This window comes from Lactuca sativa, chromosome 9 (genome assembly GCF_002870075.4).
Source record: "Lactuca sativa cultivar Salinas chromosome 9, Lsat_Salinas_v11, whole genome shotgun sequence".
NCBI classification, from domain to species: domain Eukaryota; kingdom Viridiplantae; phylum Streptophyta; class Magnoliopsida; order Asterales; family Asteraceae; genus Lactuca; species Lactuca sativa.
Genome location: NC_056631.2, coordinates 153,333,367 through 153,405,455, shown reverse-complemented (window position 1 = coordinate 153,405,455; position 72,089 = coordinate 153,333,367).

Below are 72,089 nucleotides of genomic sequence, written 5' to 3'. Positions count from 1 at the left end.
TCATCACCCAAGTTTCAGTTGGACCGGAACTTGGAATCATGCAAGTTGTATAGCATGATGAATGAGAACTTTCAAGTATTGGAAAATTAAGACTAATTACTTGTTCACATGGATGTTTGAGTCAAGTAAAGGACTAAAAGATCGAGTACACATTCTTATGCATTGATTAAGTCCACCACGAAAGATTGATAAGACTATTCGGCATAGTTTACTAAAGCTCAGTAAATATGGTTATACTTGCAAGCTTAAGTGTAATTCTGAAACATTGGAAAAGGTTCCAATCTATGGCAGAGCGAATAAGAAGAATCAATCTAGGCAGAAGGATAAAAGTTTGTCAAATCTGAAAAGATTGGAGAGTACTTTAGTATCAGTTTTTTTTGATCATCTTAATGATTAAGAAACCATATCACAACTAGTTCTCTAAGGAAGACAAATCTTTAATTGTTGAAATGGTTAAATCAAGAAGATGAGTCATACATCGTTCCCATACAAGTCTTAGAGTCATACTCCAAGATTGTAACTTGAGTGACATATCTTAAAGAAAGGTTTAAAACACTTGTCAAATGTAAGAGTAAAAGTTTTATACTCTTGTACATTTGAAATTGGTAAGTTGTGATGTTTTGGATAAAACAAAGACCAACTAAGGCCAATTGTGTGAAGTGTTTGTCTTGATTAGAATCCACACTATCCCTTGAATATTTGACAAGGAAGTCTTAGATGTCAAGAGGACAGTGGGAGTCTTAAAGGTCTTGAAAGTCTCAAGAACTAATCAAGAATAAAACCTGAAGTTCTTCACTAGCACACGACTTGAGGTTTATAAACTATCGTGTTGACATATTTTGTGCTCATTCCAATTAAAGTTGGCTTTGCATATGAGTTCTTAGAGTTCTCAATTGGTTGCACAACAACTTGGAAGCAATGGCAGGCCCTTGAGCTGCCAGGTGGCAAGAAATTAAGATTGAGTTCAATCCATATGAGTTTGGATTTGTCATTATCCTTGTCTTGTGACTATGGTTATGACAATTCACATGGATAAGAACACATACACCAGCAAATCTAAGTGTCATAAGGTGGAACCACTTTCACTAAGTAGATTTTAGCAAGATAGCAATTGTGATATTTGCATTCTCAAAATCGTTAGTGGAGCGTGTGTGGTTTACCGTCACACTAACCTGGACTTGTGAGAAGTGGCAAAAAGGTCTAACCATTATGATTACAACATTCCTCTTCATAATTGATTAGATACACAAGTGTGCTATCTAAGGGAAGGTGTATGATTTTGATAAAGTTTTATCAAAACAATCTAGTATTAGAAATCTGAACTTTGGTAAGAAAGTCAATGAAGTATTGATTTCTAGAAGTCTAGCTAATTTCTGAGTACATGTCAAAGCTAGTGGGAGCATAAGTGTTATGATAATAATCATCATGTTAGTGGGAGCATGATAATTCTGATAAGTATTGCAAGTTAGCAATGTTAATTATAGAAAACAAAAGGTTTCAATTGGGAAAAAGTTGTTTTGCTATGATTAAGGGAGAGGAAATTATACTTCATCTCAAATCTATAAGCTTAGATCGTGAGGTTTTAATCATTTAGTCAAGGATATATATATATATATATATATATATATATATATATATATATATATATGAATTTCTTGTTGGAATGGCTCAACATAAGGAAATTCTATATATGGGTCCATTATTTGCGTTCTAAAATTCGATTATGATTACGACATCCTTTTCATAATCTGAATTATGAGAACTTGGCAAATTGAAATGGAAATAGTATAGCAAAAGACTGGTTTAGTCTTTATGTGAGACATCATGAATCGTGGCCCATATGCTTTGGATATAGGATCAATTACATGTGCTATATATATTCATCCTTTTTAAAATTTTCCAAATGCCTGGGGCATTAAGAAGGGAAAAGGTCTAGAATTGGATGTGACTAAAAGGATTAAACAATTTTCGAGGACAATCTAAGGTTTACCAAAGATTGATTGCTCAAGGACAGTTGGAAGTATAGTGATAATTCTGGAAGGACCATATTGACATAATCTGTAAGGAGGCAACTCTTGTTCAGAAGTGATAGTCAAAATAGAATTTGGAAATGTTTCAAAGTTAGAAATTATTTAATCTGTGTAAGATTAGGAAACTTAAGGCAAGAAGGATGTTTCCAAGGAGCTGATCTCCTTTAGAATGCTCTGTAATGGTTGTTGTCAAGTCTTTTTGACTTTGTGCATAATCATTACAAGAAGATCAATGCATATAAGTTCAGAATCTAAGAGATTTTAGTAAATGGCATGAATTTGGAATTATTGCATTTGCATTAAGGGTTTGGGACTGTGAAAAGAGGATCATTCGAGTTATGTTCAATTGATCTATTTCACAAAGTAAAGATCATAGACAAATATAGTATGCATACTTGGTATGTGGTATGACTAGTGTTTAGAAAACATAGTGTACATGCTTGGAGCATGGGACAACTATTGTTTTAAATTCAAGAATAAAGTTGATAGCTGAAATAGTATACAATGAATAATGTGTAATCATATGGTGACAAATATAACGTGTTTTATTTATATTCATAGGTTTTGATACCATATTAGATTCTATTATTATTGTGTTTCATTTTGCATGTTTTGACTTCCAGAATAAACTAGGTTATTCTTCCGGAATGACTAAGTTATTCAAACCATCCACAGTCGGTCATATGTTGGAAGTAGATATGAGTTAAGACTATCATGGGTTGGCTTGTAGAGGTCTAAGGTGTTGGATAAAGGGCTACAACACTCATGAGTGCTCATAAGTTCTGAGTATTGGATTCAACCCGCGCTCATTGGAATCACTTCATGGATTTTATCACGAGTGGCCATGAGACGATAATATCGTATATTCTTCAAACCTAGAGATATGAGTTGTTACTATGAGTTGATAGTACATTGATTGCACGAAAACGCATTGGTAACTCGATGTTATAAAACGTGCCTTTGTGTATGATTCAACAAGTAGTAGAACAAGCCATATGAGTCGAAGTTTATCCAATCCTTTGTGTATGTTCAATTAGTTAGTCGTCATAAATCGAAAATCGGGAAACAACAAATGGACAGAGAGAATGATTATAATCCATGTTTCAGTCCATATGATATCTAGAATGGAGGAATATATGATCCCTTATCTAATGGATATGTCATTGACAAAGGTCAGAGTTCATCTACAAGGTCAGAGTTCAACAGAAGCTTTTGAGAGCTACGATTGCCAGTCGGTTCTTGAAGTCATACGCAATAATAGTTTTAGACTTATCCAAGTGGGAGACTGTCGGATTAATGTCTAAATCCATAACTATAATTGGTAAGACTTGACCCCACCTGACATGGTCCATTTGGGTTGCATGGCATCATGCATTTGGATAGACTATAATGAGAAAAATAAGACACTTATGGTTATTAATATATTATAAGTTCTAGTATATTAATAATAAGAATAATAAGATTATTTAATTAGTATTGATCAAGAATTAATCTAGGATTAATTAAGTGATCAAAAGAAGACTAATTAAATATATGGGTTGATTGTGCAAATCATCCATACTTATATAGTGGGCTAATGCTCCATGGATTATCTAGTTAGGCTATAACCCATATGATGCTCCATGGATGCTCCATGGTGTATTTGTACCCATGGATCATGGAAATGAAAGGCCATGTCAATTAGGGTTTACATGGTGTAACCCTAACTATATATGCATCTTATTCTTGACCAAAATCGGCACTAGTATCATTCTAGAGAGGGCTAGCCGATTTTCATGAGGTGTAGAATTCTCTCAAGTTATTCCAAGTGTATTTGGTGTTGTATGAACCATTTGAGGTGTCACACTTTGGGCACTAGGCACTCAAGCTTCATGAAGACATTCTACATCAAAGAGGTATGTATTCTATCTTGTTATATTCAATGTTTTATAGCTTAGATTAGGATAATACCTTGGATGTTCATATTTGCATGTATAATAGAGAAAACATAGATCCAAGGTATTTAGGGTTGCATGTACACTTAGGAGTGTTAGAATGCTCAAAACCCAATAGTTTCATGGGCAAGTTGTGTGGAGTCAGTAGGCCAGTTATGAGATATTTAACATTCCTATAGGAGTGAGGATTAAGTGTTCGCCATGTTTATGTATACTGTTAGGACGTTGTGATGATACTTGAGACAAATATGGGTAGATGTGGAAGGTAGTATGGGCCGATACTACTGAAAGCACAGGAACCATTCGCATAGCAAGGATGTCGCAACCCCTAGGGCTTTATTAGGAGTTGATTCCCGAATTATTATATGGAATGTCTAATATCTTCTTGGTATATCTTCAACATGGTGGTTACTAGACGTTTTGTGACTGGATCCGGATCCGGATCAGGAGATGGCAGTCAGGAGGGACCATCAGTGCCCGAGGTCATTTATCAGATGAGGTTGGATGAGTTGGACGCCAGGATTCAAGAGATCCTCAATGATGAGGTTGCTACTCTGTTTCGGGCACAGTTGTTGGAGATGTTTGGGTCTATTAAGTCCACCATGGTCGTATACTTTGACGAGCGCTATGCAGCCAGTGCTGAGACGGCTGACGCAGCAGCTATAACAGCAGCAGGGGGAGCTAGCAACCAAGATAGGTCGGTATTGTTTGTTGATCAAGTGCATGAGATGATTTCTGTGGAGGTATATCAGAATTTGCAAGAAGAATTGTTCGGCAGGGTGATCGCTAAGCTCGAGGAGCAAATTGCAGCCCTGTAAATTGTGAGAGATGTTGCTACTAGGATAACTACTGGGGGAGTCCCGGTTGTAGGGTCACATCTAGGAAAGAGGAGGAGGGGATTTTCAGCAGAGGATGAAGATTCGGAGGCTGCTGACCTGGGTACTAGAAGTCAGGAGGATCAGCAGGTGTGTGGCAAGTGTAGGGGAGCCCACATATTTTCTTGTCACAAATTTAGGTGCTTCAAGTGCAAAGATAGGGCATGTGCAACATGATTGTAAGAAGGATGAGATATGCTTTCACTATCACCAACCACGTTATTTCAGGTCTAGCTGCCCAATGTTGGGGACGGAAGGAATTCGGATTCCAACGGTCATCGTTCCTTAGGAGATCAAAGTCGAGCCGCAAGAAATCTCTGGTATGTAATTGGAAACCCCCATTCTGTAATAGTATTATGGTCAAATTGTCCTTGATCAATATTTATCTTGCCTTGGAATCTCGTTGAGTATGGGTAAGCTGCAACTTCGGGTTACTTACTTGTTTTCTCTGATCAATGTGTTGTGGAACTTCATGAGTCGTTAGGTCATTAGAAGTGATATGAGAATTTTATTATCAAAGGATTGTAGGTAGATAGAGTTCAGGGATTCATTAGAGTATAGGAAGTAGAATGGTTGATTGATGGATTGGAGTTTTATCATCTATAGCAAGGGTTGTGCCCTTTCATTTTTTCCGAGTTTACAGGAGTGACCAAGCTTGTGACCCTAGGGTCTGGTGGTGTTTCTAGCCCGGATTCTGTTGGCTACAGGGGTTGGCGGCAGTAATTCAGTGCTGCTAAGCGCATGTGAGTCGATGTGTCATGAGTATCTTGCGAGGAAAGTTAGGTACCATATTCTCGGGTAGGCCGGGTGCCGGATTGTCATTTGGATTGAAAACAGGGACTAGTTAATGTCACTTGGGATCGAAGAGGAGAATTAAGAATTCACGGATGGAGCATCAACCATTGAACATTTTTTTTGTTGCTATCTGGATAATGGTTTCCAGAGAGGTTGGGTGATCAAGCAGGAGGTTAAGGGTTTCCCCAAGTACTGATATTGAGTCGATCTTTTTCGAGTGTATCTGCAAGTGTTCAAGGTAGAATTAGGGGTTTGGTTTGAATTACGTGTATTGTTAGGTCAGGATTATAGTTTGCAAATTAAATCGAGAGTTTGAACCCCAAGTGGAAGAGAGCTGGTTATTTACGGAAAGGGCACCATGATGGGTCCATGATTTTGGCTTGAGACACCTAGGGCGGCCTGGATAGACTGAAGGCCCCACGGGGCGTACCAGTCAGGCAGAAGGTTTGGAGAATGGTCCAGACAGGCTGAAGGCCCGAAAAGGCGGTCCATACATGTTGGAGGTTTTGAGAGTGGTCCAGATAAGCTGAAGGCCGATGAGGCGGTCCAGTCATGCTGAAAACTCTGTATGTACTTTGTTAGATCTACGTTATGGTATTGAGCATGCCGCTTTGTGATAATAACCTATGGAATTTTACGTTCCATACTTGCCGGTTATCACTTATAGAGTACCCTTAGGGACTCTTGGTGGTCATGTAAGAGAGCCTGGAAACTCTTAAGTCGCAACCTGTCCCAAGAAGGGAATCATGTGTGGTAGATTTTCAGCATTGTGATGCTTGTTTGGTGATGTGAGGAACATTGATTAGGCCTTTTGGGCAGTAGAGCAAGATGGGTACCTTCAGGCCCGAAGGAATGGGCCACTGACGAGAAAACGGCATTGTCGATAGGTTATCAAAAGCATTCCAGTCACAGGCTATTGGCCTAATGATCGTAAAAGATTCATTCCTTCTGCTTGTGGTGTTCTCGGGATTGACGCGCTGAGGGGACCTGCCAAGTCGTATGTCCGTTGGTTGGATAAAGGAATCAGTAAGGATTGAGGGGAGTATCAGTTAGGTATCATAATGAATCCGGGGAATGTTTGACCTGTATTCCTGCATGTTCGCAAGTTGTTGTTAGAGATCGGATGTAATGCATAAGTTCTTGGTTGATCATCTTCTTTCGCCACTCCGAAGATTTTTAATGGCATGGTAAAGAGTCAAAGGTTATACTAAGGTTTTGGTGTATCGTATGGATTCGGATTGTGAAAGGTTTGCTACCAACCTTTTTGAGGATATTCTCTGCATGAGTTGCGGTTGTTTTAGTCAGAAACCTAAGGTGGATTCATGGAGGGCCATTTCAGGATAGCTTACAGTGGAAACTTGCTTGGGGGGTTGCAAGTGTGTCCATGTGAGGCATGCACTCTGGAGGCTAGTGAGGTAAACGGGGGAACCTTTTGGTTTGTGGGGTGAATCGCGAGTTACAGGAGAAAGGTATAATGTCATCAACAGGAAGTCAAGGATTGTCGGGTTAGAGCGTCCCTGTCTATCATGTTCTGAAAACTAGGTTTGATCTTTCTCCTGATTATCTATGGCAACACATCACTTTGGGAGGGTTGAGGTGGTCCTGCTCAATGCAGTAGGCCAAGATACCCGATGCAGGCCGACTGTAAGTCATAGGCACGAAGACTTAAGAGGAGCAGTAGGGTTGTGGCAGTAGGCCAAGATACCCGGTGCGGGCCGACTGTAAGTGGTAGGCACGAAGACTCAAGAGGAGCAGTAGGGTTGCAGCAATAGGCCAAGATACCCGGTGTGGGCCGACTGTAAGTCGTAGGCATGCAAGCCAGGAGGAGCGGTGGGGTTGAGACGGAAGGCCGATAAACCCCGAGAATTTCAATCCGGTGGTTGATTGGATTCGACATATTGATATTCCAACCAGAGGCTGATTGAGCTAGTCATAGGTGTTTGTGATTATGCATTAGTAGTGGACTATTACTGTAAGTAGATTCGGGAGTTGAAGGAAGCATTATCCTATCAACACAAAAAAGGTTTTTCTCCTAGTTTGCCTCCCGTAGTCTGTGTTATCTTTGAAAATTCGGTCATTGAATGATTTCCCTTGAAAGAATATATAATCTCTTCTCCAGCAAAAAATTATCGGCAGCCGCGTATGATCCATGATTGTGTTTTGGCAATGACTCTAGGTTTTCAGGGTGTGATATGCTCAGGAAGAAGGGAATTTGGGTTCCAAATATATCATGCCATTTCGGGCCTTGCCAAGGATGGCAAGTCAACGTATCGACTAGGTCTCCCAGAGGAGCTCAGTCCGATTCATAGCACCTCCCATGCCTTGGAGTTGCAAAAGAGCATGTTGAGCAAGGATGTCGTGTCATCATTGGGTGATCTTCAGGATGATGAGCGCCTAAACTACACCGAGAGGCCGATGGCCATCTTGGGACGAAAGGTAAAGGCTTTAAGTAGCAAGGAGATACCTTTGGTAAAGGTACAAGTGGTAGGATCGGAGGGGATACAAGTAGGTTTAGGAGCTGAAGGCTAGAATGCAAAAGCATTTCCCGAATTTCTCCACTACAGCAGGCTTCAAGGACGAATCCTAGTTCAAGTGGGGGAGAGTTGTAACATCCTGATTTCCGGGAATGAAATTTTAGGTATTTCATGTAATTAAAGAAGCCTACTCGACGAGTTGGAGGCCGCAACTCGTCGTGTAGAGATTTGTTAGCCCGTGTGATTTATAAGGTCTACTCAATGAGTCGGAGGACCCCAATTCGATGAGTAGGAGCTGAATGAGAAAAACTTAATTTATAGAGATTTACACCTTATTTAAAGGGTTATTATCCTCCCTCTTCCTCCCTTACCGCACCCTTGATCTCAGAAAACCCTAATCATTCCTACTCTCCATTTTTACGAGTTAAGAAGCTTGGACGGTGGATTTTGTGAAGAGTGCTTGAAGTCTAAGGAGCTTGGAGCAAGGAGAAGCTTGTCGATATGATTTCTACTTCATCTTAGCATCATCTTGAAGGTAACAAGTCGTTACCTTGACTTCTCTCTAGCTAGATCTCTTCATTTAAAGGTTTAGGGTTATTTCTATGTTGTTGTGGAGTTATTTCTGGTTTTGGGCATGATCTGAAGTTGGAACTTCAAATCTGGACTCCTCTAGCCCCTTATAGTCTTATGGTTCTAGTCTTTAGCAAGTTATGGCCTTCTCCTTACCTAAAACTTCTTCTTTGGCTTGGTTTTGGCCTTTACGACCTTGCATGCACGTAAAGTTTGCGACTTTACGTGGTCACTACACCTTAGGAAGATAGATCTACAATTTGGAGCTTTAGGGTAGCTTAAAAACTTTTGAGTGAGAAATGGACTGAAGGGACTCGACGAGTTGCATGGTCAACTCGATGAGCCAGATGAAGATTGGCCGGTTTTCGTTTCTACAGGGACTCGGCGAGTCAGTGAGATAACTCGACGAGTTACTTAGGGTTTTCCCAATATTATAGACACCACATGGACTTGATGAGTTGTTTGGAAACTCGGTGAGTCAACTGGGGTTTTCACGGTTTCCTGAGTTCTTACGGAACTCGACGAGTCAGTGGACTACACTCGGCGAGTTGGGTCAACATGGACTGTTGACCTTGACCATTGACTTTAACTTTGACCAAGGGTTGACTAGTTTGACTTTTGGGGGTATTTTAGTAATTTGGAAATTTATGGAAGTGGATATTAGTGGTTGAGTTGGAGTTGTATTTGGGGGAGTTTGACATTATCATCCCGAGCTACTTGTGAGGTGAGTTGTCTTAACTATACTAACAATGTCTAAGGTACCAATGCTAGCCCTTTTTGGATTTGTATCCGGCTTTATTGCATGATGCTATATTAGTGACTTGTTAGGTCAGTATCCTGGTATATGGGATAATGCTATGTTAATGATCTGTTAGATCGGTATCCTGGTTATAGGATGATGCAATGTTAGTGATCTGTTAGATCGATATCCTGGTTATAGGATGATGCTATGTTAGTGATCTGTTAGATTGGTATCCTGGTTATAGGATGATGCTATGTAAGTGATTTGTTAGATCTGTATGACTATCTGTACATGCTAGCTAGCGTATGATATTTATGTGCACATGATTGTTTGATTTGGGGGTTGGGTTGAGGGGGACTTGCTTTGTGCTGAAGGCCAACATACCCAGGGCAGACCGAATAGACTACAAACTCGGTAGGGCTTACTAGTCAAGATGAAGGCCCAGCGAGCGGTCCGAATAGGCTGAAGGCCCTGAGAGGCGGTGCAAATGTGCTGATAGCTCGGAGAGTTGTCCAGATAGACTGATGGCCCTGCGAGGCGGTCCAGTCAAGCTGATGGATCATTATGTATACTGTTTGTTTAGATGATATTGATATGGTTTGTATGGCGTTGGTATTATGGGGAACTCACTAAGCTCCAGGCTTACAGTTGTTGATTAATTTTCAGGTACTTCTGACATTAAACCATTTTGAAAACGAATTCGTAATAATTATTGGTTTTTGAATGGTTTAAAAAGTTTTAATTTGGCATAATTTTTATATAGGTGTTACAAATGCCTTCGTTGGGTAGAGAAAGAACTATATGACAGTGTGTATGTAGTCAAGATGGGATTTTTTCCATTTATGTGTTCAGAGTTAGACATCTAAGACGCCTTTCTTAAAAGTTGGATGGCAAATGAGAATGATCACGTTCTATGTCTCATATCCAACATGATGTCTGTAACAAAGAGAATATTGACACACTTACCTTATACTTCAATTGTAGCTAGTGAGCTCTTGGAATTGGATATTTATTGATGACACCCCTTCGTGTGTTTTTAGGGACAATGTCCCATTGTTAGACGTCAGCTACTTTCTATGTCAGTCTTTAATTTAATCTTGTGCAAGTGGGAGATTGTTGGATCTGTATGCCCTAAAATCATTATTGAGTGACATTTGTGATGACATATGATCCTATAGGGTCACACCTTAATCAAGTTGGTACTTATTGAATATTTATTATATTGGATATTAATAAATAAATTCAACTCTTGTATTTAATTAGAGAAAAATTATTGTTCTATGAAAACAATAATTTTAGAAGTAGAAAAATAGTCTTAATATGATAAGGTATCATAAAATAAGTCATGTACAAAGTTTTGGACACTTTGATTAACCATAATTAAATCAAAGGCTTATTCTACTATGGTTAAAAGACTACTAGACAATTTTTGTTCTCTTTAGGAGACATTGCCGAAAGTTGTAAGAAGGATGGAGGTTGCTTGTCAACCTCCAACATAATGTTCCCCATGCCTCCCTTTATAACCCATACTTTTGAATATAATATTCAAAAGGCCATGCTTGGATGGGGTTACAAATAGAGGGTCTTATACTTGGAGCATTCACAAGTTTTTGGTCTAAAAATCTTCTTCCCTTTTTATCTCAAAACTATGAGCTACAAAGAGCTTGGAGCTCTTTCCTCTTTTGAAGACATTACTGGCTTTTGGTGTTTACTTTGTGTCTTCCTTTTAGTGCTTAATTGTTTAAGCACTGAAGGCTTAAATAACAAAGTTGTATAAGAAGAAATCTAGCAATTTTGGTACCTTATTCTTGTTGGTGGATTACTTGTAGAGAAGACCAAGCTCCTTGTTCTTTCCATCTACTCCAACACCCTAAATCCGAGAGGGTCCAAGGGTTACAAAGGTTGTATTTTCTAAACACCCTTTGGTTGTTATAATATCATTCTAACCTCTTTATAGGATCCTTGATGGTTTGTTTTGTTGTCACGCTCGAAATTTATAAGAATTTTTTAAAGCTTCCGTTGCCGATTTTTAAGAAAAACTATTTATTTTATGCAACAAAAACCCTGCACCTTTTACCAAAATTCGTAACATAAAGAGTACTACGATTTTCCTTTTGGTGACTTTACCCAAAATTCAACCATTCTCTCTGTGCTATATGACGTTAATAATTTTTAACTACGTTGTTGATTTTTATATTTTATAAAATTCATATCTCCTTTATATGAATTCGGATTTTTATGAAATTTATATTTTTGGGATTGGGATTACGCGTACCTTCTAAATATATAATAATCAGTATATGGTTTCGGCGCACTAATTTTAACAATGAACAGATGATTTGGTTGATTTTTACTATTTATCTTATACAAAACTTTATATATATATATATATATATATATATATATATATATATATATATATATATATATATATATATATAATGTAATAAGCCTTTTAAACTCGACGTTGGGTGCCAAAAGTCGTATCAGTTACATTGTCCCCCGTTAAAGGAATTTCGTACCAAAAATTCATCTTGGAGTGCTTGACGCGAAGGCACTTTTGGGAAAAGACCGAGAGTATACTTTTATTTACTATTAATCATCCTTATTACTTAGTTCTAGAGAAAGTAAATTGACTATCTAAATTTTTTAACGGATGATAATGATTAATATTAACAATCACCTATCATTAGGGTATTTCCCTTGGAGAATGGTGATTTTATGTTATAAACAATCACCTATCATTTACGATAGTCATGATTATTACTTTATCACTTAAACAATCAGTTATCATTTATGACAGTCGCAATTATTAATCCATCATTCAATGATTTAATGATGTCTAGAGCGGACATATTACTTATTAAGATTTTGGAGTGAGAGTGATACCTCAGTCAAGTACTTACTGATACCAAGAATGAGAGTGAGAGTGATCCCTCAGTCAAGTACTTATTGATACCACGTTTGAGAGTGAGAGTGATCGCTCAGTCAAGTACTTACTTATACCAAGAGTGAGAGTGAGGGTGATCCCTCAGTCAAGTATTTACTAATACGAAGAGTAAGAGTGAGAATGATCCCTCATTCAAGTACTTACTAAGATTTTAGAGTGTCTATAATAACTGAAACGTTTCATAATAATTCTTTTCATAATTTTCATAGGATCCTAGAATTGCAAGGATTCTTTTACCTTTCATTATCATCCGTTCTAATGTTATCTAATTATCCGGTGAATACTATCACATGATCCTAAAATTAGACAGTTTTTTGACCGTCTGATTCCTCCTTATTACGGTTAGACTCATACGAGAGCTGCATAAAAGGGCTGAACGATACTTTATAAAACTATTTCATTCTTTGATCATATAACCTATGTATCTATTATATAATTAATAACATGTGAGGTGATCCGGTATTTGGGAGCAGAGTATGATTAGCTTGTTGTCAGTCTGTGAGGTGAGTTTTCCTCACTTTACTTATGGGTCAAAGGGATCAAGTTTGGCCGATTCGGTTAACATCCTGTTATACATTGATTGATGATATGCTTAGTATGGGGTTGATATATATGATTATATAACTATTGATATGTGTAGACCGATAGATTTGTAGGACTACTTGTGATTTCTGGATGCATGATTGTTTGTCTTTTGTATATGTATGTTATATGTTCTATGTCGACATATTGTGTTGGGTTGATAGTTTACTACTATGTACGTGAGTCAACAAACCGATGGTATTCCAGTCCGATGACTTAGTGGGCCTGTTGTATATTGGTATTCTAGTCCGAATACTGAGTGGACCTGTTGTGTTTTGGCATCCTAGTCAGATGACTCATTAGGCGAGGGGTATTCCAGTCTGATGACTGATTGGGCCCACCATGCTTTTGTTTCTGATATATGTACTATGTGCTGGTACTTTAGGGGTACTCAGTAAGTGTTGAGTTATAGTTTTAGTTTTGTTTCAGGTACTTCAGAGGACCGTGGCAAGACGAAGGCGTGACCATACACATTGTAATTTTTATGTTGTTTATCTTGGGGGAATTTGTTTTTGAATAATGTTTTGAAAACAATGGTTATGTAAAAATTTCTTTTAGCAAATGGGTTTTTTGAAAAGATTAAATTCGTTGTGATTTTTTAACATTACAAGTTGCTATCAAAGGCTCGGTTTGAGCGAATTGGAGGAACATCCATGTGAATCCAAGCTCAAAATAAGGAACTGCAAAGGTTTTAAAATGCTAGTGTATGATCATCTGGAGCCATTAAGTATACCCCAAGTTACCACACAGTTATTTGTTATTATGTTATTATAGAACACCATGCTAGTGATAGGCTAGATATCTTCCGGAATTGCATGATAGAATTTCCTGATAATTGATGCCTGATAGTCTAGGGTTTCTTCCTTATATGGAATAGACATCATTACTATAGTTGCTAAGTCTATGCATCAAGACTACACACAACTACGATCTTATGGCCTGGGAATGTTTGATTTAGCCTTATTTCATGTTCCTTGTTTGGTTGTGGTCTTAGGGAAGAATCAAGTATTCAATTGTCTATAGGATCCAGTGTTATGTGTGATTAGTATACACGAGTGCTGCAGGGCTGGTGGAAGTTTCATAGATGAGTTATGTGGGGTCAGGCGGCCAGTTGGGGAATGTTTAGCCTTTCTCTAGGTAGTGAGGATAGGATGTATGTGTATTCTTGTGTGTATTTTTATAGTTGTTTTGATGATCTTATGAGACAAATACTGTTGGATTAATGTGTAAGTCCATAACTATATTTGGTATGTACTTGACCCGACCCGGCATGGTCCATTTGGGTTGCACTTCACCGACACAATTTATATGGATAATCTTTTGAGAATAGTATGTTTATGATTAATATTAATATATTATAAGTTCTAATATATTAATATGGAATCATATTATTTAATTAGTATTGATCAAGAATTAATTTATAATTAATTAAGTGATCAAAAGGAACTAATTAAATATGGACTCTTATATATATGGAATGGGCCAAGTTCATTTAGGTTGGGCTAAGCTTTCATGGATATTCATTCCATGGAGTGTTTAACCCATGGATCCTAGGAAATGAAAGGTCATGGGTATTAGGGTTTAACCCTAATCCTCCATACTATATAGAGATGTCCTTGGTTGGTGAAATTGGCGCTAGTGTGTGGTACACTAAGAAGGGCTAGCCAATTTCACTAGAGAGAACCAAGTATCCATATTCTCTAAAGTCTTCAAAGGTGTTTTGGTGATTTGTGATTCCATTTGAGGCTTCCACACTATTAGGGCTAAGCTCTTAAAGCTTGAAGACATCAAGCTACATCAAAAGGTATGTCATCTAACTAGTACTTTGTAGTATAAGAACTTCATAATATGCTAGTTAGGATTAAAGCCTTGGAAAGTTCTTATTTGCATGTATTATAGAGAAAACATAGATCCAAGGTTTATAGGGTTGCATGTACACCATAGGAGTGTTAGAATGCTCAAAATCCAACAGTGGTATCAGAGCCACGGGTTGTTTTCTGTTATATTGATGCAAATATTTTATTTTCAAAGTTGAAAAAAAAAAAGAAAAACATGAAGTTTGTCAAATTTTATGATAATTACTTGTTCTTGTGAAAAACTAATTATTTGTAAAATTTGAATAATTTGTTTTATGAGTTGAATTAGGTCAAATTTAATAAAAGATAAAATGATATGATTATTTTATTAGTTTTAAAAGTTTGATCTAAAGAGTTTTATTTTTTGAAACCTCCATAAGTTATGGATATGAAAAGGTTTTAAAAAAAATTTGATTCAAAGTTTTTATGGAGTTACAAAATTTGGTGTTAATGTTTTAAAGGATTCCATAACTTAAGAATAAGTTATGGATCACCAAAAGTTTTTTGTTTTACCTTGTTTTATGAGTGAATTTAGATTAATGAATAAAATTATGTGATAGTTGGTTTTAATCCAAATTAATCTAAAAGAAGTTCATAAAATGTGTTTATGTAACTTATAAGTCACATTTATGAATCTTAAAACTCATAAAAGTTGTCACAGGTTACAAAATGAAGAGTCTTTTTCCTCATTAAATTGTTTTATGACTCCATAACTTGTCCTCAAGTTATGGATAACCAAGAGTCTCTTCATTAAATAATAAATTAAAAAAAAGTGTAACCTTAATTAATTCCATAAGTTATAAAATAAAGAAAAGTTAATTCTTTTATTAGTTTAAAGTCTTCCATAACTTGTCCTCAAGTTATGGAACTTGAAGAGTTTTTGGATTAAAACTACTTTAAACACATAAGTTATGGAATTAATTAGTTTTGAATAGTTTCAAAACTTGCCCTCAAGTTTTGGAATTTGAAAAGTTTTCTCTTATGAATACTTTAATTCCAAGTTAGCCCTTAGAATTTTAAAAGTTTAAATTCAACCCTTATACTTTATACTATTATAAGTTAATAATATATATATATATATATATATATATATATATATATATATATATATATATATATATATATATATATATATATATATATATATATATATATATATATATGTATAAGAGTAAAGTCAGTCTTACCGCTAGTAGGCCTCATTCACGAAGCCGGTCTATAAGGTGGGTATAAGGTTGTTGCCTATAAAATGGCAACTTAATGGGTGTCCACTCTCACCCACCGCTTGCTTGACTGGTGGAGGGTCGTTAGCCGAACGGGTTTGACAGGACTATAATTATCCCTTCATTAAAAGTATTAATGATAAATACTAAGTAACTAAACTCTTATAAATACCCAATCTTAGTTACTTAGGAAAATGTGAATAAGGTGCTAATCCATGAAATTACACTTTGCACTTTGTTTAAGTCGGTTAGTGGAGCGTGTGTGGTTAACCGGCACACTAACTCGTATTTAACAAGGTAGGCAAAGGGTAACTTAATGTTTATCATAGTATCGGTGGAGCGTGTGTGGTTAACTGGCACATCGATTGAGGGGTAAACACTTAAGCGTACCAAGTGATTTGCATGGTTACTTCACACCTTGTTTTGTGATCCTCGGCATCCCAGTCACAAAACCTGAAGGGCACACTCGAGATTGAAACATGCCATTGAACAGTTCAATGAATCTCAATAGATCTAGGAGTTTCAAAACCATTTAAAACCTAATAATACATTTCGTTTATCTTGGTGGAAATTGGTGAATCGTCATTCACCTACCTTCAAATATTTTATAGTTTGGATTACGACATCCCTCTTCTAAGTTATAAAATAGTATGTTGGGTCCTAGCCTTAATATTTCATATTGGGTGTTATATTAAGGACTTAAGATCAACTATCTTGAATATCTCCGAAAAGATGTCTGGTTTAGACATTTATGATCTTCCTAAATCTCTTGAAACAAGCTTTCCTAAATGAAGATGATGTCCCATGGAAATCATACTTCTTTCACCTCCTCTAATTATTCTCCTTAACCCACAAGTTCAAGGTCACTCAAGCCCTATTGGCAAGGTAAGGTCTAGGTGTGATCACATCTTGGAGATGTAGTCACATATTGACAAGCCGGGAGAGTTGGGTGTCAAAGTCTTGATAAAGTTGGTGGTTCAATCACTTTCTAAGTCACATAGTGAGTTCCTTTGGGACACCTATTTAACAGACTATGAAAAGACCCTTAATGACCTTATCTATTTGTTAAGATCAACTTCCTTAAAACTTGATGGACATTGACAATAGTGACACAGGAAATCCAGAAAAGCATTCTCTTCCCAATGGTAAAGGGATCGGCCAGAGTCAACTCGGTTGACCAAATGGTAAAGAGAAAAGCTAAGTCTGTGATAGTCCCTTGTACCATTATCAAAGGGTCCATATGTTTATACTGCCAAAGGAAGAGGCATTGGTTGCGAAGCTTCCAAATTTACCTAAGGATGTTAAAGTCAATAAGTTTGACTCTACTTCAGGTAAATTCCACTATCTAACTCTGCTAAGTTTCTATTCTGAGATTCCTGATACATGATGTGACTGGGTAACATGGTGATGTTTTAAGAATCAAAGAAAAGTGAAGAAACTTAAAGAAAGAATATGTTGAATCTGATGGCGTAGATGGATTTCTATCGCATAGTTTGAAGATCGGATTCTTGAGCTACTTCTTAGGAGTTATGAGATATTGCTTAGGAATAGATAACAAGTTTTCATATGGATTGTAAGGACAAGTTCTTCCGCAAAGTTTTTAAAATAAAAGGAAAATTTTTTATTTTATTTATTCTAAATTATCCTTACAATGGCATCTGTGGAAATTTTTGTTGCTTATAAGATTCCATTAATAGCAAGAGTGGAAGTATGAAATTGATTATTTCATTTGTGGTAATGTCTAAATTTACCAAATAAGGAAAGATTCTCATCACCCAAGTTTCAATTGGACCGGAACTTGGAATCATGCAAGTTGTATAGCATGATGAATGAGAACTTTCAAGTATTGGAAAATTAAGACTAATTACTTGTTCACATGGATGTGTGAGTCAAGTGAAGGACTAAGGGATCGAGTACACAGTCTTGTGCACTGATTAAGTTCACCACAAAAGATCGATAAGATTATTCGTCATAATTTACTATAGCTCAGTAAATATGGTTATACTTACAAGCTTAAGTGTAATTCTGAGACATTGGAAAAGGTTCCAATGTATGGCAGAGCGAATAAGAAGAATCAAATTAGGTAGAAGGATAAAAGTTTCTCAAATCTGAAAAGATGGGAGAGAGTACTTCCGTATCAGTTTTGTGATCATCTTAATGATTTAGAGACCTTATCACAATTCATCCTCTAAAGCCTTCTTATAGCTAAGAAGAGGAACTTGAATTGTTGAAGTGGTTAAATCAAGAAGATGATTCATACTTTGTTCCAAAAACAATTGTTAGAGTTATACTCTAAGATTGTAACTTGAGTGACATGTCTTAAAGAAGGTTTAAAACTCTTGTACATTTGAAATTGGTAAGTTGTGATGTTTTGGATAAAACAAAGACCAACTAAGGCCAATTGTGTGAAGTGTTTGTCTTGATTAGAATCCGCACTATCTCTTGGATGTTTGACAAGGGCGTCTTATATGTCAAGAGGACAGTGGGAGTCTTAAAGGTCTTGAAAGTCTCAAGAACTAATCAAGAATAAACCTAAAGTTCTTCACTAGCACACGACTTGAGGTTTATAACCTATCGTGTTGACATATTCTGTGCCCATTCCAGTTAAAGTTGGCTTTGCATATGAGTTCTTAGAGTTCTCAATTTGTTACACAACTACTTGAAAGCAATGGCAGGCCCTTGAGCTGCCAGGTGGTAAGAAATTAAGATTGAGTTCAGTCCATATGAGTTTGTATTTGTCATTATCCTTGTCTTGTGTCTATGGTTTTGACAATTCACTTGGATAAGAACACATACACCATTAAATCTAAGTGTCATAAGGTTTCTCTCTGATTCATGAAAATGATGGTGAGGAAACACTTTCACTAAGTAGATTTTAGCTAGATAGCAATTGTGATATTTGCATTCTCAAAGTCTTTAGTGGAGCGTGTGTGGTTTACCGACACACTAACCTGGACTTGTGAGAAATGGCAAAAAGGTCTAACCATTATGATTACGGCATCCCTCTTCATAATTGTTTAGACACACAAGTGTGCTATCTAAGGGAAGGTGTATGATTTTGATAAAGTTTTATCAATCTAGTATCAGAAATCTAAACTTTGATAAGAAAGTCAGCTGATTTTCGAGTACATATCAAAGCTAGAGGGAGCATAAGTGTTATGCTAATAATCATCATGTTAGTGGGAGCATGATAATTATGATAAAGTATTGCAAGTTAGCAATGTTAATTATAGAAAACAAAAGGTTTCAATTGGGAAAGAGTTGTTTTGCTATAATTAAGGGAGAGGAAATTATACTTCATCTCAAATCTATAAGATTAGATCGTGAGGTTTTAATCATTTAGTTAGGGATATATATATGAATTTCATGTTGGAATGGCTCAACATAAGGAAATTCTGTATATGGGTCCATTATTTGCGTTCTAAAATTCGATTATGATTACGGCATCCCTTTTCATAATCTGAATTATGAGAACTTGGCAAATTGAAATGGAAATGTTATAGCAAAAGACTGGTTTAGTCTTTATGTGAGACATCATGAATCGATTCCCATATACTTCGGATATAGGATCGATTACATGTGCTATATTCATCCTTTCTAAAATTTTCCAAATGCCTGGGGCATTATGATGGGAAAAGGTTTAGAACTGGATATGACTAAAAAGATTAAACAATTGTCGAGGACAATCTAAGGTTTACCAAAGATTGGGTGCTCACGGACAGTTGGAAGTATAGAGATAATTTGAAACTCCTGTTCAGAAGTGATAGTCAAAATGGAATATGGAAATGTTTCAAAGTTAGAAATTATTCAATCTATGTAAGATTAGGAAACTTAATACAAGAAGGATGTTTCCAAAGAGCTGATCTCCTTTGGAATACTCTGTAATGATTATTGTCAAGTCTTTTTGACTTTGTGCATAATCATTACAAGAGGATCAATGCATATAAGTTTAGAATCTAACAGATTTCAGTAAATGGCATGAATTTGGAATTCTTGCATTTGCAATAAGGATTTAGGGGTGTGAAAAGAGAATCATTGGAGTTATGTTCAATTGATTTATATCACAAAGTAAAGATCATAGACAAACATAGTATTCATACTTGGTGTGTGGCATGACTAGTGTTTAGAAAACATAGTGTACATGCTTGGAGCATGGGACTACTATTGTTTTAAATTCAAGAATAAAGTTGATAGCTGAAACAGTATACATGAATAATGTGTAATCATATGGTGATAAATAAAAGGTGTTTTATTTATGTTCATAGATTTTGATACCATATTGGATTCAATTATTCTTGTGTTTCATTTTGCATGTTTTGACTTCCCGAATAAACTAGGTTATTCTTCCAGAATGACTAAGTTATTCAAACCATCCACAGTCGGTCATATGTTGGAAGTAGATATGAATTAAGATTGTCATGGGTTGGCTTGTAGAGGTCTAAGGTGTTGGACAAAGGGCTACTACACTCATGAGTGCTCATAAGTTCTGAGTATTGGATTCAACCCGTGCTCATTGGAATCGCTTCATGGATTTTATCACGAGTGATCATGAGACGATAATATCTTATATTCTTCAAACCTAGAGATATGAGTTGTTACTATGAGTTGGTTGTACATTGATTGCACGAAAACGCATTTGGTAACTCGGTGCTATAAAACGTGCCTTTGTGTATGATTCAACAAGTAGTAGAACAAGCCATATGAGTCGAAGTTTATCCATTCCTTTTACCTTCGGGGTAAAAGCGATATCTGTGGCCCCTCGATGATTTGATGATGACAAATGGAAGTGCTCGGCCGGGCCAGGACTGATTTGATTTGTTCAATTAGTCAGTCGTCATAAATCGGAAATCGGGAAACAACAAATGGACAGAGAGAATGATTTTAATCCATGTCTCAGTCCATATGATATCTAGAATGGAGGAATATATGATCCCTTATCTAATGGACAAGTTCGTTGACAAGATCAGAGTTCGACAGTGGCTTTAAGAGCTACGATTGCCAGTTAGGTTTGAAGTCATACGCAATAATAGTTTTAGACTTATCCAAGTGGGAGACTGTTGGATTAATGTCTAAGTCCATAACTATATTTGGTATGTACTTGACCCGACCCGGCATGGTCCATTTGGGTTGCACTTCACCGAAACAATTTATATGGATAATCTTTTGAGAATAGTATGTTTATGATTAATATTAATATATTATAAGTTCTAATATATTAATATGGAATCATATTATTTAATTAGTATTGATCAAGAATTAATTTATAATTAATTAAGTGATCAAAAGGAACTAATTAAATATGGACTCTTATATATATGGAATGGGCCAAGTTCATTTAGGTTGGGCTAAGCTTTCATGGATATTCCATGGAGTGTTTAACCCATGGATCCTAGGAAATGAAAGGTCATGGGTATTAGGGTTTAACCCTAATCCTCCATACTATATAAAGATGTCCTTGGTTGGTGAAATTGGCGCTAGTGTGTGGTACACTAAGAAGGGCTAGCCAATTTCACTAGAGAGAACCAAGTATCCATATTCTCTAATGTCTTCCAAGGTGTTTTGGTGATTTGTGATTCCATTTGAGGCTTCCACACTATTGGGGCTAAGCTCTTAAAGGTTGAAGACATCTAGCTACATCAAAAGGTATGTCATCTAACTAGTACTTTGTAGTATAAGAACTTCATAATATGCTAGTTAGGATTAAAGCCTTGGAAAGTTCTTATTTGCATGTATTATAGAGAAAACATAGATCCAAGGTTTATAGGGTTGCATGTACACCATAGGAGTGTTAGAATGCTCAAAACCCAACAAATACAACTAGGTGCGGAAGGTAGTATGGGTTCGTACTACTAGAAGCATAGGACCCATACGCGTAGCAGGGAAGTCACAACCCTACGGTTTTTTTTTGTAGAATAGTTCCTATGGTCTGATATGCACCTCATCTGATATTTTTAGGTTTATTTTCAGTATGTTGGTTAAGAGGTGATTTGAGTAAAGATCTGGATCAGGAGTGGGTGGCCAGGATAGTATGGGATTGACTGAGGACCAGGTTAAGGAGATGATTCACGATGAGGTTGTTTCTATTGTCCAGGGGCAGATACTGGAGTTGTTTGGATCAATCAAGACTTCCATGATCGAGTTCTTTGATGACCGATATGCTTCACTTTCTGAGACTGTCGCTACTGTAGGCACCACGACCGTCGTTGTGGTAGGGATTGGCCTTGGGTGCGCTTTCCAGTACCGGGACTTTGACAATATGAAGTGCTCGGTGTTTGGCAGATTTCAGATCTGATCATTGCCATGAGGTGGCTGTGAGATGTTGAAGGATGTTTCTTTACTTGCTCCTACCTAGTTGACCAGAAGGCCAAGTACGCTCTTAACCTTCTTCGATGTGGAGCGAAGGATTGGTGGAGACTGGTTACTAGTTAATACACTCCAGAGCAGAGAGATGTATTATTTTGGGAGCAGTTCTCTAAGATGTTCCGCTCAAGATATGTTCCATTGGTGGAGCAGGAGAGGCTGGCCTAGGAGTATTTGGATATGAGATAGGGGACCAAGTTGGTGATGGATATCAGTAAGATGTTTACATAGATAGCTATGTTTTTCCTTGAATTTGTTGCTTCTGAGCAAGCTTAGATGACCCGATACTTTGAGCATTCTCAAGACGGACATCTGCCAGTTTGTGTCTATGTAACACTTTGGTATACTGGTGGAGTTGTAGGAGGCCCCTAGGTGGCAAGGGATCGAGATGGAGCTCCATACGAGGGAACTGAGGCTGGATCCTGTGTAGCTACATCCTGTAGCAAAATGGTTCAAGCTCGCTGATTCGCGAGCTGGGGAACAAAGGGCCGTACTTGTGGCAAGTGCGACAAGTTTCATGATGGTAGTTTCGATCCTCTTCTGGATGCCACAAATGTGGCAGGGAGGTCCACATTGCGAGGGATTGTTGTCAGCTGGCCCCGTCATTGAGCACCAATATCTGTTACCATTATGAGCAGGTTAGCCATATGAAGGCTAACTGTTCCTCGCTTGCTGCGAGGCCGACGCAAGCCCTAGTGCCAGCCATACTGAGGATAACATATGGAAGCTAGGGTAGGGCAGAGCCCCCAAAGGCTCGAGGTCGTGCTTTCCAACTTACTACCTAGGAGGCCAGAGTAGCGTCCGACGTGATGAATGGTATGTTTCTAATAGGGATTTTGGTATGATCCTTAGCGAGTCGGAGCGTCCGTTGTAGGTAGCTATCGACAACAAACACGGGGTTTCTACATCCAGGGTTTATCAGGGTTATATACTAGAGATCTTTGGGGTGCCTTATCTGATTGATCTGATCATTATCCCCATGAGGGATGTATGCGTGATATTACGGATGGATTGGTTGAGCAAATTTGGTGCTATGAGAAACTGTGAGGGCAAGAGATTAGTAGTTCTAACCCTAAGTGGGGGATAATTGGTTATCTACGGAGAGGGTACAAGGGCTGGATCAGGGTTTTGTTCGGTGGCTAAGGCTTGACAGTATATTCAACATGGATGTATAGGTTATCTTTCATATGTGGTTAATACTCGGGTGGGGGAGTAGGTCTCGGTTTTAGAGTTTTCAGAGTGTTTCCTGATGTGTTTACGGAGGAGTTACCCGGTGTGCCTCCCGAGAGGCAGGTTGAGTTAAGGAACGAACTTTTGCCAGGTGCGGCTACGATTGCCGAAGTTTCATACCGCTTGGCACCAACCGAGATGTAGGAGTTGTCCTCTCTGCTTCAGGAGCTCTTAGGAAAGCAGTTCATTAGACCGAGCAGTTCGCCGTCGGGAGCGCTGATACTATTCGTCAAGAAGAAGGATGGTTCACACCGGATGTGCATCGATTATTGGGAGTTGAATAAGTTGACGGTGAAGAATTGTTATCCCCTTCCACGGATTGATGACCTCTTTGATCAGTCGTTGGGTGCGTCTTGGTTCTACAAGATCGATCTGAGGTCCGGATATCATCAGGTAAGGGTGAAAGAGGAGGATGTGGAGAATATACCATTTCAGACTTGTTATAGGCATTATAAGTTCGTGGTGATGCTTTTTGGGCTCACCAATGTGCCTGCGGTGTTTATGGATTTGATGAGTCGAGTGTGCAGGCCGACGCTCGACCGATTAGTTATTGTGTTCATTGATGAAATAATGGAGTATTCCAAGACCACATATCAACACAAGGAGAACATTCAAGAGCTTTTGGGAGTGTTGAGGTAATAACGGTTGTATAAACAGTTCTTGAAGTGTGAGTTTTGGTTACGATAGGTCCAGTGAGAGGTTTCGAAATATCCCTCAGAGATCTAGAGTTTCTTGGGTTTGGCGGGATATTATCGTAGATTTATCCAGGATTTCTCTAATATTTTAGTACCACTCACTCGTTTGAAGAGGAAGGGAGTGGATTTACGATGGGGCCCTGAGCACCAGATTGCTTTTGAGACACTGCGACAGAGGTTATGTGAGGCCCCGGTGTTGACCCTTCCAGAGGGTGCCGAGGATTTTGTGGTATTTTGTGAGGTATTCATCATTGGTTTAGGGGAGGTCCTCATGCAAATGGGATGAGTGCTTGCTTATGCATCCCGATAGTAGAAGCCACATGAGGCACGATTATCTACTTGGGGAAGTGATGTTTTCCCTCAAGATTTTTTGTCGACATGATCTATATGGGGTCCATTACCGTTTACACTGATCACAGGAGTTTACAATAACTTATGGACTAGCCGAACCTAAACATGAGGCAACACAGGTGGCCGGACGTGGTCAAGTATTATGAATGGGAAATCGTTTACCATCGGGGTAAGGTGAATGTGGTAGAAGAAGCCTTAAGTCGCAAGTCGACAGGACCTTCAACTGAGGATAGGTGTATGAGGATATCCATTGATTCTCCACTTTCATATTTGATTAGAGAGGCACAGGTAGAGGGAGTTAGGAAGGCGAACTAGAAGCATGAGAGATTAGGGGCGAGATCGATAGGTTTGCCAGTTATAGTCGGGGTTTGTTGACCTGGTGCGGTCGGGTTTGGGTTCCAGTTTCTAGTGGGATCAGGCAGATAGTGTTAGAGGAGGCTCATGTCTCACTCTTCTTTACACCTAGTAGCCACCAAGATGTACCGGGTTTTGAGATTATGTTTGGTGGCCATGTATGATGAAGGAGATAGCCTAGTACGTTGAGAGGTGCTTGACTTATAGGATAGTCAAGGCCGAACATCAGAAGACGCGTGACAAGCAGCAGCCTTTAGAGGTTCCCATGTAGAAGTGGGAACAAATCATCATGGATTTTATCATCAAGCAGTTGGAGACTTCCAACGGTTATGATGCTATATGGGTCATTGTGGATCGATTGACCAAGAGTTCCCACTTTTTGGCCATCCGGGAGAGCTTTTCGGCCGAAAAATGGGCAATGTGTATGTTTGGGAGATTTTTGATCGTCATGGGGTTCCGGTATCTATTGTATCAGACCGAGATTTTTGATTCACCTCCCAATTCTGGCAGATGTTCCACGAGGAACTAGGCACGAGACTACATTTTAGCACTACTTATCATCCATAGGCCAATAACTAGAGTGAGCAAACCATTAATACACATGAGGATATGTTGTGGGCTTGTGTTATAGATTTTGGTGGGAGTTGGGATTCCTACCTACCTCTTGCATAGTTTTCCTAGAATAACAACTATCACTCCAACATTGGTGCTCCGCCTTTTGAGCTCGTGTACGGCTAGAAATGTCGTACCCCAATTTGTTGGGGGGAGGTTGGTCATAGACTCATGGGAAGGACTAAGGTAGTGCTTCCGACCATGGAGCTCATACAACAGATGAGGTAAAGACTACAGACAACTCAGAGTCAGAAGAAGAGCTATACTGACTGATTCCGATCAGAGTTGGATTTTTAGCTCAGTGATATGATACTATTGAAGGTCTCACCCTGGAAGGGTGTGATATGCTTCAGGAAGAAGAGGAAATTAGTTCTCTGGTATATTAGACCATTTCTGTGTGGTCGCCCGGGTAGGCAGGGTGGCCTACCGGTTGAATTTTTCGAATGAGCTCAGATAAATCCACAAGACTTTCCATGTTTCACAATTGTGGAAGTGCATGTTGGATGATGAGGCAGTGGTCCCTTTGGATGATATTCAGGTCGATGAGCACCTGAATTATGTTGAGAGGGCTGGTAGTGATAGTGGAGAGGAAGATGAAGATTTAGCACAATAAGGAGATACTGTTTGTAAAAGTTTAGTGGCAACATCGGAAAGGTTCTGAGTGGACTTGGTAGTCGGAGGGAGGGATGTGGGAGCATTACCCTGAGTTATTCGTAATCACTAACTTCAAGGACAAAGTCTAGTTCAAGTAGGGAAGAATTGTAACATCCCAATGCTGAGGTTTTTTCAATTTTAAACCTATGTATGAAAGAATATTGCATTTTAAACCTTGGTTTTGAGGAAGGCTGGTTGAATGGCCTATAGTGGAAATATGGTAATTCTAACCAAGATTGGTACGTTGAGCGTACGTTGTGTACGTGAGGCGTACTAGGGTTTGCCCAAATACGTTGGGCGTACACCTCATACGCGGGGCGTATGTGGAAAAAGAGTAAACCATAATTCTTATGGTTTCTCTTACCAACACCCCCTATAAAAATCGACCCAAAGAAAACCCTAAGTGAGAAGAGTGCATGTTGAGCCCATTAGTGTACTTTGGTAGTGTTCTTGAAGAAGAAGAGGAAAGTGCTGAGAAGATATTGGAGTTTGGAAGCATCTTGGATATGAGATTATCTTCTTTTTAGCAACCTCCAAGAGGTATAAAGTTCACAACTTGATCACTCTATCTTGTAGATCTAGCCATTTCTTCATTTAGGGCACTTTTGGTCCCAAATATGATGATTCTTGAGCATGGCATGCTCTTGACCCCATAAGTAATCCTTTCAGACCTTAGGAGGGCTCTTGAGTCATAATAATGTGCTCTTGATGCTTAGGTTTACTCCATGCATGCTATAGAAGGTCTTAAGGAATTAAGACGTTGAGAATTTTTTGTATTAAGCACTTAATGGGCATGCAAAGTCATAAAGTTAGAAAACTTATGACTCTTGGGGGTATTTTAGCTTTGAATCTGACTTTGGACATGAAAATTTAGAGTATTTAGCTCTTAATGAGGAAAGGGCTGAACAGGCGCGTACGATGGGTGTACCAAGTGGTACGTTGTACGTACACTATCATCATCCCATAATCCAGTCAACCATTGAGTATGACCCACGTACAGAGGTGTACGCCCAACATACATGGCTAGGTCAACTCGGTCGGGTTGGCTCGGCTGGGTTGACTCGTCTAGGTGTTGACTTGAACTTTGACCGTTGACCATGTTTGACCAAGGGTATTTTGTGGAAAATATTATTAATGGATTATTTTTTGAATTTAGGATTTGGGTTGAGCCAATATTTGAGAAAAGAGTATTGATTAGCTTGTTGTCAGTCTATGAGGTGTGTTTTCGTCACTGTACATACGGTTCGAAGGCTCCATGGTTGGCCCATTGGATTGACATAATGTTATACATTGATTGATGAAATGTTGACTATGGGGTAGATCCATTTGATTATATAGCTGTTGATATGCGTAGACCGATAGATCTATAGGACTACTTATGATTTCTGGCTACATGATTGTTTTTCTGTTGAATATGTTTGTTATCATTCATATGTTGACATATTGTGTTGGGTGAGACTTTACTGCTATGTGCGTGAGTCAATAAATCGAGGGTATTCCAGTCCGATGACTGAGTGGGCCCGTTGTATATTGGTATTCCAGTCCGAAGACTGGGTGGACCTGTTGTATATTGGCATTCTAGTTAGAGGACTGATTGGGCTAGGAGTAATCCAGCCCGATGGTTATGGACTAGTGGGTATTCCAGTCTGATGACTTATTGGACCCAGCATGCTTGTTTTTATGTGATATGTGTGTTCGGTGTTGTTATTTTGAGGGAACTCACTAAGCATTGGCTTAAAGTTTTAGTTTTGTTTTAGGTACTTCAGAGGACCGTGGCAAGGAGAAGGCGTGACCGTACACATCCTTATTTTTATGTTGTTGATCTTGGAAGACTCTATTCTCGAATAATGTTTTGAAAAAAAGTGGTTATGTAAATATTTCTTTTAGTAAATGGTTTTTTTGAAAAGTTTAAATTCATTGTGATCTTTGAGATGTTACGATTATTTAGTGAAACTTATGGGCTTTTCTTTGGCTAGATGAACACACCATATCTTTGTCAAGTAATTGATTGGTAAAGAGTGTAACTCTTCATTTTTATGGCTGTAAATTGTTTGGAAATAGTGTGTGTGTGTGTGTGTGTGTGTGATGAATGTGTTTGAAGTTAATCAAAAGTCAAAGCACTCCCTAGTATTGGTTTTTTCTTGTCAATCTTTTATGTATTTTGTATAATGTATTTCATTCATTATGTATGGAAGGAGAGTGTATTCATGAATATTTTTAATAGATTTTATATTCACTTTTAGATTAAATAATATTATGTGTATGTGTGTGTATTTGATTGAGACATTTTAAGGCAATAATACATACACAATATTTATACACTCTCATGTTAATAGTTTTCCATGTATGTTTTTAATATATATATATATATATATATATATATATATATATATATATATATATATACAGAGAGAGAGAGAGAATTTGAGATTTGTATACAAGAGGTATCCAAATACCAATTACTAGCATATATGCCAATTTGACCGTTCACTGTCTTTGACCTAAATTCCGGGATGTCACAATTTTCTTATTACTTTTTATGAAATCCAGAACAATAGGAAACCGAAAGCAAAAGCTAGTGAAGCAATCTTTTTGGGATATTCTTTAACATCCAAAGCTTATAGTGTTCTCAATAAAAAAAAATTTAAGAATGTTACTATGTAACTGCTGAGGTATCTCACCTGAAGAAATGTAAAAGGATAATAGAGTGCCATCACCTAAGGAACGGCCGATCAAAAACTCATTACTCGTCAAGATTCAGGAGCATGTCGTAGTCCATTAGACCCCACGTTCTAGCACCGGTGATTTGGCCTATAGATTGGCCCCCATTTCGGAGAGAAACTCCAGTTCCAGATAAGAAAAAGGAGTACCAGTTGGCCCAGAGCCGTAGGTGTAGTGCTTATTGATCTGTCAACTGGCCGTTTGGCACCAATAACAAATAGCCACCCACGGGGCACAATCTACCAATCAAATGCTGCCTCGTCCTGCCATGCCTGAAAAAGTAGAAGATACTGTCGGGGATCTGTCCCCCTGATGACAGGTATAAAAAGGCCCCTTCTCCCCTAAGAGATGGGATCGACTCTTGAATCCCAGTCTCATACATTCCACTATATACTTTTTCACAAAGGAACCCACTAACTTGACCGTCGGAGCCTCGTTACGCGATCACCTTCGGGAGGATGTCTGAAGATTTCGTTTTCTTTGATGTGATTCTCACGCTTACCTTTTTTACCCCCAAGGAGATGGAGTTAAACTGGAGACGTATCACAACATTTGGGGCCATACGTGGGACTCGAACCTACGACAGGAGGCCCATCACAACAGTAAGGGTCTACAACTGGCAAATGCTTCTTTCAGGACGACACCTAGTCGGGAACCCCACAAACAACAGAGGGAACATCAAACCACAAGGGAACCAAAGGGTCATAATAACACAAACACACATGATGCATAAGACAAATTCATCCCTGGAGGAAAACCAGGCACCTAGAATCGAGGAGTGGAGAAAATTAAAGATCGCCCTCTGAAAGATGGTGAAGCCAAAAACATCAAATCATGGCATGCATGCGAGAATGAACAATGAAGAGCTCATGATAACAAGCCACCAAGGGATACAAACCAAGAAAGGCCAAGAAGAAGAATTCGCTCCGATAGCCTGGGAACCCCAGAGCCCAAACCAACTGGCTTAAAAATGGGGATGGGGGGACTAGGGAAAGGGCCAAGTGATCAAACTCGCAATGGATAGTCACACCCCAACGAGCTAGCCCAGGAGCTAGGCCTAGAATAGCACTAACTACCCCACCCCCTTATACCTATCTAAGGATGTAGATGTCTCTATAACACTAGAAAACATGTAATGAAAGTATCAATTTGAAACGCACACATATTAACATTGATTCATACAAACAGCAAACAAATATGGACTGATCATCCATGTTATTTACATGAAACCATTGCAAAAAACACAATCATAGGCCTCAATGGCTCGCAACCTTTCCCTACTAAAGTCCCGCTATAGCTAAGGACGGTGAGAATTACAATGTGGAATATATAGAGGCTATGAAGGGTTATAACCTTCACCTCGCAACAAAAACAATGACTAAACGTCAAAGCCCTAGGATGACAATCGCAATACAGCTTAAATAATCAAACCTAGGGACATAGGTCACATGAGCCTAAAACTCCGAATAAAAGTCTAAAAGAAAAAAGTGAGGAAAAGAATTAAGGGGCATAAACACAAAGGCTAACCCTCGCTTAACAGAAAAAATTGCCTGCCAATCTCTCACTTAATAAAAATTTAAATAGGAACAACAACAGAGAATAACATTACTAGGACTGACCAGGGTCCCGGAAAGAACTCAGCCCCAGGGTGGCCAAAATAAACCTCCTAAAAATCAAACCTAACAAACCACAAGTAAATCACAAACAAAGCACAAAGCTATGTTTTTTCAAAAAGTAAAACGAACTGTCTACCGGACAGACCTTGGGCTTAGAAAAAGACCTCGCATGGCCATTCAAACATAAATATTGGGCATTGTCAAAGATGTTCACTAAAATAAAAACTATCCAAAAGAAAATATTGTCTGGGTATCACCAATCAAAGACAATTCACACATAACAAGGGAGATAGAAAAGATCACACACCTGGGCTAGGGGCAGAAGGTCCGGCCCCGGAAGTCCTTCTTTCAGGGCATTCCCTTTCAAAATTGGAATCACTACACAAAAGGCGAAGGCCTTCCATGTCAAGCTCGCCAAGGTGGAGGTAGGAGGAGAAATTGGTTGCCAAGAAAGACTTCACCTCAACGTGTATAGCTTTGGTATATTCTAGAAGGGGATCGACTCCCCAGGTTCAAACTTCCTGACAGCAACCTATTCTTTGATTACCTGCTTACTACCGTCTACCTCGGCAGCCATGTATGCAGCCTTCATTCGCTTAATCCGATGTTTGAAATTGGAGTTCTAAATCAATTTATCCACAATCCGAATAAACCTTTTCATCAGGATCTAAGACAAATCTGCCTCCATGTTCTCCCTTTTCAGCTTTTCCGTCTCCAGCTTCCTACAACACTCCTCTATCAAGCCCTCCAATACCCCTTTTTCCTCAACCAACACCTCCACACGTTGAGAAAAACGCTCCACAGATCAATCCGGCTTCGCAACTTGTTCCTCCAAAGAGGCCTTCTCCCCAACCAAAATATCATAATGAAAATAAAACACATGCTTCTCTCCTTCCAACACCAGTATCCTCGCCCTCAATTCATCCCGCTCAGCCCTAAGCAAAGAAAGCTCAACAGAACTCAAGTTATCCTAACGAAGGCGAGGAGAAGTGGCCACCATGTATGAGCCAACTTGATTAGTTCCATATAAAAGATTGTTTTAAAGATGAGAGTTAGAAAGAAGCTCCAATGCCTTGACACTGGCAGGGGGAAAAGAATGGCAACCCCAGTTAGAAGCCATTGCGTGCTTCATGAAGCAAGACTCTCGGGTGATCCCTCATTCCAGTACATATATGGACGACACCGTTGGAGGAAAAGAAGCAAAATCCCCAGTAGCACCCTTCCCAGTTAGAAGCAGGACTGGTTGTAACATCCTGGAATATCAAGAGTAAAGTTGAAGGGCTAAAAGAGTAAATTTGGAAGGGGAATTCGGCGAGTCCATGGGTGGACTCGGCGAGTAGGGTCGCTACTTGGTCGCGTGTTAAGTGGCCGACTCGGCGAGTCTGTGGATGGACTCGGCGAGTAGGCGCTGAGTGGAGAAAATCCTAAATCCGGAGGATGAGCCCTATATAAAGAACATAACATCCTTTCCCCCAGCCTCTCTACTCTCTCTTAAGTCCAAAAACCCTAGTTGTCGTGTGTGAGAGGATCAAAGTGCATTTGGAGGCTTGGAGAGGTGGTGGTTGAAGAAATCTTGAAGGAGAAGAGGCTTGGATCAAAGGGCTTTGCAAGGACTCGGGTTAATCTTCTCTTGGAGTTTCCTTTGAGGTATTATTTCATTGTTTAAGTTGCTTTTATCTTGATTCATCATTTTTGGAGGTGTTAGAGATCTTATCCTTGGGTGTATTGGAGTTTAGAGGCTAGATCTGAGGTTGCTACCTCAGATCTGGAATGGAGAGGGGTTAGAATGCATAAAAGTCCCTGTTTGTGAGTGATTTAAGGAGCTATCTTGTCCCAAGCCCAAACCCTAGAGTGAAAATGCCTAGATCTCCTTGGATTCACGTAAAGTTTGCCACTTTACGTGATGGGTGACCTTAGGAGGGGTAGATCTATGGTGTGGATCATCTGCATGGCTTGGAAAGCCTCTGTATGGATTCAGATCCAGTGGTACTCGGCGAGTCACATGGGTTGACTCGGCGAGTTTCTTGAAGATAAGCTGGGACTCGGCGAGTTGGAAGAACAACTCAGCGAGTTGGATGAAGATGGCCTGGAACTCGGTGAGTTGGAAGAACAACTCGGCGAGTAGGTTGAAGATAGCCTTAGACTCGACGAGTCTGTTCTTGGACTTGGCAAGTCTTGTCGAAGAGTCCCAATCCTTTCTGGTTTAGCCGTGAATCGGTGAGTCAAGGGGTAACTCGGTGAGTGGTGTGTGAGTGGACTCAGAGTTGTTGGACTCGGCGAGTCTCGGGGTGACTCGGCGAGTTGAGTCAAGGAGTGGGGAAATTCTGAGCATGGGGACTCGGCGAGTCATCGGGTTGACTCGGCGAGTAGAGTCAGTCAGGGGTTGACTTTGACTTTGACCAAGGGTTAACCAGTTATTCTCCAGGGGCATTTTAGTAATTGTTGGATATTGTTTTGAGTTTAGTGTTTTGGTGGTTGGCGAGTGGTGGAGATCTTATTAGTGGTCGGAGCAGCTCGGGTTTATCTGTTCGGTCAGCAGTTCCGAGGTGAGTTACCCTCACTATATCGACAGGGTCTAAGGCACCAAGGTTGGCCCTTTATCGGATTGAGATCCGGGTATTTGTTGTTATGTTATTGCTTTGATATGTTTGCATCCTGGTAGTTAGGATGGTACGTGTTAGAGGCCTGGTTGAGGTCGGTATCCTGTTATGTAGAGTGATGCTATGCTAGTGACCGGTTAGGTCGGTATCCTGGTTAGGATGATGAGATGCTATGTGATCTGTCTGATCGGTTTGTTGACTGTGGATTATTATATGATTGTATGTTTATGTGCACATGGTTGTTTGGACTGGAGTTGGGTTGAGGCGGGTCCTGCTTTGTGCTGTAGGCCAAGATACCCAGGGCGGACCGGTTGTCCCGAAGGCCCAACGAGCGATCCGGATAGGCTGTAGGCCCCAAGAGGGCGGACCAGACGTGCCGAGGCTCGGAGAGTGGACCAGACCGACTGAAGGCCCGGTGCGGGCGGACCAGTCATACTGTAGACTCAGAGAATGGACCAGGTGGATTGAAGGCCCGGTGCGGGCGGACCAATCACACTGTAGACTCGATGTATATGGCTAGACTCGGAGGGTGGACCAGGTGGACTGTTGGCCGGTGCGGCGGACCAGTCACACAGTAGACCCGAAGTGCATGGCTGTTCTGTGTTCGGATATGTTATTGCATGTTATGTGTGTATGGTATATGTGGTTGGTATTTTGGGGATATCTCACTAAGCTTTCGGGCTTACAGTTGTGGTTTAATGTTTTTCAGGTTCTTCAGGAGACCGTGGCAAGGCGAAGGCGTGATCGTACCGCTCCTCATGTTTTGTCGTGATGTGATTCTGGGAATACTTTAAATAAATTGTATTGAAAACCTTTTTGTAATAACTTGAATGGAATCGGGCTGTTTTTGAAAAATTTAAATTGGTTGGAATTTTTCGGTCGTTACACTGGTGGGCCTAGAACATCTTCGTGAGCAACGCCCGAGTCAACACCAAAAATGCTTTCTCCAAAAGTAATAGCTTCCTCTGGCTCTTCTTTGGGTTCACGGGACAGTTCCTTTGCCCCTTTTTTTACCCCTTCCGACTCTTTCGAAGTGTCATCATTGCGGATGTTCACTACCATGATGGACTCCCCCAAAAGGACGTCTATATTCCGCCTCTTAAGGAAGTATCGGCCCGAGGAGTTAGTCCTGTTAGAGTTCGCCTGCGATGAATCCAACTAGGAAATTCGTCGCTTGGAGGCCACACGGGTATCCTATCTCACAAGCCTGGTCAAGGCCTCCTCCTCCGTTTCAGAAGGCAAAGGGTCGTCACGAGAAACACTGCTGACAAGAGCGTCGACCGGTTCCGAATCAACTTGAGGGTCAGAGATTGAATCTGGAGTAGTCATCAGCTCAAAGAGAGCCAATGCATGGTCGACGCTAAATGGTGGCAGAACCACTTCCACCAACGAAACCTCCCGATGAAGACAGACACCCTGGAAACGACCTCTCAAAACCATATTGAAGGAAATGGGCCTCTCATGACCTAACAACAAAATAAGAAGATCAAGTATAAAAAAGGGGGCATGCCACAATACGGAAACAAATAAAAATTCACCCAAAGCCATTTATCCTGCCAATTCTTCTTTGGGGATTTCATGTTTATGATGAAAGCATGAACAACTCTACGTTGAGAAATGTGTGAATACCAAATTGAGTCGATGAATTGAAGAAGTACATGAAAACCCACAATTGGGGAGGCATACCCAGAGCCTGACATGCCATCTCGAAGCCAACTATCATGTTGAAAATGTTAGGGGTAAGGTCTTCGACAGTGAAGTCGTCGTGACACATGATCTCATCAAAAAATTCGGCCATTGGAAACTGGAGCCTTGCCTTAAAGATAGGAATATGAACTCCGACCTTACCCTATGATGGCCAGGAGATGACCCTATGATCGGGGAGGAAACCAAATCGATCCTGCAGCCTGGAAAACTCATTAGAAGATGGAGCGATACCTGTGTTTAGAGATGCCAAGGTTTGATAACAAAGGGGAAACGAAAACAAAGTAGAATAAATGCAGAAGGAACAAAAAGAAAGAAGCAATGTTGGATGAAAGAATAAGCAAAGGAAAAATAAAAGCAGATCGAACGAGGAAGTTTTTAAATGCAGGCAGGAAACCCGAAGAGTTACAATGATGAAACCGCTAATCCATACGGTTCCGGCATTTCAACAAGCAGCAGAAACCACGATCGATGAACATGTGTTCAGGCCTAAGGCTAGGAAGACCTCGCTAGCCTAGCCTAGGGGACCTGTTGACGTATCTCACCCGAACAAACGCTAAAGGATAACGGAGCCGTCAACTCAGGAATGGCCCATCAAAAACCCATTACTCGACAAGAATCGGGAGCGGGCCATAGTCCATATCACCCTGCATTCTAGAATCGGAGATCTGGCCTCGAGATGGGCCCCCATTTAGGAGAGAAACAACCATTCCAAATAAGACAAAGGAGTACCAGTTTCCCCAGCACCGCAGGTGCAGTGCTCGTTGATCTACCAACTGCCATTTTGCACAAATAGCAAACAACCACCTACAGGGCATGGTCTACCAATCGAAGTCCGTCTCATCCTGCCATGCTTGAAAAAGTAGAAGATATTGTCGGGGATCTGTCCCCCTGACCAAAGGTATAAAAAGTCTCTTCTCCCCCAAGAGAAGGGATCGACTCTTGAATCCCAGTCTCATACTTTCCATTGTAGACTTTTTGTCAAAGGAACCTACTAACTTGACCGTCAGAGCCTCATTCCGGGATCACCTCCCGACCGACGTCTGATGATTTCGTTTTCTTTCTTGTGATTCATAGACTTACCTTTTTCACCCCTAAGGAGACAAAGTTAAGCTAGATACATATCATAACAATAGCTTTTGATAAAAAAAAATATGTCAAATAATATCATAAACAAGATTATGAAATTGAAGAAATCTTTCCATCAATGAATTCAATGACAACTCCTCTTATATCCTTATACGAGGATTTTCTAAATTTGTTTAATTAACCTGAAAATAGCAATCTCTTTAGAATCAAAGGTTGTTGACAATCGAGAAGATGAATTGTTGATACTTGTCGATAAAGTAGTTGAAAATATTGAGATTCATGAGGGAAATCTTACTCATACGTTTGTGGGGGATCACATGGATAATTTAGTTTTACCATCTAATGAAGAAATTTTAAATTTAATTCCGAATTCCGATTTTGATTTAAATTATAATGATCTTGTGTAGGGGAGAATTTAAATCATTATGATCATATTTAGGGGAGAGTTCAACTGTAAATGTAAATTTCAAGGGGAGAGTTCAACTCCAAATGCAAATGTCCAAGGGGAGAGTCCTTCACATGATGACACTGATGAGTAATTGGAATTATTATGCATCATTGTTTCGTAATTATTATGTTATTTTGAAAAAACCAGCCACTTATAGCTATGTAATGTTTTTCTATATACATGACAGTGCTATGTTTGGATGGAATTTTTGAACTTCAATGACTTTATAAGATGTGAAATTAAGATGCTAAACTAACAAATAAATGGAAGTACATTGATATTCCTTGCATTTAACCCATTTAGAACCAATGGCAATGTACTTTCGTCTAGTACATTGCTATGTTTAGGTGGATCTTTCAAACTAGAATGATTATATAAGAACAAATGAAAGTAAGATACTATATTAACAAAAAAAAATGGAAGTATGTTGCTATTCCTTGCATTTGACCTGTTTAGGGCTAAATGCAAATCAAATCGTTTGTGTTGGAGAATATGAGCGAATGTTAAAGGTTACAGATGTTCATGAGATAATAAAAAAAAGCACAAATTATCACATCACTTAAATATCTTGTGATTAGATTATACTTAAGTCCTTCTTATAAATTATCATCTTTCAAATTATTTTAAATTTTGTTAATCATATATACATATCTTCCAATTATAGTATTAGGAGATGTTTCCTTGATTTGATTTACAGGACTCATGCATAGGTAAATAAGCCTATTTATTCTCACACTATTCCTTTTGTTATTTTTTATACAAAAATGTAATACTTGGACATATATGTATATTGAACAGGTTCATGTGTTTATATAAGATTCAACTGGTAAAAAAACATGCGTGCATATATGAAAAATGGGACAGTTGCATTTTTTACACCAATGGAGAGGGGAAAAGGAAGACAAAAGATATTATGGGAAGTGACAATCTTTTAAAGAAAAGGGCTATGCAACATGTTAATCTTACACAGTATAATTTAATTTCATTTTCCCATTTCTAAAGTGTTGATTGATAATTTTCCAAATTCTATACATCACACATGTTAAAAACACAAGAAATGTCAATATATTGTTATCATGTTGTTTATTATAGTATTCTACTTCCATTTCTACTGTTAAAATTCTATCAATTATAGCCATGTCATTGAATGCAACCTTGAAATTTTGCAGCTTATAGTAAAAAAAAAAAAACAAAAATCCTGAGGCATGCGTAGCATGGGCCTCTTTCCTAGTTAACATCAAAATTAATAAAAAAAAGTAAATAATTCATTATTCTATACTAAATAAATAAAACTAAAAACAAAGTAAAAGATAAGATTAGTTAAAACAATCCTAGTTGTTATTTTTTTCTATTATCGACATATACTCTTAGAAAACGTTTCTCTATAACTTTTTCTTCATGTCTTTGATGTGTTGTTTTCTCTATAACTTTTTTCATTCATTTTTTTTACTTAATTTATCATACTTGTTTTTGTAGTTCTGATTGAATCGAGTAACCAAACAAAATCAGAGTTAGAAAACATTTAGAACAAGGGATCTAAATATAATATGTTTGGCACTTTGTATTGCTTGACCATTTGAATACAAGAGATTGAAAGAGAATACAATTACAATCCAGAAAGTTCTTAACCTATAAATTATCCTTCCCATATATATAGGGAAAACTGAAAGCACAAAAAATATAAGGACTTCGACATCTAAGCTTCATTACAAAAGCAGTCCTTAAAATAAACATACAATCAAAAATTCGACATTACAAATAAAAAAGATAGTTTCGACATCTTACAACCTTTCGAACCCCAACATTCCCCCCTCCCCCTTTATGAGAAATGTTGAATCTATGTCACTAATAACTTGATTGCTTGATGCATCGAACTTATTACCGTTGCATACCAATTCATCACCATCTACAACTCATCCTTATCTTTATCATTGTTCTTCTTACAATTATTCATATGAACCATCAGATTCATATAATGAGTTGTAGTATATCTTTCGACATCACAAGCTTGAAACAAATACTTTGTCTTTCTTCCTTTCTTGATTCTTCCAACAAACATTATTACCAGTGGCTTTAGACAAATCTCCCCATCATCATAAGGTTGTAGATCATCTTTACTCTTCAAAATTGATTGAGGAACAGTTATCTCTTTGCCCATTGTCGAAGCTAGTTCAACGTCTGTCAAGTCTAAACAATCGAAATAATTGTCTATGAACACATTGATATGAGTAAGCCCTAGCAAATAATCGTCTTTGCTTGTACTCTGAAGTTTCGTTTCATTGTTGACCTTAAGAATCTTCGCGACTGAGATCAAGTCATTCAGATTCATTAGAGGAAAGTCAGCAACAGTAAAGGAGAATTTGGTATTGTTTGCCCTAATAACATGATATCGAAAGTGTTAAAGTACACCCTCGAATAAAACATCTATAGATATATTCAAAACTCGAACTATCTTGATGAGTGACCACACTTCTTCTTCTTTCCCAACTACTGCATGAAATTGAAACTGTAACTTCTTGAAATCTTCCTTGTCATCAAACTTGTCAACAATCTGATAATGGGCAGTAAGATACATCATCTTGTTGATAGGAAATAAAAGTTGGTTCATATTTGAGTTATCAGTTGCATAACTCTTCTTTGGTTTATTCACAAAGTCATGCATTTCTCCATGTACTACCATAGCTTCAATATTTTCATAGCTATGTAGTTTCCTAGGATCACATTTGTTCAGAGTTGGAGGATCATTTTGACGAAGTCTGAGAATACTTTGAATATGTCTTTGTTTTTCCATTTCAGCTTCAATCTATGCTTTTCTTTCTTCCTTTGACTTTTCAATGACAACATATTTTCCCTTTCCTTTATCTGCTTTAGTGGGTGTGGGCTTGGACGATGAACTTGAACCACCAATAACAATCCCTTTCTCCAAATGTCTTGTTGTTGTTGTTGAAATTATTGATTAGTCTTCATTGGCAGAGTTGTTGGAATTGGAGTTGTTAAGACTTTTCCCACGATTTTCGCATCACTACTAACATCTGCACTTGACTTCCTAGAAGCTCCTTCGCCTACTCCATCCCCCTTTCTCTCTCCCCTTGCACCCTTGTAAAAATAGGTGGGGAATCCGTTGGAAGTAAGTTCAACTATTTTGAAAGCGAAGTCAATTCAGAATGAATTTTTGACTCAAGAAGACGAAAGTTCCGAGTTAAAAGCTCAAGAATGAATAAAGAAGAAGAAGTTGAATTCGACACCATGGTCTTCAATTCACCCAGCAACGCATCAATGTTTCCAAAATGTTTTGTCTCCAACTCAGCCTGTGCATCCAACTTCGGAAGCATAGAACTGTAAGACTGAGCTATTTTAGTTACTGCCCCAACAATTATATCCACCTTCTCAAGAATTGAAGAGTAGCTATTAGTTACTTCCATCAATTCCTTTGCCATGTTTGATCTTAACTCTTCAAGCTTCCGATTGACATCTTCCCGAACAGTTTTGACATCTTGAACAACCAAAACATGTCGTTGTTTGCCAACTATTTTTAACTCCTTCAGTTCACCATTGAATCTCTCAGATTGAGCCTTGACCCGTAATTAGTTGTTTTTTAGATTGATAAATCTTGTTGAGAAGATGAAGCTCCTAAGCTTCCAACATCACATTCACTTCAATACCTGAAACTGAATGCTTGCCTCCTGCATCAGCTTGAAGTTGTAGTAGAGAATTGAGCTTGCAATTTAAAATCTTAAACTTCTTCTCAGACATGAGCATGTTATCGGGAATATTCTCATCCTTAGGATCAAACTCGATGACAGCAAAAGAACCAACAAACCCACCATCATCGGTTTCATCATCAGGAACTATTATGGGTTCTTCAATAGATTGTGATAGGAATAAGGAAGTAATGGGTTGTTTCATAATTGTATCATAAGTAGGAAAATGAGTCGAGGAAGGAATACAAGATGTGTTTGAAAAAAGGAATGGTGGTAACGAAACAGAAGTATAAACAAGTGAGGTTTTGAAAGTAGATAATACAATAAGAGAAGGGTTACCTTGGACTTCATGTGTCAAAACTCCATCACCCTTGTTGACATTTGCACCCGTATCAGATACGTTTGTAGTGATTCCTGAGGTTCGAAACTCCTCATGAGATGATTCAGTATACGAAACCTCGGGTGGTATGACTGTTGTCTGCTCAGGAGTTGAAATCTTTGGTTATTCATCGTGATTGATGGTTGTGTCCACTATAGAAGATTCACATTGCCATCAAGATTTCCAGTCTCCTCGAAAGTCGACTTAACTGGAGATTCCCTCACAGATGAAGAATGGCCCATTATCATATCTACAAGTGGTGCATCAGAAACCACTTCTTCATCATTTGAGACTTCTTGTAACACCAGTTTCCGTTGCTTCTTTTGTTTCATCGAAATCTTCTTCACCATATCTTCTGCTCTCATTTTCATTATTTTTGGAGAAATGGGGACGTGTATTTCAGGAATAAGAACCCCCTTTTGACGAATCTGAGGCTTTCTAACAAATGAAGGTAAAAAACTTCCAGACCGTTTAGGAGAATGGCGAGGTTTATGAGCCATGTTCTTGAGACGTTTGAGAACACCAGTTTTCGAAGGTACCACATCCTTCAAAGGATCAACATTATTAGGAACAACAGGCTTTGAGTTTTTCTTGGAAGCTTTGACTTTAACTGTGGCCTTCTTTGGATATTTAGCTTCTTTTTCAACTGGAACAACTGTCGAAGGGTTGGCTGGGCTTCCTTCTTTGATCCTCTCTTCTTCTTCGAAGGACCTTCAGTTGACTTTGTAAATAACACTCCCGTTTCAACATCATGATTAATCATTTTCAAATAGTTTACCAACACAGGATTTACAGGCTCAACTTTTCGAAGCATTGCATCTGGAATTCTAGCAATACTTGGAAAATTTTATGCATCAGCTTCAATAGTTTTAGGAAACTGATACGAAGCAAAACTGGCAGTTTCTTCGTTTTCAGGGACTTGAATACCCTCTTTATCATAGACAAACTAAAGAATAAGACTCTAGTATCGAGCACATGAGACCCTATCAACATCATTCACGTTTTAAATGCTTTTGATAAATTCATTCCAAAGTTGTGTTGCATAGTCCACCTGTAGATCATAGTAAATACCAACCAACATAGCATACACTTCCAATCTTCCCTTGTCTAACCCCACACTTCGACTTGTCAAGCATCGAAGATAGATTCCAAACAAAAAAATTCCAAATACATGACAACCTCGACTTCTTGAACTCACTGATCTTGGTGAGAGTAGGTTGATAACCCATCTCATTGAACATATGAACCATTTGTCCATTTGATACTTTGAAAAGCGGTTCACAATTAGGGATGTTCACGATTTGGGCGAATAACTTCTTTGACAGTCTAAATTTCTTGTCATTGGTCAATTGGAATGTTACAATCATCATGGTTTTTTTTGTATGTTGTAGTAGAACCAGCCAAAGATAACCACGATATAGGAACAACAAAAGAGTTGAACATAGCAGTAGATAACACTGAACTCTTGAGAGCCACGATGAGTATTTGTAACTCTTCTAGATAAACACTTTCATCACTTTGAACTGAGAAATTTGTGCTTTGAATCTTCATCAGTGATTGAGACGAGACATCATTTGTGGTTTGCAACTGATTAGCAGCCATGATTAGGGTTTGGAAAAGAACTTGAGGAAACAGAGAGTATAATCGCACTAATATTTTGAGAATAATTTGTGAGTGTAAAATTAGAAATGATCCCCAAATCCCATTTTATATGTAACCACAATTTGAATCATAAATGGTTTAAATTAGAAATGATCCCTAAATCCCATTTCATGAGTGCATTTTGTGCCAATGAATAAAATGAGAAACAAATTAAAAAAATTTGGGTCATGTGATTTCAAAAATAAAATTTCGACACAAAGGTAGTTAGATTCCTGGAAAAGATCACTTCGCTAATTATGAAGAGAGATAATCAACAACCTATATGGTTTCCCGTAAAGTACAATCGAATAATTGTAGAGAAGTATCGAAGGGCTTCTTTTATCAAGTTTGGAAGGTCGTTTAAAATTTCATTACAAAGCACATCTAAACATAAGAGTGATAAGTTGTAAACGAAATTACTTGTTTGACTAGTGTAGTCAGTGACAAGTAGGCTTTGGAAAATTTATTAAGTATCGAAGGTTAAGAATGACATTAATACATAAATCATATTCTTGAAACCAAAATTATTCCTGAATCCTGTTGGGTAACAAATGTCGTGGGTTTCGAACATTTGATCAAGATCATTACAAAAGAAAGAATATGATTTTGAGTATCGAAAATGGGTACTGAAACAAAAGTTTCGTTAATATCTAGAACAAAGTTCCCAGTCAATTCCTTATGTTTCGAAAGCTTGGGTTTCACTTTCATCACGATCTCGTGATTTTAGATCATAAACACTGAGTTTTGATATGTCTAGATTCTGATTGGTTAATACCAAAAATCTCTTGGACATATGTCACTGTGTGTGAGCGTGAATGAACTTTATGATGAAAAATATTGGGTTAAAGTTGCGAAAGTACCACTGCTATTCATTGACCAAGCAAAAAACTCTAAACTTTATTGAGTAGAGTATGGTAGCTCAATGACTAAGGGTAATATAGCCTAGTTAGGAAGAATCTTCGGAATAAGAGATTCGTTAAGGCTTCGAAACCCATTGAGTTGTGGAGGCTTGGGTCGACATGCTTTAGCATAATTCTACGAACTTCCTAACTAGGACATAGTTTCGAAAATATACCTTTCCCTTAAGCAGCAAGCATGAACCAGAAAAGATCATTGCTAATACCTACACATAAAAAGATTAACAAAAACAAAACAAAAAAAATATTTTTGGATTTTTGAATGAAAATAATAAAAATAACGAAAAATCTTTTTGATATTTTTGATGTTTGAAAAATAAAGACAAACAAAATGAATCTTGTTGTTGTTTTTTATTTTTGATAATGAAAGAAAAATTGTATCTAACTAACGAAAATTTTAAAAACATAGAAAAAGTAATGAAGATTTTTTTCAAACCATTGAGCACGATGTCGAAAGCGAAGCATGTCGAAGCCTTGACTATGAACAGTAACCTATGAGTCATGAAAAGTAACCGCTGAATCTACATCTTTTCGACATTTTGGCTTGTCATTCTAACGAATGTTGTCCAGGAACATAATTCACATTCATCATTCCTAAGCCATTCAGAATTCCTACAAACCATTTTTCATCCAAGGTTTTGTAAAGATTTCAGCAAGCTGATCAGTGGTCTTTACAAAATGAAATTCTATGTTTCCATCTTCAACATGATCTTTTATAAAATGATAACGAAGAGCAATTTGGTTTTCGAATATTGCACAGGGTTATGGCAGATGCGAATGGCACTTTGTGAGTTACAATACAACGAAATTTTCTTCATGTTGATTGCATAATCATGCAGTTGACTTTGTATTAAAATGATTTGTGAAGTGCAAGCTGTAGCAGTAACATATTCTACCTCTGTTGTGGAAATCGACACACATGTTTTCTTTTTCGATTGCCATCTTAATAACCTCCCATCCAATAGTTGACACCCACCATTTGTACTTTTTCGATCAATATTACATCCTCCTAAATCAACATCTGAGAAAGCATGTATGAAAAATCCTGACTTCGAAGGATACCACAATCCTAATGAAGTTGCTCCATTGAGATAACGAAAATATGTTCTTTACTGCAGTCAAATGAGGTGCCTTAGGATTTGATTGGTACCTTGCACAATTACACAGAGAAAACATAATATCAGGTTGAATTGCTGTGAGGTAAAGTAACGAACCTATCATGCTTCGATACATTGTGATTTCAACAGCTGGTTTATCTAATGAAGGATTAAGTCTCGTTCCAACTGTCATTGGTACTCTCAGCTTTGTGCGATTGTTGGAGTCGATGAGGTACTTGTGCATCGTGAGGATGGTATTTTGAGGATACGACCAAATGATTAGGTTCCAACGGAGGGTGCAGTAGAGCCAAAGCCTAAGAGACGGGGGAGGCATAGACCTGCTCCAAAGGGAGTACAGTAGGGACCACAGGAGAAGATCAATATTGGTTACCAGTCTCAACATATGTAACTCCTTTCTCATCATCTGGATGAATGATTTAATTATGTAAAGACTATGCAGATCTGGTTTGATGGGGGCATTGACAGGATTCTTTGCTTCACAAGGTATCATCATCCAATTCCCTTTCCTCCACCATATGGAAAAAGGGGTGATGGAGTAGGGCCATCTGGGACGCAACAACACGATGACAATATCGATGAGTGACTAAGTTATCCTTTCTTTTTACTTTATTAGACTTAGTATTTTTATTATTTTTATTTTGGTGTGTATTTAGTTCATTTAATTTAAGATATTTCATTTATTTTTAGTTGATGTAATTTTTTTTCATGTTGATGCTTTTTGATCTTTTAGATTTTTGCAGAATTTTCTCCTATTGAAAGCTAGAAGTAAGTTCAGCCGCTAGGACCAACTGCTGTTTTATAATGAGAGAAAAAGTCATGAGAGTTTGAAGTTGATAATCGAGAGCCACAATTTTAATAAGTTTGGGGTGCGCGTCGATATTTGGAGAGATTATTATTAGGATTCTAAAAGTGGGGTTTCTAACTTCATTGATTCCTATGGCATGAAAGAGCTGTTCCCACACCATGGAGTTTTATTTCAACGTGAAGCAGAAGTATGTTCCCTGCTGTCATGACATGGTTGACACGTTCCTATGTCGTGGGGGAGTTTTTCATCGCAAATAGAGATTTCCATTCTAGATGCCACGTTGTGGTCAATATTTAGCACGTCGATGTCAAGCTATTATTTGCAACTCAGATGTTTCCTCATTCGACAACACGACATGGTCAACACTTCCCCATGTCATGGTAACTATCCATTGCATTATTTTGCAATCTTTTGCACCACATTTAAAAATTCGGTGATTCTTGGTTTTATTTTTCGTTATATTCGGAAGCAACATTCCATTTTCTAGTCTTCTAGCAAAATTTGGAGCAACTTTTAGAAGCCCCCATTCATTTTGATCTCACCACTACTACCCTAGGGGACTCTGTTCCTTTTTCTCCCTCTTTATTTTCATGTTATTTATTGTTTAAGTATGAAATGGGGACATTGCATCAATTAAGTGTGGGGTAGGTGTCGAAATCTAAAAGAAGAAATTTAAAAATTGAGTAACATTTCTAGATTGGAAAATTTTAGAAAAATATAATAAAGACTAGTAAAAATATTCTAAAATTAAATCCAGTTACATTAATTTTTTTTTTGTATTATTATGTTGAGACCTAGGTTGCTAGTGTTGTGTGGGATGATCCGATGCGAGCCTCGATGTTTATTTAAGCCAAAATATGTTCTAGTGAAATCATGAGACAAAAACACGACCTTGCCCAATTTGAGGGATGTAAAAAGTTTTGGACTGAGAAAACCTATACCTACTAAAAAGTTTACCAGTGACTGATGTATCTCCTGGGCCCTTCCTGTCAAGACAAAGCGAGTGAATTTTTCAAGTTTATATGTTTACTTTTATGTAGTGTTGAGTCTAGTTATTATATAAATAATGTATCAGTCCAGGAGTGGAGTCAATTTGTGACCTTTTGGACTTGGCTAGTATTCCTCGTGGGATATTTTTGTATATCTGTCCACCTGCAGTACATTAATGTGGATCGAAACGGGAAGAATGCCGCTACACGGGTTTCATCGAAAGTCATGGACTCAATTAGTGACCACGGGATTCCAAGTACTCAAATGAATCTTTTAGAAAGTCACAAACTATAGTATTAGTAAAGTTGCAACGAAGTATAAGTTTTAGTTATTTATTTGCTTATATTTGATTATGTGAAGTTGAAATATTGAGAAAAGATAAAATACAAAAAAGTAAAAAAACAAGAGCAAAAAGTTCCACAAAAAGAAATGTTGCAATAATAAAAGTGTAGTTATATTTTTAGGATTATTATATTATATTTTATTTTCATTTTTGTTGAGTCACTTGGCATTTGATAATAACTTTTGAGATGAAAGGGGGTAAATAAAATGACATAGTAGGTAAGAATGGAAAAAATGAATGTTGTTCAAATTGACCCGAAAATGTTTATGAGGATCGTAAGTATTTAGGATTAGGGAAGTTATTAGGAAATTTTGACACAAATATATACATTGGTGGTCTTGATGTAATGGATGAGCTCAAAATGGATTGTTCTGTGCGATGTAGGTAACTAGGGTTTTGATGAGATAATATGATAATTAAATCAGTTTTGCTTTGGGCAAGCAAAAGACTAGTAAGCGTAGTTTAATAATGTCTATTCTATACATAAATGTATGACGTTTTCTTATTATATATACTATTTTTATGCTATTTAGAACTAAAATGTAATTATAATGCTTAAATTTACATTTTACATGTATATTTTATTGCAAGAATGGAAAGGAAGCAAGCAGACTGGAAATTGGAGTTGGATTACAAAAGGCAAAAAAGTAGCTGAAGAGGCTCATTACGCCTAGCATAATGGGTGTATGCCTAACGTACCGGGCTTGGTGGTTACAGATCAGAATGCACACATTTACACTTTACGACCACCGTAAATAAATTACGCACAACCTCAAGAAGTCAATCTAAAAATCTATATATTGTGATCTTGGGTGCACCTAACTAGAGATTACGACTTTTATACTTCCTTAGTCAACAAGAAACACTTCTTTAACCATTTCAAGGGTCTAAAATGTGGCCGAAAGGCCTTTAAGCTGACACGAGCGAAGATCTGAAGGATTAGAGAGCAGATTCATGCCATAAGTCGTGTGGTTTGTCCTTCTGATCATGGTTAGCATTCCACCATGATTCCAGTATGTGTTTACTTTCTGATTTTGGTGTTAAAACCCTTTACTCTGTGTTTTTGCATTGATGAATCTTTGATATTATGATTTATTTCTATTTGGATTGTTTATTCTTATTCAATTTATTTTGTCAAGTTTGATTTTAAGATCCATATGTGTTAAAAATTGTTATTTTGTTCCCTATTGTTGAATTAATAGATTTTCGATGATCATTCTGACTATGTTAATTTGAATCATAATTGTCCATGATCATTAGTAATTATGACTAGAATTGGAACAAAACCTAGGGTTAGGAAATAAAGTGATGAAATTTAATGTGTACACATTAGTAGATGATCATTCTATTAATGATTTAACTCCTATGATCATTAGAGTTAATAAAGATAAAATCCTACATAATACGAACTAAACACTGATTTACAAGATTGTTTATTCACTTGATTATCCATTGCATTTAGTAGTTAGCAAGTATTTTGAAATAAAATCCGGTCTAAACCAAAGTACCTAAAGAGATTTGTCTTCAGTCAATTTATCGATATTTGATTGCTTATTTGAGATTTAATTTCAAAAAACTTTTTTTTTATTATTTTCTTCGTCTGTTTTATGTAACCTATAATCAATAATTCCAAATTAATTCACCACCGTTTCCCTTGTGTTCGACACTTGGCCTTACCACAACTTTCCTATTGCACGATTAGGTACACTGCCTATTGTGTTTATTAGTCCGATGCGATAAAATCAGTTTATAAATTTAAACTGGAACCATTAATATATATATATATATATATATATATATATATATATATATATATATATATATATATATATATATATATATATATAACACATCAGCAGTAGGAGATTCTTTTGTGATTTGAGAGAGTATCAGGAAAGAGAGTATTGGATTGACAGAGTATCAGAAAAAGAGAGGATGATGGAGTATAAATACATGAGAACAGAAAAAATTATAACATACCAAATCTGTTGTCTGGTCTAGTAGATTCTTTTGTGATTTGCGATTTAGGTTGTAGCTGTCGTATGAGAGCAGGTAGGAGCACCAAGACTTGGACTAGAAGTAGATTTTATTCAATGTTCCTTGATGCATTATATTAGAGTTAGGATTTTTTGGTAAACCTGAAATTGCTTGGGATGTAAGTTTTTTTTTTAGATATAGAATTCCACAAATTTTATAGAACACTCTAATAAATTTGTAGATACTAAGATGAGAAAATTTTGGATCGTTACAGGTGATTTATGAAACTGTTTAACAATTCCTTAGATAATTGTTAAACGCTATGAAGCTGCTCACTTTACCCATTGGATACGAGTATCTTATCCTTTGCCTACTTGATTCTGAACCTCATTTTAGGATAACTCTAAACACCTTAAAGGTTCCAGACTTTTGTTTATTCAGATAAGCATGTTCATAGTTTTCAAAGGTAATGAAGAGGGTCCTACAATGTATTGTGGTTAATCTGAACACTCCATATGTATGAATTAATTCTAAAAGATATCTGCACCACCTAGTGATGAATTCATCATATATCTTGATAAACAAGATTTATATTTATCATATAGCTTGTGGTCAAATGATTTCCAAATCCTATCAAACTGGATATTTGGCAATGCGTATCTTATTTATTTATCTAAGAATATGGTTCTATAAATATATTTCACTTAAACTTTTGGATGTATTCAAATTCACATGTATTATGTCACACCTCCAAACCTAAACGGTGGAAACATTCGGGGGCGGAGGACGTCATGTATAGTATCACAATAATTGCATAATAGTAATCAAAGTACAACAACAACCATGCATTGATAAAATATAAGTTTTTACATATGTGTTAAAAAAATTGTATATTGACACCGAAATATATAAACAAAAAGTTAAAAGACATGAGTCTATAATACTCCGTCTTCTCAAAAGCTCGTGGTTGTACCTGTTTTACAGGTTTCCTGAGAATACAAGTTATTTGAGAAAAAGTTTCAACAATTAAGTTGGTGAGTTCATAAACATTTATATGAAAAATATGCCATTCAGTGAGATGAAATCATCTTGGTTTCCAAAAAATCCGATATTTTCTATAAAACTGAGTTTTAAGCTGTTTGTTTGTAAGTAATCGTATCTATCTCGCGATGTTCTTCAAGCGTTGTTATATTTGATAATTGTCACCCATAACCTTCCGGTCGGGCTGTAGATAACATCCATGGTGCGGGGTCATCAATCCCGTATAGATCTGTACACAAGTATAACGCTCTCCGGGAGCAGACTCTGGTTATAAAACATGACTTCTATTTATACCTTGAGAAGGTATAATGAAGACGAATGACGCACAAATTTCCAATGAGATACATGTTTTGTTATTGAAAATATTCATGCACGAAACTGTTACCCAATTCATCATGTTTATAATATAAAAATAATCATATTTTTATATATTCGTTTATTTTCCCTGAAATGGGTAAAATAATAAGAATGTAAACCAAACTAAATTTATTATAGTTTACAATATTTGTTTCATTTGAACTGATAACTGTTGTATCATAAGATGTTTTGTACGCATATGTTTTCATGTGATAGTTATATAAACTATAAGAAAACATAAACAATGGTTTGTATTTTAACACAAGTTTCCTAGTATTTTACTTGTATACCCCCCCCCCCCCTTTTAAAACATGGAAAAAGCAATAAAAAGTGTAGGGGTATCAACTCACCTGATAAGTGGTGTTTTGGGTAGCGCTTCGTTTCTAGAAATGATTTTTTTTTTGACGAAACTGCGAGTTTCTGATGAAAAACCGAGCTTAACGCAGGCAGAGTTTCGACTGAAAAATTTAATTTTGTTGAGGACTTCGGGGCTCCGAGCTTTCTTGCGGTGTCAGGGGTTTCCCTAGGCTTTGGGGGGTTAAAAGTAGCTTGAAAGGGTGTTTTAAGTGAAAGGAGAAATGAAATTTGTAAACCAAACCCGGAGACCTCGCATGCTATTTATAGGAGGCTGAGGCCTCGCATTACGTTGGGCGTAGATACGTGGCCTCTCATCGGGTTCCGAGATTCGGACGTGTCGAGGCTACCGATACGCATCGAGGCTAGTCCGAGTACGATGTGAGTACTCTTTTTGTACGCTGGGCGTAGTGGCTACATGGCCTCTGATCGGGATTCGTGCTTCAGACCTGTCAAGGCTACCAACACGCATCGAAGCTAGACCGAGTACGCTTGGCGTAATCTTTTGTACGCGGGGTGTACTCCTTCGAGAATATATTTATCAAACTTAAAAAATTTGTAACTTTCACATACGAGCTCCGTTTTTGATGTTCTTTATATCCATGCGTAGGTGAGACCGTACTCTACGACTTTCGTTTAGATTCCGTCGGCTAATTTTGATTTTATTTTTAATATTATATTTTTAACAACCCGGGACTGTGAAAGTCCGTTGAAAATTCATAACTTCTTCATCTGATGTCTGTTTTTGTATGTCTTTTTACCGTTGAACTACAAATGACCAGATCTTTGATTCTCATTTAGGTTGTGTTGGATAAAAATCGCTCGATCTTTAATTTGAATTTCGGGTTGTATACTACTATGCCGAATCTTAGAAAATTCTTAATTTCCTCGAACGCAGTCAAATTTGGATGATCTTTTTATCCACGCTCTTGTGTTTTTGTATGCTACAACTTTTATTTAGATTGTTAAGGCTAAAATATATTTTATCGTAATTTCACTTTTTACGTCACACAGAGTTGTGTCGGTTTTGTCGCGAAACTTCAGTAGGTCATAACTTCTTCGTTTTAACTAGGATTTCGACGTTCTTTATATTTTCGGAAACCTTGTCACGACCACTACAAGTTTCTTCATAGATATTGAGTTTATTTAACATTTTATTTTTAACGATCATTTTTATCTTAATTTATACATCTTTATAAATAAGTAATTGCACATATTATTCACATAATTTCTCTTTATTACTTTAAAAACTAGTTAGAAAGGTGGACCTAGACTATCACATTAACTTGAAATATCGGGTTGCTACATTATTTCCCCATTAGAGGGAATTTCGTCCCAAAATTGTTTCTGAAGTGATACTCATGGACTAGGGAAAAGGTGTGGATACTTTTGTTTCATTTGATCTTCCCGTTCCCAAGTGAATTCAGGTCCCCGCTTGGCATTCCACTGAACCTTCACTATTGGTATACGACTTTGTTTTGTTTGTTTGACTTCCCTATCCATGATTTCCACCAGTTCCTCCATGAAATGTAGGCTGTCGTTCACCTCAATTTCATCAAGTGGAATCCCAAGAGTCTCATCAGATAGGCACTTCTTTAGATTAGATACGTGGAAGATAGGATGTATGTTATTAAGTTCACGAGGTAACTCGAGTTTATAAGCTTCAAGACCAATGCTTGTGAGGATTTCAAATGGTCCGATGTACCTTGGATTTAGTTTTCCACACTTTCCAAAGCATATCATGCTCTTCCAGGGTGAGAGCTTTAACAGAACATGATCGCCAACCTGAAATTCCACAATTTTTCGTCTCTTTTATACGTAGCTCTTTTTCGATCTCGAGAGGCTTTCAGATGTTCACGAATTTAAACAATTTTCTCAGCCGTTTCCCTGATGATCTCCAGACCAGGGAGAGTGTCGTCAGGAACTTGTCCTTTAGCTAACTGGGTATCACCCACTTCCGCCCAGCATAGAGGTGATCTGCACTTGCGGCTATAGAGAGCTTCAAATGGAGCAGCCTTGATGCTGGTGTGATAACTGTTGTTATAGGAGAACTCGAAAATTAGTAAATAAGTATCCCATGCTTTACCCAAGTCAATCACACAAACTCTCAGCATGTATTCTAGTGGTTGGATAGTTCTCTCACTCTGCCCGTCGGTTTATGGGTGATAAACTGTACTCATGTCCAACCTAGTTCCCAGGGATTTTTGAAGTGACTGCCAAAACCGAGAGGTAAATCGACTATATCTGTCAATGATAATACATATTGGTACCCCATGTAATCGTACTATTTCCTTGATGTATGTTCTAGTCAGTTTTTCCATCTTGTCTGTTTCTTTGATTGGCAGGAAGTGTGTGGACTTAGTTAACCGGTCGTTGATTACCCAGATTGTATCAAGACTACCCATTGTCTTGGGTAATTTGGTTATGAAATCCATTGTAATACGTTCCCACTTCCACTCAGGTATTTCTGGTTGTTGTAATAAACTTGAGGTCTTTGGTATTCTACCTTTACTTTGGCGCAAGTCAGACACTTGCCCACATAGGTAGCAATTTCTGCTTTCATGTTCGACCACCAATATAATTTCTTAAGGTCCATATACATCTTGTCTGAACCTAAATGAACAGAGTATCGAGTCTAGTGTGCTTCGTTCATGACAACTTCTCTGAATCCACCAAACTTCGGTGTCCAGATTCGATTCATGAAATAACAGACTCCGTCACCCTTAATTTCCAAGTTCTTTTCCATTCTCCAAAAGGCTTCACCCGTCATGTTCTCCGGTTTCAAGGCTTCTAGCTGAGCCTCCTTGGTCTATGTGGATAGGTGGTAATGGATGGTCATGGTAAGAGACTTTATTCGGCGGTCCGAGTACTCTTTCCGACTAAAGGCATCTGCTACTACATTGGATTTGCCATGATGATAACAAATTTCTCAATTTTAATCATTAAGTAATTTAAACCATCATTGTTGTCTCATGTTTAGCTCCTTCTAATCGAATATGTGCTGAAGACTTTTGTGGTCTGTAAAGATGGTGCACTTTGTGCCGTAGAGGTAGTGTCTCAAGATCTTTAGAGAAAACACTACTGCTCCCAACTCAAGGTCATGAATAGTGTAGTTGACCTCATGAGTTTTTAGTTGTCGTGAGGCATAGGCGATAACTTTTCCTCGCTGCATAAGTACACATCCCAGCCCTTGATTGGATTCATCACAGTATACAACGAAGTGTTGTGTCCCTTCAGGTAGAGATATAATAGGCGTGCTGTACAGAACTTGTTTCAGAGATTGGAATGTAGCTTCTTGTTTCTCTCCCCAGTTGAAAGTTACACCCTTCTGAGTCAGGGTAGTAAGTGGTTTAGTGATACTTGAGAAGTTCTCTATGAATCTGCAGTAATAGCTAGGAAGGCCTAAGAATTGACGGATTCCCATGGGTGTTTTTGGTGCTAACCAGTTCTTGATTGCTTTAATTTTGGAGGGGTCCACATGTATTCCTTCTTCGCTGACCACGTGACCTAAGAAATCTACTTTCTAAATCCAAAATTCGCATTTTGATAACTTCGCATAAAGCTTTTCTGCACACAATGTTTCCAAGACTTTTCGAAGGTGTTGACTATGCTCCCCTTGCCTCGCGAGTAGATAAGTATATCGTCTATGAACACAATCACAAATTTGTCTAGGAAAGGATGGCATACCCTATTCATTAAGTCCACAAACACTGCGGGTGCATTGTTTAGTCCAAAGGGCATCACTACAAATTCATAGCGACCATAACGCGTTTGAAATGTCGTTTTGGGAACATCGCTTCTCGAAATTGGTGTTATCCGGATCTTAGATCGATCTTTGAAAAGTAGTTTTCTCATCAAAGATGATGTAACAAATCGTCTATTCGTGGTATCAGGTATCGGTTCTTAATGGTGAACTTGTTTAGTTCGCGATAGTCGATGCACATTCGGAACGATCCATCCTTCTTCTTTACAAAAAGGACCGGTGCTCCCCAAGGTGAGAAGCTCGGTCGGATGAATCCCTTACTGATTAGTTCGTTTAGTTGGCTAGATAATTCTTGTATCTCAGCTGGTGCTAGGGGATACAGGGATTTGGCTACTGGGGTAGTTCCAGGAATAAGATCGATTCTAAATTTGACCTGTCGCGTAGGAAGTACTCCTGGAAGATCTTCAGGAAATAGGTAATGAAAATTACAGACTTCAGGAATGCTCTTGAGGTCTTTCACTTCATGCTTTTCATTCACGGCATAAGCCAAGAATACTTGATATTCTTTGCGTAAGCATTTCCGAGCTTTAATGCAAGAAATGATGCGAAGATTCGCACTGGGTTTATCGCCATAGATAATGAGGGTTTCGCCATTTGGCAGATTAAGGTGAATGACCTTTTTGTAGCATAGAATATCGTAGCCAATCCATGCCAATGATGACATCGAAACTTTTTATTGAGACTAGAATGAGGTTGATTTGAAAAGAACGATTGTTTAGTGAGAGTGTATAGTCTACGTATATGTCGTTAGTGTTTTCCGTCTTTCCATTTTCCATCTCAAAGGTGAATATTTTGTTTAATGATTTTGGTGTTTGATTGAGTAAATGTTTAAACTGGTGATTCACAAAACTCCTCTCTTCTCTACTATTAAACAATATCCATGCATAAGAGTCATTGAGGAGAAACGTACCCATAACCACGGTTGGGTCTGCCACTGCCTCCTCATGTCCCATTGTCAATACCCTTCCTACTCCGCATGCATTCCTTGTTTTCGGGCAATCCTTCTTAATATGACCTGTTTCTCCGCATCCGTAGCAAGTGCGGCTCGCTCCTATATCCATGGTTGGGGCATTTTATTAAGCTGGTTCTTTGCAAAACCGGACAGTGTGTCCTTTCTTGTTGCACTTCGTGCAATACATGTCCCCACACTCGCCGACATGGTGGTAGTTACACTTATTGCATTTCAGAAGACTCCTAGCATATTGCATAGCGGGTGTTGGGGCTTCTGGTACAGTGATGGCGTAGCTACCACCACTTGTTTTCTTTTGGATTTTTCCTCTGTTGTTTTGTTCTTTCTTTTGTTCCAAGTCCTTCTTCGAATATCACTTTCCTTTGGTTATTTAGAAGCGGTTGTTATCGTCCCCTTACGGACTCCATGGTCAATGAGTTGTTGCGCCAAACGTTTTGCACTGTCGAAAGTAATAGGCTTGGATCTGGGGTGATAATACCCATAGGTATCTTTCCACCTTTTTCGATTCCAGGGTTATCATTCCGAGACATAGTACAAAGAGATCACATAATCTGGTCGTGTAGGCAGTAAGTTCAGATCCATTCATTTTGAGGGTCCACAATTCATGTTCCAATTTTTCACTTTACCCCTTGGGCAATATTCTTCTAACATCAAGTCCTTCAGGTCTTACTAACTTATGGAATTTGCCACTGGGAGGGTTTAGCTTTGACATGGCTCTTCCACCAAGTAAGAGAACTGTTAGAAAAGGTGCATGCTGCATATTTAACTTTACTTGTTTTTGGGCACACACATATTTCAAAGACTGATTCAGTCTTTTCAAACCATTGTATCAGTGCGATTACTCATCCACTTCCTTTGAAGGCTTTAGGTTTCCTGTTGGTAAAGTCTTTGTATGAACACTCCTTAGGGTTTCCTTGGCTTTTTCCATGGTGTGAGTGATTAGCACCATTTCCTGCTCCATTGGCACCACTTGCGTTTATTTGAGTTACTACAGCTACTACGGTAGCAGTTACTACAACTTAGAACATAGCGGAATCATATTGTGGAGGTGGTGGAGCTGGTGGAGTATTGTTGAAATATTTGGGATTCTTTCTTGGCAACATTTCTTTTTCTACAAGATTTAATGAGGAAATGATGATAAGTTTTATATGGAAATTATCTTAATTTTAAATGCATTATATCCCGACTGATATAGAACAATCGCCAATTTTATTTATAGCAACACTCGTAATTAAATTGTATGGTGTTCTATACCATGTCCTTTTTATTTCAGTTGGTCTATACAAATTGTACGTAATTAAGGTTAAACAGATTGTTGAACATAATGGGTCTGCTACCAAAATTTGAGAAACAAAATGTTTGTGAAAATTATAGTAACTCCCAATGAAGTAAAATGCTTGTCATTTTCATTGATATATTGTTTTGTATATATAGTTGGGAAAATTTGACCTGGATATAGGTCTATATTACATAAATATAAGGGAAAATTTGACGACATGACAACCTACGAGTAATGTATTCACTTAATCGTAGGGTCGAGTTTTACGTATAGTTAAAAGTAGTATACATATCCGAGATCCTAGTTTATATCAAAATATAAGTAGTGTAAACACTACTTGCGGCGAGTACAGTTCTTGGCAATGGATTCTATGACAACCCGATACTTCAAATCAATATAATGACCTAAGAGTCAAGGATTGTAATCTACTTTTGATATAATAAAAATAGCGTCAAAAATAATATGTATAAAAGTCTCAATTGGTTTGCATAAAGTAATAGATATCGTAAAAAGGTTTTCAGAAATGTAAAGAACACAAAATTCCGAGTTATAACGAAGAAGTTATGACCAATCGAAGATTCCGCAACAAAACCGGTAAAACACTGTTAAGAGTAAAACACGGAATTTCAATAAAATACGTTTTAGCCTTAGGTATCAAAATGAAAGTCGTAGTTATCATTAAACCGTAAACGTACATAAAAAGAACGTCCAAATTTGATTTCGTATGAGTAAGTTATGATTTTTCTAAGTTTCGAATATAGCAGTAGACAGCTAAAAACTTGAAATAGAGATCGAACGACTTTTATCCGACACAACCTAAACGAGAATTTAAGATCTTGACAATAGTAGTACAACGGTAAAAAGACAAACGAAAACGGACGTCAGATGAAGAAGTTATGAATTTTTAACGTCTTTTCCCGTCCTGACCTATTAAAAATATATAATTAAAAATAAATTCAAAATTTGCCGACAAAGTCTAAATGAAAGTTATAGAGTATGTTCTCACCTACGCGTGGATATAAAGAACGTCAAAAATGGAGCTCGTATGCAAACGTTATGAATTTTAGAAGATTGGGGCACAAAAACCGAGGTAGGGGGTACGCCCCGGCGTACGAGGGTACGCCCAGCGTACGCAATGTAGGGCCTCAAATCAACCACGTCTCCCCTATTTCCTTCTAGCCCGTCCCATCCGAAGTCCAGTATCCGACGAAGACGTCATGCATGACGTACACACCGCATATACAGGTACGCCCAACGTACGAGGTCGGTTCCCACCCTATATATAAGCATGTGAGGGTTCCGAACTTATTTGTCAATTTACAAATTCTCTCCCATATTTTCTTACTTTCAAGCCCCTCGAAACTACCCCGACGCCCCGGTTACGTATCCAAGCTCCGACGAAGGCTGAAGCTCCGAGACTCCCGAGAAGTTTCCACATTCCGGTCGAAGTGTTGCCCGAGAAAAGTCTTGTTTTCGACAAATCGTCACACTTACCCGGTGAGTTCATACCCCTATAGTTTCACATCTTTAGTATATTTTAGGGGGAAAATACAAGTGAAACTCAAGAAAACCTTATGTTAAAATGCAAATCGTTACATATAGTTTCTAATGCTTTATCTACATTTTGTGTATAAATGTTAAATAAGTAAAATAACGTTATTACAAATGTTCTACTTTACATGCAAAGTTGGTAATACACCAAGTTTTATCATTCAAATGAAAAACACTTTTTGAAAAACTATAATAGGTATATTTTATGAGATATTCATGATATTTTACATACTATAAACACTATAAAGAGGAAATACTTACATTTACAAGAAAAATGGACTTTTCATACGTAAATCTATTTGATACTAACTTTTATGAGACATTTGACTTCACGTACTTTCGATTACGCGTTTCAAGTCCTGTGTTATAAACAATAAACTCTTGTAGGGAGAGCGTGATACTTTTGTATAGATCTATACGGGATTGACAATCCTACACCTAAATTCTTAGCTACTTTTAGATCGGTAGGTCTGGGGTGACAAACGTCATAACACTCCAACGCCTGAAGAACGTTGTTACAGGCAGTCTGGGTCAATAGTACGGTTATAAAACTCACATGAAGTATTAAAACATTTTTGTTTACGGGACTATCAAACGCCTTAGGGGTTATATATACATATATAAATCTACTTGCACTATATTAGGTATGTAAAATACTTATGCATTCTAGTTTTTGGAACTTTTATAACTACCATTCATTTATGGAAAATATTGGATTTTCTAGAAACAAACTCAGTTACTTTATACAAAAAGCCTTACCATTCTTAGACAAAAACTCTTATGAACTCACCAACTTAATTGTTGACACTTTTTCAAAACTACTTGTATTTCTCAAGGATTCAGTAATACAGGTAAACAACAGCTTTTCGGGAAGGGACGCTAAGGCGTCAATTTCAAAACTTATTATATCATCATAATGTAATTTATTTTGAAACATGTATTACAAGCAACAATGTAACTTTTTAAATTATATTTATGGTGGTTGTGCTTGCTTTCTTTACTATTTACTCAACTATTATCCGCCCTCGAACGATTCTGCCATTCTGGTTTGGGGGTGTGATAGATTCTATAACATGGTGCTCTCTTTCCATCAAACGCCTCTCTAGTGTAGTTTGATGCTCCCTGAGTGCTTTAATTTCGGCTTGAGCAACAATCATCTCTTCATGAAGAATCTCAATGTGATGTCTAGTGTGATCGTGATCTCCATCCAGACGGAGAAGATTAATGGCGTTATCTTGTGAGGAAGCGTTAACTTCCAGAATTCGGTTGATCGATATTCACGATTGATCAACCTGGCATGAAATGTGGTGTACTATAATAGGGAGGGTTGTGTCAGATGAACCTCCATTGCTGATGTTGCAGAAGCCCCTGTTCATACCGAAAGGAGGGCGTTGTCCTTGATGCTGGCTCCATCTATGTAGTTCTTCGCCCCATGCTGGTATCGGACCCTGGAAATCCTGTCTGGCTGCATGGTTTTGATCAACTGGCGGTGGGTTGTATACTTCTGGATCTGATTCTGTACCTTCTGAATCCTCTTCGGGATCCTCTTCAGGATCGTCTTCAACCCAACCATTATTTCCTTGATCAGGGAAATAGGGATCTCCGTGCGGGGGATATCATGCCATAATGTCTATACGAGAATAGAAATAATGTAAATATGTTGTTTTATAATTTTACAAACTACTCCTATAGTGTTTTAAATGATAAAGGTTCTTTGTATCGTTTATTGATAAGTTTTAGACTTGTTGCAACACCATGATCAATCCCCAAACACATGTGGGGGATATCCTGCCATAATGTCTATACGAGAATAGAAAGAATGTAAATATGTTGTTTTATAATTTTACAAAATACTCCTATAGTGTTTTAAATGATAAAGGTTCTTTGTATGGTTTATTGATAAGTTTTAGACTTGTTGCAACACCACGATCAATCCCCAAACACATGTGGGGGATATCCTACCATAATGTCTATACGAGAATAGAAAGAATGTAAATATGTTGTTTTATAATTTTACAAAATACTCCTATAGTGTTTTAAATGATAAAGGATCTTTGTATGGTTTATTGGTAAGGTTTAGATAAATACAGTTGATCAGGCTATATTTATTCCATATATGATTACCTAACTGTCTAGATTTGACTATAGTGTTCAACATCTAAATACTTATGTTTTGTTCTTTTTGTGATACTTGTCCTAGCATGTAATCATGTATATATACTTTTATAAAAATATTGTTATATTTTAAACGTATAACTGTTGGTCAGAGTGCTTTAACCCCATTGTATTTATAGTTGTATATCTTTTATGGTTTGATATACTTAGTTCACTATAAACAATGCTCTGATACCAATCTGTCACACCCCCAAACCTGAACGGTGGAAACATTCGGGGGCGGAGGACGTCATGTATGATATCACAACAATTGCATAATAGTAATCAAAGTACAACAACAACCATGCATTGATAAAGTATAAGTTTTTACATATGTATTCAAAACATTGTATATTGACACCAAAATGTAATAAAAAAAAGTTAAAAGACATGAGTCTATAATACACCGTCTTCTCAAAAGCTCGTGGTTGTACCTTTTTTACCGGTTTCCTGAGAATACAAGTTATTTGAGAAAAAGTGTCGACAGTTAAGTTGGTGAGTTTATAAACATTTATATGAAAATATATTCCATTCAATGAGATGAAATCATGTTTGTTTTTAGAAAATTCGATATTTTCTATAAAACTGAGTTGTAAGCTGTTTGTTTGTAAGTAATCGTATCTATCCCGCAAAATCCTAAATTTTCCTTAAAGTTGATTTGTAAACTTGTTTGTATATTCCAATACTGAAAAGTATAAGCATAAATGTCATACTTAATTTCGTAACATTTAGTTTTATTCGAAGATAAAACCATTTGATGCGCTAAGTAATTACGTAAAATAAATAAAATATTAATTTCACATAAAAATAACATATTCCCGTTTATCATGTGAGTTTTCATAAACATGCTAACAAATGATTGCATGTCGCAACTTTCTTCAAGCTTCGTTATGTTTGAAAATTGTCTCCCATAACCTGCTCGTCGGGCTGTAGCTAACAACCAGGGTGCGGGGTCATCAATCTCGTATAGATCTATACATAAGTATAACGTGGTTATTCCATGTATACCTTGAGTAGGTATAATGCAGACGAATGACTTACAAATTTCCAACAAGATACGTGTTTTGTTATTGAAAATATTCATGCACGAAACTGTTACCCAATTCATCATGTTTATAATATAAAAATAATCATATTTTTATATATTCGTTTCTTTGCCCTGAAAGGAGTAAAATAAAGAAAATGTAAACCAAACTATATCTATTATAGTTTACAATATATGTTTCATTTGAACTAATAACTGTTGTATCATAAGATATTCTGTATGCATATATTTCCATGTGATACTTATATAAACTGTAAGAAAACATAAACAATGGTTTGTAATTTAACACAACTTTCCTAGTATTTTACTTGTATCCCCCCCCTCCTTTAAAACATGGAAAAAGCTATAAAAAGTGTAGGGTTATTAACTCAAATGATAAGTGGTGATTTGGGCAGCGCTTCGATTGTTGAAGTGATTTTTCTTGACGAAACTACGAGTTTCTGATGAAAATCCGGGCTTTACGTGGGCAGAGTTTTGACTGAAAAAGATTATTTTCTCGAGGACTTCAGGGCTCTTGGCTTTCTTTAGGTGTTAAGGGGTTTCCTTAGGCTTCAGGGGGTTAAAAGTAGCTTGAAAGGGTGTTTTAAGTGAAAGGAGAAATGAAATTTGTAAACCAAACCCGAAGACCTCGCATTCTATTTATAGGAGGCTGAGGCCTCGCATTACGCTGGGCGTAGATACGTGGCCTCTGATCGGGTTCCGAGCTTCGGACGTGTCAAGGCTACTGATACACGTCGAGGCTAGTCCGAGTACGATAAGAGTAATCTTTTTGTACACTGGGCATAGTGGCTACGTGGCCTCTGATCGGGTTTCGGGCTTCAGACGTATCAAGGCTACTAACACGCATCGAGGCTGGACCGAGTACGCTGGGCGTACTCCTTTGTACGTGGGGCGTACTCCTTCGAGAATTTATTTATCAAACTTCAAAAATTCGTAACTTTCGCATACAAGCTCCATTTTTGACGTTCTATATATCCACGCGTAGGTGAAACCATACTCTATGACTTTCGTTCAGATTCTGTCGGCTAATTTTGAATTTATTTTTAATATTATATTTTTTACAGGCCTGGACATGGAAAGTCCGTTAAAAATTCATAACTTCTTTATTTGATGTTCGTTTTCGTCTGTCTTTTAACCATTGAACTACAAATGACGAGATCTTCGATTCTCGTTTAGGTTGTGTCAGATAAAAATCGCTCGATCTTTAATTCGAATTTCGGGCTATATATTGCTAAACCGAAACTTAGAAAAATCATAACTTACTCAAACGAAGTTAGATTTTGATGTTCTTTTTATGCATGCTCCATGTTTTTCGTATGCTACAACTTTTATTTAGATTGTTAAGGCTAAAATGTATTTTATCATAATTTTACTTTTTTTACGTCACACAACGTTGTGTCGGTTCTGTCGCGAAACATCAATAAGTCATAACTTCTTCGTTATAACTCGAATTTCAGAGTTCTTTATATTTTCAGAAACCTTGTCACGACCACTGCAAGTTTCTTCATAGATATCGAGTTTATCTAACATTTTATTTTTGACGATCATTTTTATCTTAATTTATACATCTTTATAAATAAGTAATATGACATATTTTTCACATATTTTTTGTATATTACTTTAAAAACTAGTTACAAAGGTTGACCTAGACTATTACATTGATTTGAAATATCGGGTTGTTACATATTATGATTAATCAGAATTTTTCCATTAGTTAAACTAATTCCAACAGATATTCACACAATCATATAATGCCTTTGCCATCTATATTATCAAACAAGACTTACATTTATCATAAGACTTGTAGTCAAATGAAATCTAAAATGATATCTAACTGGGTATATGGTAATGTCGTTCTTATTTACATGCCCAAGAAGATGAATCCATAATAATATTTTATCAAAATATTTGAATGAGCTTTGAACTATTATTACTATACTAGTTTCATAGATTTCATGATTTTTTTCAATAAAAAATAGGTTAAACCATTTTATATTTAATAATTTAGAAACATCTTATGAAATATTGTATAAACAATGTGAATCATAATATGATAAACCAAAATTTTGGGAAGAGCAAGTTCGTCCTTGATCCTACGGATAGTAGAATGGGGTAGGTATCCATGATAAAGTTTACTTCTTTAAGTTTTAGTCTCTTACTTCCCTTCAGTCACTACACATTCTTGCAAATGTCCTTACTTTTCTTGAGTACTATACTCAAGGGTTGGAAGTACTATTCCAATGGATGTCAAAACCGCTTTCCTTAACGGGAAGTTGGCTAAGGATGTTTACATGAGTCAGCTAGACGGTTTTGTTGATGCAAAGTTTCCCAATAGAGTGTGCAAGATTGAGAAAACAATCTATGCGTTGAAAAAAGCTTCTTGCTGATGGAATATTTGTTTCGACAAGAAGGTCAAAGAGTTTGGCTTCTCTAGAAGTGAGGATGAGTCATGTGTATATGTCAAATCTAGTGGGAGTATAGTAACCATCCTAGTATTGTATGTTGATGATATACTTATTATAGGAAACGACATTCCATCCTTGCAAGAGGTTAAGTCTTGGCTTGGAAAGCGTTTCGCTATTAAGGATCTAGGAGAGGCTGCTTATATTCTGGGGATAAGAATTTTAAGACACAGGAGTAAAAGAATAATTAGACTTAGTCAAAATACATACTTGGAAAAGGTTCTAAACCATTTTAGTGTGGAAAATTCTAAGAAAATAGAACTGCCTATCCAGAGCAATACCAAAATGAGTAAGACTCGGAGTTCGAGTACCGATTCAGATATAGCAGAAATGTAGAGTTCCACACGCTTCTTCGGTTGGATCTATCATCTATGCTACGACATGTACTCGCCCGGATGTGTCCTTCGCTTTGACAATGGTCAGTCGTTATCAAAGAAATCCAGTTAAATCTCATTGGATAGCAGTTAAGAATATTCTCAAGTATATGTGAAGGACTAAGGACAGGGTCCTAGTACTTTGTGGCAGTGATACATTGAGAGTACAGGGATGAGCAGTTTGTCCCAAGTCTCGATCCCATACCGATACCGTACCGGAACCGGTACCGAATCTAAAAATACGGGACGGTACTTGGTACTCCAAATACATGAAATTCGGGAATCGGTACCGCCGGTACCGGTACTAGTACTAGGACTTTTGTTCTCAATTTGGGTATAGTGGGGCCAACTTTCAAACAGACAGAGACAACTTTTGTTCTCAATTTGGCTGGGTGTTTACCTTATATGGAGGAGCATTTACTTGCAAAAGTTTCAAGAAAGAGACAGTGACTGATTCTACATGTGAATCAAAGAACATAGCATTGAGCGAAGCATCAAAGGAAGCAATTTGGTTGAAGAACTTCATCGAAGATCTTGGAGTTGTGTCAACCATCAAGGAGCCAATGGAAGTTTTATGTGATAATGAAGGAGCGGTTGCCATGACAAAGGAACTGAGACATCATGGCAGATCATGACATACCAACAGAAAATATCATTTCATCATACATAGGGTAGAAGAAGGTCACCTCATAGTGAAGGGGTATCATCTGAAGAAAATCTAGTTAATCCACTCACAAAGGATCTAAGTAGTGCGAAACACATTCAGCATGCCAAGAGCATTGGTCTGAAAAATGATATTAGTTTTAGTAGTTAGATAGTTATTTTGAAAGTTGTAACAAAGTAAATGTAATTGACTTTTGGTGATTAAATAATAGAGAATTATTTATGAGTTCTTTTGCTACCTTTTTCAATTGCTTGTGTAAAAGAGAGTGTTTGGTATTTACCCCAAACATCACAATGAATGAGATTAAAACAAGCAAATGTTATTGTTTTACTACCTGGAAATGGAAGTCTAGCAAATTCTCTTTATTACAAGAATCACAAAAACCCTTTAAGGAAACATATTTAACAAGACCAGCGTCATTAAGTTTGGAGATAAACATGTGACCGAGTTGCTTATGTCATGTACTAGGAGTTACCATCATCACTTGTCTCTCTTTTGTCATCATCCCCGTCCTATATTGACCTTTTATGCAATCACGTGCTCCAATCAATTCCTTCGGGTACATGCTCTGTATAACATAAAATTTTAGAAAAAAATGTTACAACACATTCTAAATCATTAGATAATTTACTTACTGATTACAAGTTGCATGTGAGGTCTGGGATGTGGAGGACCTCTTTGATTGTCATCCCATTGGGGAAGGCGCAATCCCCATGGCCCTTAATGGGTATGGTGGAACCATTTGGTATAATAATCGGTGCCTCGTGACATCCTTTAGTTTTATTTTAAGAAAGACATCATCATATGTGATGTGATTAGTGGCACCTGAGTTGGTTACCCACTTACCCTCTTCACCAAGGTTACATGCAATGTTTGCAACAAGTTATCTAACCTCTTTTGCTGCTCCTGTCTTGCCTTCTATGAACTTTACAAATTGTTGGTACTATTCTTCACTTAGCCATGTAATGAGACTAGTTTATCCTTCAACATATGTAGCTCTCGGTCTACATTGTTTCCTTTTTCCGGGCCACTACTCTGGATATCCAATTCTCTTGAAACAACCCTCTCTATTGTGTCCATCTTTACCACAAAAATTATAATGTTCTACTAGATCACCAATATTGTGTTTCCCGTCTTTTTGCTTGAACTTGTTTGGTTATTTTTGGTCCCTTTTCGTTGGAACAAAATCTTGTAATGCAGTAGCTTCGGTTGTCGTTCTCTTGGCTTTAGACATAACCCTTTTGTTCATCATCTGCCACCATACAGTAAGCAATCCCTATACTTAGTGGCAGCTGCATAGCAAGGAGTTGAGTTTTAATGATTGCAAACTAAACATCTAATCCCAACAAAACTCATAGATTTTTTCGCAAGCCTCTTACCGATCCCACAACTACAACATTTATAGTCACACATGGGTGTTGGGAAAACAGATTGGATTTTGTCCCATAGCCCACGCAATTTTCTGTAATAGGCCGAGACAGATAACCCTACTTGTTTGATGGTGCTAAGTGATTGCTTCAGTTTATACACTCTAGAGGCATTCCTTTTTCCAAATCGTTCTTTTAAATCTTCCCAGATGTCTTGAGTCATCGTTGCATACTTTGCGCTCGTTCTTATTTCCTTTTCCATGGCAGTGTTCAACCATCCTTTGATCATGGTATAACACCTCATCCAACCCATTTAATCTTTCGAATTAGGTGCAGGTTTCTTGATTGACCCATCAATGCCGGAAACTTTTTCTTGGAAAATAGGAAATTCAATGTTTCTTATGACCAATCGAGGTAGTTTGCATCTGTAAGCACATCATTAACATGCATCTGCATTGGATAATCAAAGGCATGGAGGTAATAAGGTGAGTTGTGATCAGAGGTACCACCACTACTCCGTTCGTCGTCTTTGTTTTTTTCGCCAGGCATGATTGCTTCCTTCGAGTTTTGATTTGAAACCTCTATAATACCATATTAAACTTGATCACTCGAAAGGTGTATTTCAATCATACTTTGGGTTATAGAGAAAGAAAATATAAATATAGGAGGAGAGAACAAAATAACTAAGGAAACATTCTGGAGTGGGTTAGTAATCCCATCATGTAATTGTTCTTTATTCCTTTTGTGCTAGTTTCTTGTTAGCTTCTAATAAATTTTTAAGCTGTTCCAAATAATAATAATAATAACAATAATAACAATAACAATAACAATAACAATAACGCTATGTGGTCATGAGCAACAGATACAAGGTATTAGACTCTTATTTTTGTCGAGCACTCCTATTTTTGTTGAATCCTACTGGTTCAGCTAATCTGAATTTGAGTTTATACAACGTGGTTGGCCTTGTACATAAGAATTGAAGTGTATCTTTCATGTTTATGGGTAACCAAGTGATTTTTAATTGTTTTTCATGAAAGTCTAGACGTTATTATTAAAAACCTATTTAATTGATCTATTATTCAGATTCGCTGTTAAAGACATATATAGTAATACTTACTAGGGTATTACGAACAAAATTTCCGTAGTCATTTGTCTTCTGTCTCACGTTTTCTAGTTCAAGAATAAAGTGAACTCCAGAACGAAATCAAATATTTTGTTAGTGATAGCTCTTTTTAGCGAGGGTTCTCATTGCATGTTAAAAGTTAGACAGCTAGCAGGCAGTGTGAAGGAGAGAGATCTCAGCTTTATTTATTTATTATAATTTCGACAAGTGAACCTACCCTTCAAAGAGCTTAGTTATTCTTACACCTTTTGATTTTACACCTTTTGATTGTTCCACCCACAATTATATACATAATTTGTATATCTATCTTCCTTTCATACCAAATCAAGATTTTCAAAGACAATTAATTATTAATGTGTATTTAAATGCTAAAAATTTGAACTACCAATTCTTTCCGCGGTTAGGTACAGAATTAATTAATGTATGTATAAAATTATTTTTTCCAAGGCAAAATAGTAATGATGTTATGCTCGACTTTATAATGATGTTATGCTCGACTTTATATATTGCAAGGTATTCATATATCTACGATTTATGTTTTAATTATAGCCCTCATAATAGATGGCTAAGAGAACAATTGGTCTTTGTTTCCACTTTAAACAAAACCACGAACCTATCCACCTTTCTCGAAAGGTATATCGGAATAATTGACTATAGGGGCATGATTAAGGGGTAATCGGGTACAAATGTTGTATGCATATGCGAACGACCCGTTTGTTATATTGTGCCACATATGTAAGACAAATGATCATGTCCCGTTTGTACGTAGTCAAGATTATAAAAACCACCATTTTGGTAGGAAAACCATATTCAAATATATATGGCTACTTATTCAATGTTGAGGCATACTATGATGCCTAACTGTCTACAAGATAATTGTTCCGACCAATATTTGGCCATAAATTGAGAAAGTAAAAACCAACTTGATTTTATATCACGCTAATACAAAATTACAAACACCAAGAGTTTAAGGATTCACCTTATGAAAAATTAGCGGAGACACATTTAAGGAACCAAAGTTTAATGATTCACCTTATGTTGTGGAAATAAATTACTTAAATACACAATGACACACAAACATAAGACACATGAAACATTGGCAGAGGCATTTAAGAACCCTACATGCAATTAAAATAATTGATCATTATCAACTAAAGGTTGTACTTTAATCCATAGCTTTTAGCTTAGTGGTACAACAAGTGGTACGTTCTCAGCTATTATAAAATTGAGTCATTACATTATTTCCTTTCCACAAACCAAATAACTAAAAGTGTAAACCTACGGTGTATAAGTACCAACATCACGAACGAATGCATAGAACAGATAAGTGCAGGCAACCCTATGGGAAGGAACAGCTGGCATAAGAAACCTTCGTTCACCATCCTCAACATTTTCAAAGGTAAGAAGGCTAAAGGAAATGAAGAAGCTGAATGGGATGATTATGTAAAAGCTTACAAAGTTTTTTCAAGTGATCAAGATGGAGCTCGTTGGGTGGCTCAGCCTGGTATCGATAAACGAGCTGGTGCTTATATTGATAGTATTACAGGCGGGTGGAACCATCTTAGCATTGCCGACTAGGTGAAGTTGGTATTCTGGCATAATGTCATTTTCATGTTTGTTTTATTTTCATGGCTTAATGCATGTTCCTCCTTTGCTTCCCGTAAAATGTGCAAAATCATAATAAAGAGTATTGTTCACAGCTGTATTCATGTTCACTCATGATCATTGATATGATCGAGCAACAATAATAACAAGAGTGGTTTTTAACTTTGCACCGATTAGTACTATCTATTCAGTTCCATAGATAACTTTTCCGAGGGAACTTCTATAATCCACTCCCATTTGATTGTCCTTTACTAACTTATGTGGGAATTATACCATATGGTGATGCTCAATGAATCCTTGAAATCAATATTGGATTTTTGTAATTCAATCTCCGCAATATTTTTTATATCATGAAATTCAATTTCTGCAATATTTTTTTTATATCATGAAATTCTTTCTACCGTAATTGTAACTTCAAGTTTTATGTAAAAAAACAACAATTGTTTACCTTGATTAGTTTAAACTTTGATCATACTTGTAACATCCTAAATTTCAAGATCAAAAAATTTTGTTTTTTTAATTAACTTATAAAAAAGTTTACTAAAAAGCATCATCGATTCATATCATTTCATAAAACCATAGTTATGTGCCTCAAAACCATGTCATTAAATAATAATAATATCAGAGTACAATCCCAAGAATCTCAAAAGCCAGAAATCCTCTGTGTGTGTGTGGTATGCGCTGCTACCATGCCGGCTCCTTCCCCTTCGAAGAAGAGATACCTGAAAACAAAACTGAAAACTGTAAGCACAAAGCTTAGTGAGTTCCCCCATCCTACTACATACTATACCGAACACATACTGCCAGACAATTCTGGGATGCCCGACCTACCCTGCCAGGCAATTCTGGGGTGCCCGACCTACCCGTGTCAAGCATTTCTAGGGTGCTCGACGTACCCCATCAGGCCATTCTAAGGTGCCCGACATATCCTGACTGGCAATTCTGGGGCGCCGACCTACCCCTAATTTATCTAAACCGGCTACGGAGACTATTTCACCCCCTACTGCTACCACATAATAACATAGCATAAACATATTGTCAGGCATATCTGGGGTGTCTGACCTACCCTTCGGTCCTTAGGACCGTAACATGGGGACTATTTCCCTCCTACTACCATTATCACATAACAATGTATCATAAACATACTGTCAGGCATATTTGGGGTGTTTGACCTACCCTTCGGTCCTTACGACCGTAACACGAGGACTATTCCCCCTACTATCTACTATCACATAATATCATATCATGTTAGCACATAATCATAAAGAGAACAACATACCAGATAATTATCACGAAGACAATTATCTCTACTATAACTCTTACTAGTGGGCCAGCCTTGGTGTCTTAGACCCACTTCTACTGGAATGTAACTCATCTCAACGTCGTGCAGTAACTAAACTGTCCTCGTTGTAGGGATCAACTCCTCTCAGTTCCTACACATAATAATCTTCCTTAAATACCGTTACATACTCTTAACCCCTTTGAGGGTCAACTTAGGTCAAAGTCAAAGTCAAGGTCAACACCTTGTTCAAGGTCAACTCTGGGTTAAAGTTAACATCTGGTTGACTCAACTCGCTGAGTTGACCCAACAACTCGCCGAGTTCCATAATCCTTAAAATGCTAAAAACTTTGACCCTACTCGCCGAGTCTTTCAAGAGCTCACCGAGTTCTCTTTCAAACAAAGTCGGGACCTTCTATAACTGACTCGTCGAGTTCATCCTTGAACTCATCGGGTCTTGCATCATGCAAGATGGCACATCTAGTCCTGGATTCGCTGAGTTCTCCATGAACTCGTTGAGCTCTTCTACATGTAGTTGGGGCTTAGTCGTCGAGTTGTGTTCTTGAACTCGCCAAGTTCCATGATCTTCAGGTCTACAATGAACCCAACTGGCTGAGTGTTCTTCCAACTCAACACATTGTCCATTAATAGAAGAGGTTTGGGGGAAACTGCGACCCGACTCGCCGAGTCGTATGAGTGACTCGTCGAGTCCCTCTATGTCCAAAACTATTCAGTCTATTTCAGTTGGTCTTAATGCATCCAAAACATAGATCTAACCTCCTAGGGTCCATATTATACGTAAAGTTATAAACTTGACGTTCATGCATGGGGTATTTGGCTCAAATGGTCCTAAAAAGAGGTTTTTATGATGCATGGGACTCCCATGGCCATAAAGTTGGCACCTTTATGCCATGGGAACCCTCAATGGTTCCAGATCTGAAGTGATACCCCCCTAGAACCACAAAATCCCAAAAATGGCTCTACTAAAGCTTATAAAAGGTAGGAACTTGCCCTAACTAGACATCTAAGAGATAAATGGTCAAGGTTGAAGCATTTTACCTTAAACAAGCTGGAAATGTGCCAAAACTTCTGGATCTACTTACCTTCTATTGATCTCCCAAGCCTTCTCCTTCTTCTCAAGCTTCAAACACACACAAAATGGCACAAAGAGCTCAAAGTCACTCAAAAATTTATTAGGGTTTCGTGAGGATGGTCTAAGGGTGCTGGAGGCTGTAAAGGAATCCAGTTAAGGTGTTTAAATAAGGTGCAAACCCTTAAAATTAGGGTTTCCTTCAGACAGGGCTACTCGTCGAGTCGGGGCATTTGACTCGCCGAGTAGGTCCTTCCAACCGCATCCAAGTTACACCTCTACTCGACGATTTGGGGCCTCCAACCCGCCGAGTCCTAAAGTAAATGTGAAAAAATTCATATTGAAAATACATACCGGAAACCGGGCGCTACAATACTAGTATAACTCCATATTTGAGAATGGTATATATCTGTATTTCTACAAATAGCTACACTATAAATGGATAAACATAAGGTATGGTAATTAAGATGGTTTTTCAAGTGTAGTACAAAAACAATTAATTAAACTAACTCTTTGATTAAGTGAGAGAATAACTCAAAACTCAATTGGTTTCAGCATACGTTAACATGAACCGTTATCTATGTATGTATGTATGTATGTATGTATGTATGTATGTATGTATGTATGTATATATATATATATATATATATATATATATATATATATATATACTCCTAAACTACCAAACTCGTACAATAAGACTAAAAAACATAAACCAACTTGATTAAGCCCTAAAAAATTGGATCCTAGAGTCATACTTGACTTAGGAATTCCAATAGTTTTTAGCGGTTTTGGACCATTCGGCAGCACGATATTAGAATTGAAATATCAATATACTCAAAATTCATTTTAATAAGATATTATTAATAACATATGATCTTAAAGGATCAGACTAAAAATAAGTTGACACAAATAGATTATTTATAAGAATTTGGTTCTTGATAAAATATTTATAACTCTTATAATTATATGTAAATTATTTAATCTAGCAAAATATTAATTTTCAGTGTTAATTATTATAATATATCATAATGAATGATATTTAGATTCATGTACATCTTTTGGACTAAAAAAACTTTTGTTTTTAACTAAAAGATTAAAAGTTTATATCTTATAAAAACTTGAAAGTTTTTTGTATCAAAATATTTGTCTTTTTCTCCAATTGTCGTGGATTAGCCAAGAGGGGACAAAGAATGGGGTTTTGATTATTTTAATTAAGGACACATGCTTTAGAAGCATGTCTTGACAAAATGATTAAGTATGGTGTGTAAGAGG